Genomic DNA, 61,122 nt, shown 5'->3' with positions numbered 1-61,122 from the left:
ATTCCCATTTCTGGAGATTGCTACTATAAATAAGCTTGAATTCATGTAAAATATGTGTTTATTCATTGTATCTTCTATATTAGCAAAAGATGGAGACTAATTAAAGTATCCATAAATTGAAAGTGGCTAAATAACATTACAAGCACACAATAGAATATTATGTAAAAAAGTGAGGAAGCTCTCAGTGTATTCACATCAAAGCTCTACAATTACACGCTGTTAGTTTTTTTTTTTTTAGGTGAAAAAATTGTAGTATGCTATCTTCGGTGTTAAAAAAAGGTAATAACATATAAAAAAATATATACTTATAATTGCTCATATTTGCAAAATGAAACTCTGGAAGGACACAGAAGAAAAGTCAATCCCTTGCAAATTTCTTTAGCATCCTTGCTGCTTTCTCACTTCATCACTTGCTCAGGAAAACCCCAACTACGATTAAACCCAACTAACCTTACTATACTGGTGCAAATGATTAAGCACTTGTCTGCTAACCGAAAGGTTGGAGGTCCAAGTCCACCTAGAGGCACCTTAGAAGAAAGTCCTGACTATCTACTTCTGAAAGACTGGATTGCAACTTTTTTTTTTCCAACCTTACTCTAAAAAAAAATTTTTTTTTTTTTTACTCTATCCCCACAGTTGAACAGCTGCAGTAAAACTCACACCAATTTGACTGCTCTGTTTTTAAGTCCAAAATATCTAGATGGCATTTAACACTGCTCATTATTCCTAATATACTTCCCTAATGTCTTCCTTAAATTTTTGCCTCTATAAAATAACCATTTCCCATTTCTCCCTACTCTTCAAATCTCCTAAACTTCCTTTTCCCTCTACACTCGTCCCGTGCGGAGTGAGAAGCCGACCTAAACGACCTCTGATAAAGACTATGATCCATGTTAGAGTTGCTTAAAGCCCCTACTCAAGTCTCACCATCTCAAAGTTTTGTCTGACAATCACAGCCCACAGTGATTGTTCTCTTCTTGGAGCTCTTCCTCCCCTACTCTTCACTCTAGAATTGAACTTTGTATATGTATCTCTCTCTCCAAGACTTTTGAGGGTAAAGAACAGAGCTTTGCACGTGTCTTGTTATTAGGTGCCAACGAGTGGGTTCTGAGTGATAGTGACCCTATGTACAACAGAACAAAACACTGCCAGGTCCTGCGCCATCCTCACAATCATTGTTTTGCTTTAAGCCCATTGTTGTAGCCACTGTGTCAGTCCATCTTCTTGACGGTCTTCCTCTTTTTCACTGGTCCTCTACTTTCCAATCATGATGTCCTTCTCCAGGGAGTCAAGTCCTGACAACATGTCCAAAGGATGTGAGATGTAGTCTCACCATCCTTGCTATTAGGAGCATTCTGATTGTACTTCTTCCAAGACAGATCTGTTCGTTTCTTTTTTTTGGCAGTCCATGGTATATTCTTCTCCAACACCACAATTCAAAGGCGTCAATTGTTCTTTGATTTTCTTTATTCATTGTCCAGGCTTCCATATGCATAGGAGGCAAGTGAAAACACCATAGCTTGTGTCAGGCGCACCTTAGTCTTCAAGGTGACATCTTTGCTCTTCAACACTATAAGGAGGTCTTTTGCAGCAGATTTGCCCAATGCAATGCATCTTTTGATATCTTGACTGCTGCTTCCATGGCTGTTGATTGTGGATCCAAGTAAAATGAAATCTTTGACAACTTCAGTCTTTTTGCTGCTTGTCACGATGTTGCTCATTGGTCCAGTTGTGAAGATGTTTTTCTTTATGCTGAGGTGTAATCCGTACTGAGGGCTGTGGTCTTTGATCTTCATTAGTAAGTGTTTCAAGTCCTCTTCACCTTCAGCAAGCAAGGTTGTGTCATCTGCATAACGCAGGTTGTTAATGAGTATTCCTCCAATCCTGATGCTCTGTTCTTCTTCACATAGTCCAGCTTCTTGGATTATTTGCTCAGCAAACAGATTGAATAGGTATGGTGAAAGGATACAACCCTGATGCATACCTTTCCTGACTTTAAACCACGCAGTATCCCCTTGTTTTTTCCGAATATCTGCCTCTTGATCTATGTACAGGTTTCTCATGAGCACAATTATTCTTGAATTCCCATTCTTCCCAATGTTAACCATCATTTGTTATGATCCACATAGTCGAATGCCTTTGCATAGTCAATAAAACACAGGTAAACACCTTTCTGGTATTCTTTGCTTTCAGCCAGGACCCATCTGACATCAGCAATGATATCCCTGATTCCATGTCCTCTTGTGAATCTGGCTTGAATTTCTGGCATTCCCTTGTCGATATACTGCTGCAGCCACTTTTGAATGATCTTCAGGAAAATTTTACTTGCCTGTGATATTAATGATATTGTTCAATAATTTCTGCATTCGATGGGATCACCTTTCTTGGGAATAGACATCAATATAGAACTCTTCCAGTTGGTTGGCCAGGTAGCTGTCTTCCAAAATTCTTGGCATAGAGAGTGAGCACTTCCAGTGCTGCATCTGTTTGTTGAAACATCTGAATTGGTATTCCGTCAATTCCTGGAGCCTTGTTTTTTGCCAATGACTTCAGAGCAGCTTGGACTTCTTCTTTCAGTATCATTGGTTTCTGCACATATGGTACCTCCTGATATGGTTGAATGTCAACCAATTCTTTTTGGTATAGTGACTCTGTGTATACCTTCTACCTTCTTTTGATGCTTCCTGAGTCGTTTAATATTTTCCCCATGGAATCCTTCAATATTGCAACTTGAGGCTTGAATTTTTTCTTCAGATTCTTTTAGCTTGAGAAATGCAGAGCATACTCTTCCCTTTTCGTTTTCTATCTCCAGGTCTTTGCACGTGTCATTGTAATATTTTACTGTCTTCTCGAGCCGCTGTTTGAAATCTTGAGTTCAACTCTTTTACTTTATCGCTTCTTCCTTTTACTTTAGCTACTCGATGTTCAAGAGCAAGTTTCAGAGCCTCTTCTGACATCTATTTTTTCTGTCTTTTTAATGACCTCTTGCTTTCGTCGTGTATGATATCCTTGATGTCATTCCACAACTCATCTGGTCTTTGGTCATTACCGTTCAATGCATCAAATCTATTCTTGAGATGGTCTCTAAATTCAGGTGGTATATACTCAAGGTTGTACTTTGGCTCTCACTGGCTTGTTCTAATTTTTTCAGTTTCAACTTGAACTTGCATATGAGCAATTGATGGTCTATTCTGCAGTCAGCCCATGGCCTTGTTCTGATGATATTGAGCTTTTCCATCATCTCTTCCCACAGATGTAGTTGATTTGATTCCTATGTATCTGGTGAGGTCCATGTGTACAGTTGCCATTTATGTTGGTGAAAAAGGTATCTGCAAAGAAGAAGTTGTTGGTCTTGCAAAATTCTATCATGCGATCTCCTGCATCATTTCTATCACCAAGGCCATATTTTTCAACTACCGATCCTCTTTCTTTGTTTCCAACTTTCACATTCCAATCTCCAGTAATTATTAGTGTATCCTGATTGCATGTTCAATCAATTTCAGACTGCAGAAGTTGGTAAAAATCTTCAATTTCTTCATCTTTGGCCTTAGTGGTTGGTGTGTATATGAGAATAATAGTCATATTTACTGGTCGTCTTTGTAGGCATATGGATATTATCCTATCACTGACAGTGATGTACTTCAGGGTAGGTCTTGAAATGTTCTTTTTCACAATGAATGCAACACTATTCCTCTTCAAGTTGTCATTCCTGGCTTAAAGTAGACCATATGATTGTCTGATTCAAAATGGCCAATACCAGTCCATTTCAGCTCACTAAGGCCTAGGATATCAATGTTTATGTGTTCTATTTCATTTTTGATGACTTCCAATTTTCCTAGATTCATACTTTGTACATTCCAGGTTCTGATTATTAATACATGTTTGCAGCTGTTTCTTCTCATTTTGAGTCATGCCACATCAGCAAATGAAGGTCCCGAAAGCCTGACGCCATCCATGTCATTAAGATCAACTCTAAAGAGGTAGCTCTTCCTCAGTCGTCTTTCGAGTGCCTTCCAACCTGAGGGGTTCATCTTCTGGCACTATATCAAGCAATATTCCGCTGCTATTCGTTTTCACTGGCTAAATCTTTCCGAAGTAGACTGCCAAGTTCTTCTTCCTAGTCTGTCTTAGTCTGGAAGCTTAACTGAAACCTGTCTGCCATAGGTGACCCTGCTGGTATTTGGATACTGGTAGTATAGCTTCCAGAATCACAGCAACATGAATCCCCCACAGTATGACAAACTGATAGACATGTCAGTCTTGAGTGTACATGGTAGCATTCAAATATTTGTTTCAATTTAGTAATATGAAGTTTCTCTTTTGATTACATATTGTCTTGTTTCCTATATTAGTCTTGGAAGTAGATTTAGGGCAGGTATTGTGGTTTATATTTATTTGTATTCCCTGGAGCCCTGGTGGCATAGTGGTTAAGAGCTCAGCCACAAACCAAAAGGTCAGCAGTTCAAATCCACCAGCTGCTCCTTGAAACCCTATGGGGGCAGTTCCTACTCTGACCCTGTCCTATAGGGGTCTCTATTAGTCAGAACTTACTGGATGGCACCTAACAACAACATAGCACCTAGTAGGAGTCCCTGGGTGTTACAAGTGACTACTGTGCTCAGCTGCTAACTGAAATTTTAGAGGTTTGAGTTCTCTCAGAGGTACCTTGGAAGAAAGGCCTGGAGATCTGCCTCTGAAAGATCAATCACTGAAAAGCCTGTGGAGCCATGGAGGCTGGATGAAACCCCAGAATATTGCCCTAAGATAATTTTAAAATTTAAACCACACACACACAGAACAAACCTTGGAGCCTTCTTAAAATCAAACAACAATTTAGCTTAACTAGTAAAGAATGTCTGCCTTGAGAATAATGCTCTTTTAAGATCTATCTATATGGGATCAAACTGACAACAGCAACTCAAAAGATTAGATAGGAACCTTAAGGGGCAGAGAGTTTACCTTAATGGGAGAGGAACAACTCAGAAAAGGAGGGTGAGAACGGTTGCACAACTCAAAGAATGTATTCAAAGTCACTGAATTATTTATACATTAGAAACTTGAGTTGGTGTATGTATTTGCTGTGTATATCCTCAACAGCAAGAGCAAAAATAATTAAAAAAAAAAAAAAAGCTATGGGACAGTTCTACTCTGTAACACATGGGGTTGCCGTGAGTTGGGGGCCAACTCCATCACAGCTAACAACAACGACAACAATGGTCACAATTGTGCATGGGGAAAAAACTGGAAAAAGTACCAAATTACTAATATTTTAAATTTCCTTCATCTTGTTATATTAGTATTAAAAACAGTTCTACTCTGACACACATGGGGGTTGCCATGAGTTGGAACTGATTCGATGGCAGCTGGTAACGGTATTGGTAGAGCACCTAGTAGGTGCTTGATAGGAGCCCTGGTGGTACAATCGTTAAAGTGCTCAGCTGCTAACTGAAAAGTTGGCAGATGGAACCCACTAGCCACTCCTCAGGAGAAAGGACCCGGTGATCTGTTCCCATAGAGATTACAGCCTAGGAAACCCTATGGGGCAGTTCTACTCTGTCTTATAAGGTCCTATGAGTCGGAATCAACTTGATAGCACACAACAATAGGTGCTTGATAAACATTGCTTTGAATGGATCGAACCAGAAGTGGACATTTGGCCCAAGAGACACAGACAAAGGAATGAGAGCAAAGGTGAAAGAGGCAAAAGGTCAAAAAAAGCCTCTCTTTTGGGTAAGAATGTGGACACTCCACTTCCTCAGTGAAAAAATGTGTTCAGGAAATATTTCCATAGTCAACCTGGATATGCTTAATACAGCTAAAATTAAATCACTGCAAAATAGAAACTAGAAATAATAAAGGTTGAGTATGAGTTTCAATTAAAAATGATTTAACGATGTAAATATTAACAGAAGGCTTGTGTGTCAATGTTTGTTGTTGTTAGTGGCCATGGAGTCAGCTCCGACTCATGGCAGCCTTATATAACAACATCGTCTGGTCCCCTGCCATCTTCACGATCTTTGATATATCTGAGCCCACTGTTGTGGCTGTTGTGCCAATCCATCTCATGGAGGGCTTCCCTTGTTTTTGCTGACCCTCTACTAAACACGATGTCCTTTTCTAGCGATTGGCCTTTCCTGATGGCTTGTCCAAAGTCAGCAAGATGAAATTTCACCATCCTCCCTTCAAAGGAGCATTTCGGTTTTATTTCTTCTAAGTCCAGTTTGTTTGTTCTTCTGGCAGCCCTCGGTATATTCAGTATTCTTCGCCAACACCACAATTCGAATGCATCAGTTCTTCTGTTTTTTTTTTTTTTTATGATTCAGCATTCGCATACTAAGTGGTGATGGAAAACACCATGGCTTGGGTCAGGCACACTTTAGTCATCAAAGTGACATCTTTGCTTTTTAGAACTTTAAAAAGGTCTTTTGCAGCAGATTTGCCCAATGCAATACGATGTTTGATTTCTTGACTGCTGCTTCTGTGGGTGTTGACTGTTCGTCCAAGTAGAGTGAAACCCTTGGTAATAGCATAGTTTACAGAAAAAGGGGGTCGGAATCGATTCGACGGCAACGGGTTTAACCTCCAACTGTTAGTCACAGTGAGAAAACAAATACTGAAAAATAGAGCCCTGCTGATGCATCAAACATGTGTAACAGACATATGCAGTCGCCCACAGAGATGTTTACGGAGCATCCGTGGGTCAGTATATATTATCTGGGTGCGTTTTGTGTACACCTGTTTAACGTTCTTCTTGAGATAATGTAATTCTGCTTTTCCTACTTTTGAGTTGAGCGCCCCCTTCCGCTTTCTTTTCCCTTTCCTATTATTTTCCTAATTTCTTTGCAGGCCAACTCTCAAAGCCTGTGAATGCTGCGGGTGGGATCAACAGGGGAACGCGGTTTGGGGGTGGCGTTTCCTGGCCCCCTCCCTCCCCACATCAGTGTATTTTTCACTTGCCAAGGGACAGGCCCAAGGTTTCTACAGCATCTAGCAATTTACATTAAAACAAACAACAAAAAGCAAAATCCAGACCCTATCCCCCAACTCCCACAGTACGACTACCCTCCCTATTTCCTTTGAGATATTCAAGTCCTCTAGCTCCAACTCAGAATGCAGCCAGTCAGAAAGTCCCTATTTCAGGAACACCGCCCAATCAGAGTGCCCTTACCTGCCGAAAGTGTGGACTTCGTCTCCTTACGCCATAGTCTCTTGAGCCAATCAGAGGAGGCTACAGCTTGGACCGGCGCCAGTTCGGCCTTGGGCGCGTAGTGAGCGGAGTCGCACCTGGCTACGGTAAATCACTCAACGGAGCGGCAGCTCCCTGCACCAATCAGAATTGCAGGGGCGGGGCGCCGACCAATCGGGCGGGGAGGGGCGCGCCGGGAGGGGCTCAACCTGGCGGCTGGAGCGTAGTGCGGAGCTGCAGTTCGCGAAGCGTAGTCTCTCCCTAGGGCTCCCGCGGCGGCTAGCGTATCGGAATCCTGATCATGGAGGGGACAAAAGCGAGAGCCGAGAGGCAACAGTTACTTCTCTTCACGTTGGCGATCCTGTGTAAGTTCCCGGAGTTTCGGGAGGAATCGGTGGGTCGGGTCAGAAGTTGGTGGACGCGCTCCCCACGCCCCTTCCTCGAGGGAGGGGAGGAGTTCGGAAACCTTCCTGCCTCACTTTGCCGTCCTCCTCCACCCTGGGCCCGTCTCCCTCCTATCCCCTCCCCCGCACCCAGGGGAGTGGCTCCCCTCACCCACACCGCTGAGTTGGGACCCTTCCCCTTACATCCAGTGGGAGGGACGCTGCTCCTCCGCACGCAAACAAGCCAGCGGGGGCTTTCACCTTCCAACTCGTACGAACTTGTGAGAACCGGTGGGCGCGTGGGTCCCTCCCTTATATATCACCCTAAGCATCCCCCTCCACACGCTCCTGGGAAGGGCCTTCCTGTCCCTACAAAACGCACCCAACATCTACAAACGACTCAAGAGAAGCCATGAGCTTCTCCCCTCTGACTCCCTTGGCTCCTGGGCGCTCAGCTCCCTAAGGGCCCCCAGAGAAAATCTAATGGAGATGGAGTGGGATGGAAGTCTCTTTCTTTGGCTGTTCCTGAAGGGTTCTTTATCGTCCCTGGATAGGTTTATCAGAGGGTGAGGTAGCGCTGGTGGTTCTGGGAAGTGTCTGGGTGTAGAGCCTGAAAAGGAACTGACATTGAACCCGAAATTTCCCAGAGCACATCATTTACAGTTCCTTTCTAGAATAACTACGTCGGGAGCCCTTAATAAACGTTGTTGACTGAGTGACTACTCCTGGGGGGAGGAGGTGTCTGGTGGTTGGCTGGATTCTCCTCAGAGCCAGGACTCTGCCCTCCCCCGGCCGTGTACTAAGAGTTTTTGTTTCCTTTGTCAACTCCTTTTTTCTGGAACAATGTGAGACTCACTTGCTGGGGCATGTCTCTGTCTGTAGGTGTGTTTGTATGGCTGTGAGTGTGCAGTCAGCTGGGTTAGGCTTAGTCAACCTGTGTCAACACCTGTGTGTGTGTACGTCTGATTCTCGAGTGTTCGTGCATGTGCTTGTGTGGAGTTGTGTCAGTATGTGTTCCGTAAGAGTCTGTATTTTTTCCTCAAAGCCCATATTTTAGGAAGTGTAAAAGAAATGAACGATTACAGCTAGTATCAGTGGTTAAAAGCCAATTCATTGTGCCCAGTTTTTTGAAGGTGGAATAGATCCTCTGCCCTCAGAGAGATGATCTGACCACTCCTTTGTCCCTTACCCCCAGCTGCTCATTGGAAACCCTATGGGGGCAGTTCTACTCTGTCTCGTAGGGCCACTATGAGCCAGGATTGACTCAACGGCAATGGGTGTGGGTTTTTTTGGTTTGTGCCTCACCACAAAAACATAAACTCTTGGCGTGGACTGGACTGGACACAAGTTTAATCTTTCCCCTATTGTACAAATGAGGAAGGAAATAGGCCCAGAGAGAGAAAATGACTTTTCCAGGTTGACAAAGAGGGTCAGTGGTGGACCAGGAATCAAATCAAAGTGTCCTGACTTCTCCTTTTTCAACTCCTGGATTCAGCATCTCAGGCATCCTAAGGCTCGGCACAGGAGCCGTGATTTCAGAGTCAGTTTGGTGTGTCACTCCAGAATCCATTCTCTTCCTTACATTTTCAGTTTTTCTTTTTCGCTAGGTTCTTCCTTCTCTCACTTCTCCCTCTCGTTCTACTCTTCATTTTCTTTAATTTCTTGTCTCCTGTCCCCTACCTGTTTATATCTGCCTATATCTTAAAAGTTCCAGTTTCACCTGTGGTCAGTTTTTGGTTCTCTGTGTGGTACTCTAAAGACTGTCACTGCTTGTACCATACCAGTACTCCCCACTGCCCCAAATTGACAAGTCTTTTTTCTGAGTCAGTGACTCAATTCGTGACAGTGTTTGCCAGGCTTGTAAGCTTCTTAGAGCTGCTTCCCTCCCTCCCTTCTTCCTTTCTTCCCTTTGCCCCTGAATGTCTATACTATTTGTGATAAACCCAGGACAATCACTTACTGGCACTCAGAGCATTGTGATATCATCATTCTCAGCTTGGGGATGTCCTCTAGTCTATTCTGAGTCTGCTTGAGAGGATACAATAGCTTGGCGGGACAGTGGGTCCTAGGAAGTAACAACTTCAGGGAATGGAGGAACTGGCCTTATCACTGTTAAAGCTGGCTAGACCTGGGGGCGGGGCAGTGATTTGGTTAGTGCAAAAGAGCCTGCAAATGGGGCCAGCCCGTCCCACCTGGGTTCTAGCTTGGTTTTGCCTCTGCCTCTGCTTTGTGATCTTAGGCTAGTAGCTTAACTGTACGTCTTTGGCCTTAGTCTTTTCAAAACAAGAGTAATAATAGCTGTCCTACCCTTGTCATGAAGATCAACTGGGGTAATAGCTACATTACATACGCTGAAGGCATTATTGTTGGACGGCTCTCATCCCCGAATCTAGCCCTTTAGATTCTCTGAGGAAGAAAGAACGCTGTTCCAGTACAGTAGATGAAAGGAAGCAGGGAGAGGGCCTCCTAGATCCCAGAGGGCAAGAGCCAAAAAGTAGGGCCCTTTTTTGGGCCTCTGTCCCTGGGATATCTGAGCATGTGCTGTCCCCTGCTCCCTCCAGGCTGCTCCTCATTGTGGGCTCTGCCATTAGAAGAGAGGTCAGGATAGGATGGAACAGGCAGGCGCAGCCCCAGCCTGGGAACAGTGGAGAGGAAGGCCTGCTGGGGCAGAGATCTGGAAGCTAGACACAGGGCAAGTTAATCTGGTGACCCAGTGTGCCAGTCTCCCTTTCCCTAGAGAGTATGCACTTAGAAAAGGCTCCAGAGCTCTCCTAGGCAGAGGGAGGCTTTCCTGCCTAGCACAGAGCATGCACTTAGAAAAGGCTCCAGAGGTCTCCTAGGCAGAGAGAGGCTTTCCTGCCTAGCACACCGGTGTGTGGATAGAACAACTTTCGGTGTAACCACAGGGAGAAAGGGAAGCCTGAGTTAGAACCCTGACTTTTGTCCCCTGTTGTCGTTAACCCGCCCTCCCCCACCCTGTGCTGGGTCAGTCTGCGTCATGGAGCTTCCTAACGATGTTTCTGACTCGGTATAGCCAAGACCTTTTTAGCTTTTTTATACTGGGTCCTGTTTGCTCTTCTGGTGCAGATTTAGCCTCAAAACTGGAGGTTTTCATAGACCTACAGGTTAGGGCTGGCACACTTCCTGGCTAAACTCGAAGCGTGCTGAGGCACTCCTCCTTCCTCTTGCTCTACTCCCTGCTTACTCCCCGGAAGGAATTGTTCCCTCGAAACTAGAAACTAATGACAGGCAACCACTGGAACCAGGAAATGAGTGGTAGTGGAATTCCAGTACCTTGTTCTTTCCCTCTTGATTTCAGAACGCTTTCACTTTATGATCTTTTCAGTGTTTGTACTCAGGGCCTAGTCTGGGGTCTCCAGCACTCAGGGCCTGGTCTGGGGTCTCCAGCCTAGTTCTGGTTTGAGATAGAGCTGCTCTGATTTAAAAAAAAAATTTTTATTTAGAATATATTGATAGATTCATGTGGTTCAAAAATCAAAATGATATTAAAGGGCTGGGATATCTTATTTTCACTCATTCCCACCCTGTTCTTGTTCACCCTATGGCTCCCATAGTTTCCTACGTACAAGTGTATATAAATATTCTCTTTTTTCTCCTTTCTTACACAAAAAGGAGCCCTGATGGCATAGTGGTTAAAGCCTTCAGCTGCTAACCAAAGGTGGGCGGTTCAAACCCACCAGCTGCTTGGCGGTATAAAGATGTAGCAGTTTGCTTCTGTAGAGATTATGGCCTTGGAAACTGTATGGGGCAGTTCTACTCTGTCCTATAGGGTCACTACTTGATGACAGTGAGTTTGGTCTTACACAAAAAGAGGCATACTGTATACACCGTACAGACCCCTGGTGGTGCAGTGGTTAAGCGGTTGGTTGCAAAAGGAAAGATTGGTGGTTTGAACACACTAGCTACTCTGCAGGAGAAAGATGTGGCAGTCTGCTTCCTTAAAGATTAACCCTATGGAAACCTTGGAAACCCTATGGGGCAGTCCTACTCTGTCAGGTAGGGCTGCTGTGAATCAAAATTGTATGGCAACAGGCTTATATACACTGTACTGCATTTTGCTTATTTTGTGTAACAATGTATCTTGGAGATTATAGGTGTTGTGGCTCTGGCCATTAGAATCCCTCCCCCACCTCACCTCCCACGCACATGAGTGGAGTTCAGCAGGTACCTGCCCTTGTTCTTTGGACACAAAAGTGGCTGACACCCCCATCTTCCCAAAATAGATTTAAAAGCTACACACATTTTATGTGATAGATTAGGAAATGACAGGGCTTATTTTTCTCAGCTTTTAGCACTGAGGAGAGACCCTGGGGATCTCTAAACTGGAACCTGTTTCCTTTTCAGAGTTTCAGGAAAGGCCTGGATGACCGCTCGTCAAATGTATTGTGGAAGAGGCTTCAGTGTTGTGCGAGGGAGTTGTGGGAGGCAGAGTGAGTAGACATATATTGGGGTTTTCCAGGCATTGAAAACCCAGAGTTCATCTGCCTGGGACTGCCTGATAAGCAGGGTTTCTGTCTAAAGTCCGGCTTGTGTCGTTTGTTTCTCAGTGGGGGAGTGGGGCAGGAGGAAGTAGCTGGCTGGCGGGAAGTTTAACGCCAGGCCTCTGGAGTGAGCCCCAGGCAGTTCCCTGGCGCTAATGCTTGGACCAGCAGACCTACTTCCCTGGTAATGGCGGCCTTAGGGGAGATGGGTGGGGGAAGGGAGAAGGAGCCGAGCAGGTAGAACTGGAAATTCTGCCAAGAGAGGGCAAGAGGGAGCCTTGGAGTGAAAGCTCCCCTGTCTTGGCACTGCTGTTACCACTTTCTGCCTTCCTCAGAGGGCCTTGCCAGCTGATTGTCCTCACTGAAGGTGCAGTCAAGATTGGCTGTTTAGACTTAGCCCAGCCTGTTGTTGGGCTCTCCAAGCCTTCCTCTTGCCCACGCATTCCTTATCTGTCCCTCCCAGCTTCCAGAAAGGGCTTGCCAGTTTGTAGACTGTTCCTGGCCCAGTAGTGCCTCCTGATCATTACTGGGAAGGCCAGTCCTTATAGGAGTTAGTTCAGTCTGTACAGGGTGAGTGGTAGGGAGGAAAGGGCAAACTGGGGGTGGAAGCCCTTTAATTGGTCCAGGTTTTAATTGTAATGTCCAGTTCATTTGTTTATCAAACATGGGTGTTTACTATGGTCTGAGCAGTGCCCTGGAGCCCTGGTGGCGCAGTAGTTAAGAGCTTGAGTGCTAACTAAAAGGTCAGCAGTTCGAATCCACCAGCTGTTCCTTGGAAAGCCTATGGGGTAGTTCTGCTCTGTCCTATAGGGTTGCTATGAGTCGGAATTGATTTGACGCCAATGAATTTGGCAATGGGTATAGAGAATAGGAATCCTGGTGGCGGAGTGGTTAAGAGCTATGGCTACTAACCAAAAAGCCAGCAGTTCAAATCTGCCAGCTGCTCCTTGGAAACGGAGGTGGTTCTCTCCTGTATAGGGTCACTGAGTCAGAATCCACTTGATGGCAGTGTGTTTGGTTTTTTGGTTATAGAGAATACAAAGTGCTTATTAATTATTAATGTGGGTTTGACCTTTCATGTACACGGGTGGTTGTTGCTGGGTTCTGTTAAGTGTCTGGAGGCATTCACCCTTCTGTGACCACCTTCTCATCTCAGCATTGCTTCAGCGTGGTTTAAAAAAAAGAAAGCCTAGAGCACTTTCTTGAGTCCCTGGGTAGTGCAAATAGTTAACCCACTCAGCTTCTAACCGAAGGTTGGAGCTTTGAATCTACCCAGAGGCACCTTGGAAGAAAGGCCTGGCAATCTACTTCCAAAAAACCAGTCATCGAAAACCCTGTGGGCCACAGTTCTACCCTGACACGTGGGGTTGCCACGAGTTGCAGTCGGCTCCGCAGCAGCTGGTACTGGTAGGAGCTGGGTAGGACTACAGGGAACTTAGTTTCTTTGTGCCCAGGGAACTCACAGACTTGTACTGATTTAAGTAGAGTACAGAGTAGAGCGTGCCAGGCATTGTCATTAAGGTGCAAAATGTTTTGGAAGGTTAGAGAAGAAGAGATTCAAGTTTTTAAAAGATTTTTAATTAAAATAATGGCACATGCTCATTGCAAAAAAAAAAAAGGGAAAGTACAGAGGCATATAGAGATAATGAAGGAGCCCTGGCGGTACAATAGTTTAACGCTTGGCTCCTAACCTAAAGGTTGGCAGTTCGAACCCACTGGCGGCTCCTTGGTAGAAAAGACCTGTCGATCTGCTCCCTAGGAAACTCTGTGGGGCAGTAGTCCTCCTTCTTACTTAGACAGAACACCTATTACTGGTGTTTTCATTCTCGTCTTTCCTCTATAAATAAATGTGTAGTATGTATTGTGTATATGTATACATATATGGATATGTATGTGGTGTATATATGTATTTTATATACCATATTTTTATGCTAATGATGCATGCTTTCTGCGTTTTTTTGCCAACTTCTCCCACCCACCACCCCGGTACTTTCATAACCGTACTATCTTTTTTTTTTTTTTTTAACAGCAAATGTAAAAAAAATTGGCATACCAGTGCTTATGAAAATACCTCATCGGGGGAGGGAGCACTTGGCAAACAAATGTAGAAGGTGTGTATTAGTTGTATAAAATACGGTGTATGTGTGTGTAAATATATGTTACAAATATATATATATGTATATAAACATATATATATATATATAAAGGCTTGGTGGTACAGTGGTTAAGAGCTCAGCTGCTAACGAAAAGGCTGGCAATTCAAATCCACCAGGTGTTCCTTGGAAACACTATGGAGCAGTTTCATTCTGTCCTATAGGGCGCTATGCTGTCGACTCGATGGCAACAGGTTTTTGTTTTTTATGTATTTATATAGATAGATAAAAACAAAAACTAAAACCTGTTGCCATCGGGTCGATTCCAACTCACAGTGGCCCTATGGGACAGAGTAGAACTGCCCCATGGAGTTTTCAAAGAGTGCCTGGTAGATTCGAACTGCCGACCTCTTGGCACTTAGCCACTACACCACCAGGATTTATATATGTATGTATGTATACACACACATATGTATAAGCAAAATATGCTTTAAATAAGGTCCATACTATAGTATTCTTCTGTTTGTCTATACCATAGTTTATTTAACTGCTCAACTTTTTGTTGGGCATTTAGGTTTTATTTTTTCTTTCTTTTTTGTACTAAGTAACATTAAGTTACCTGTGTACATAATAAATTCTTAAGCTCACCTTCGATTATTAGGCTTTATTCCTAGAAGTTGGGGAGAGGTTAATTTCATCAGGGGAAAGGCATCAAGGGACATTTGACAGGACACTCTAAAGGATGGATGGATGGATGGGATCTCCTTGCTTGCCGAGTGGAGATGCAGTGTCACATAATAGTTGTGATGCTTTGGAGTTAGGTAGAGTTAGGTTAAGATTCCTACCTTGCTTTTTGTAGCTATAATTTGGGCACTGCTTTAAGCCTCAGTTTTCTCATCTTTCAAATGGTCTGATGGTGATGATGATAGTACTTGTCTCATAGGTCTTTGTGAGAATTCAATGAGAAAATGCATTATGCACTAATCTTAAAGTGAGGGCGCAGTATGTCACAATTTGTCACTTCTTCCATTACTCTGTTGGTCAGGGCAATCACAGGACACTGCTCAGATTTAAGAGGAGACTCCTAAACCCTGGCGGCATAGTGGTTGAGACTACAGCTGCTAACCAAAAGGTTGGCAGTTCGAATCCACCAGGCACCCCTTGGAAACCCCATGGGGCAGTTCTACTCTGTCTTTTAGGGTTGAGATGAGTCGGAATCAACTCGACGGCAGCGGGTTTGGTTTTTGGTTAACTTAGACTCCACTAAGGAAAGCATGTGGAATAAAGTAAATCTACTGTGGCCATTTTGGAAAATTCAGTTTGCTGTAGTTGTTTTATTATTATTCAGGTACATGGTGATTTCGAGGAATTATACCCTCAGTCTTATGGGTTTATACACCACCAACTCTCCCCTGAGGTGTATGAAAATGTGGGGACTGATTTAGGTACTAACGCCTTTGACCACCTCCCCTTCTCTTACCTGACCCACGTTCTCTTCCACTTGCCACCCCTTGTGCCATTCATTCCATCTGTGTACTTTCCACTTCTCAGCTACAGTGTCTCCAGGTTACCTGTACTCTCGTTTCTTCCTCCTCGGCATTTATCAGACTTGTATACGCTCTCCCACATTTGGATGGTCTGATCTCGTACTTCTTACTCATCTTTTACCTCATTTCACCTTTAAAATTTTATTTACACATCTGCTTTGTGTTCTGGAATACCACTATTTGGATATTTCCTGTTACTTTTTATCATCCTTCCTTTTTGTTTTTCCCTTTCCTTTCTGGGTTTGTTTTGTTTTTCTTTCCTTCTTGTGATCTGTTTTTCCTTTTTTTTTAATTCCCTTTCTTTCCAACTTCTCTTTTCACTAAATTACAACACTTAATATCTAATGCTTATTACAAAAATGTAGAACATAGGAAGGTAACGCCCCTGTGGTCCCATCTCTCAGATAATATGCAATGTCAAGTGTTTGGAGCCTATTCTTAGGAGTTCATTCCTTTTTATGCATATACTTAGATTGTTTTTGTATTATTTATAAACATAGGATCTCTTTTATGTATTGTTTTGATCTTTTGGACATATTTCTGTGCCAGAACAAATTGTTCTACCTTGTCCTTTGGGATGACACTATGTATTTTTTACATAGTTGTGGTGGTAGTTGATGCAGTACCATGTAATGGAATCAGATTGCCTGGGTTAGAATCTTAGTGCTGCCATCTACTAGCTCTGCGACCTTGTGTAACTTACTTAAATTTCTGTGCCCCAGTGAACTCATACGTAAGATGGGAACAATAATAGTACTGACCTCATAGAATTATTGCAAGAATTAAATGAGTTAAACTTGTAAAGGGTTTACAACAGTACCTGGCACCTAGTAAGCACTCAGTAAATGTTAGCTGCTGCTGTTATTTTATTCAGTAGTCTTCTTGGCAGCTACCAGTTATTGAGTGCCTTCAAGGCTAGAGGTTCACGGCTACCCAGAGCCGCCTCAGAAGAAAGGCCTGACGATCTACTTCCAAAAAAACAACCACAGAAAACCCTATGGAGCACAGTTCTACTCTGACACACATGGGGTTGCCATGAGTCAGAATCGACCCCGTGGCAACTGATGCCCCCCACCCTTGGTCATGTTCAGTAATACGTATTTAGAATTCAGTACAGTGAATTAAGAGTATAGGACAAACCTTGCAGAATGCCCACTGCTGATGCCCAGGTTAGAACACAACCATTTTGAAGATTCTATCTGCAAGAAGAACAATGCTCTGGCCAGGGCCCTCCTACTCAGCTAACTTGGGCCTCTTTGGAGTTTCTTGGTTGCTCTTATGATCATGAAGACAATGGGAGTGTTTTAAATGGGTTTACAGCCTTCCTCTACTTTCTCCTGCTGCTATTTTAGATGTTGCATTAGAGGACTTCCCAGCCTTTCCTGCACTTCTGGTTCTGCACACCTTCCCTGGATCCAGGAAACCAGGCTCCAGCATTGTTCACGTACATGCCCACAGATACGCTGCAGCGTGGCCTGGCTGCAGAAATCAATGCCTTTTGCAAAATGGCATGAGAATTGCCCATGTGCTTAGAACTTTGATGCTGTTTCAATGGGAATGAAGCAGATAAAAAAAAAAAAAAAAAGATTTTAAGTTATAACACTAAAGTTTAAAAAACAAAAAGATTAATAGACTCCTTAATTAGATTTTTAAGTTATAAAACTAAAGTTTAAAAAAAAAAAAGATTAATAGACCCCTCAATTTTCTTAGAACCAAACAGTGGGAAAAAAAAAAATCTTTGCTAGTGTTAGACTATAAAAAAGATTGGGCTTTGAATCAAGCTTGTTTTTTCTCCATTTGGATGTACTGCATCTGCCAGTATGAAAAACAGCCGTATCTTTTTAGACAGAAGGAGTAGATGTTATAACGAATGTTCTGCTGTGATCTAATATCTTAATGTTCTACGCTGTTCAGCAGACATTTATTGATTTTCAGCATAACACGTGGTCCCTGCTTCCTGGAAGGTTACTGGCAAGTTGGGGAGACAAACACATGCACAGATGATGTCACTGTAACAGGGGAAGTGCTTTGGCTGTTTTGCCTGGTGTCCCTTAGTGGTGGCCATATATCATTAAGTGCTGAACTACTAACCATAAAGTTCAGCAGTTCGAACTCAGTCCGCCCAGAGGTGCCTTGGAAGATAGGCCTGATGGTCTCTTCTGAAAGGTCACAGCCTTGAAAACCCTATGGACCAGTTCTACTCTGCACACATGGGGTCGCCATGAGTTGAAATCGACTTGATGGCAGCTAACAACAAACCAAAAACCCGTAGCTGTTGAGTTGAGTCCAACTCATAGTGACCCCATAGGACAAAGTAGAACTGTCCCATAGGGTTTCAGAGGCTATAATCTTTATGGGAGCAGACTGCCACATCTTTCACCCATGGAGTAGCTGGTGGCTTCTAACTGACGACCTTTTGGTTAGCCACCAACCACTTAACCACTGTACCACCTGCCCATCATGGGTGATCTTTTTGGTATTTGAAATACAGGCAGTCCCCAGGTTACAAACTTATGATTTATGTACAAAGTGTAGTTACCAACCAGCCCCTGTAAAGACCATCAGGAAAAAAACTGAGTTGGTGTTTAGGGCCCAGGCTCCCACGACGAGCTGCGCTTCTCCTCCGTGTGCAGGTGCTGCAGCCGGTCCTTGGGCTGCCGCTGGCAGTGGGCAGGGCCCTGCGACTTGGTGTGCCCAGCCACAGCCTGCAGCAGCGAGCAGAGGGCCCACATGCAGCCATCTCCCTTGGAGCTTGGAAAGGGCCAGCCCCAACGTCCGGATGTACCGAGCACTGCAGCTCTGCTCTACATGGAGGGCCTATAGATTAGATACCAGCTGTACATAACTGTTCCAATTTCTGTACAAATTCGACTTAAAGATAGATTTAAGAATGGAACTCATTCATAATCCGGGGACTACCTGTACTGTGGCATAGCTTCCAGCATCAGAACAACACATAAGCCATCCGAGTACAACAAATTGTCAGGTGGTGGTTTCCCAGCAAAGTCCTTGATGACATGGATTGACTCAATTGCTGCAACAAGGTACTCAAACATACCTGTGATCATGAAGGACCAGGCAGTGTCTCTTTCTGTCATAGTTAAGGTCTGGGGCAACTAATACCTTGATATTTTCAGTTGCCTCACATGCATGCAAAAGCTGAGCATTGAATAAAGAAGATCAAAGAAGAATTGACACATTTGAAGTATGGCGTTGGTGAAAGATAGTGAATATACTGTGGACTGCCAAAAGAACAAACGAATCTGTCTTGTAGGAAGTACAGCCAGAGTGCTCCTTAAAAGGGAGGATGGTGAAACTTCGTCTCACTCGCTTTGCACATGTTATCAGGAGGGACCAGTCCCTGGAGAAAGACATCATCATGCTTGTTAAAATAGAGGGTGAGTGAAACAAGATGAACTGACACAGTGGCGGCAAAAATGGGCTCAAACATACCTACTATTGTGGGGCTGGCGGGGCTGGCACCTAATAACAACAATAGAAGCCAGGAAAGAGGCCTTGACCTGGCTTTGGTGGGGGTTGGGAGTCGGGTAGGTCATTTCTCAGACAATAGTGTGGCTAATTAGCTGCTGGCCCCATGAGGAAAGAGGGAGAAGGGGTGTTCCACATAGCAGGAATAGCAGGAGCAAAGGCAGAGATCATGAGAACTCCTGGTGTTTGCTGGGAATTATAAACACTTATGTATTGCTAGAGGGTGAATTGAAAGAGGGTGATTAAGATGATGAAGATAAGTTTAGCAGGGGTAGGAGGAGGGGTCTGATAGTGCAGGAACTTTTTTTTTGCCCTGAAAGGTTGAAGCAGCTTTGAATGCTTGAAGTCAGATATGCATTTTTAGAAAATGCTGCATGGTACGTGAATCCCAGCACCACCACTCACTAACCGTGTGCCTTGGGCAGATTACATAACTGCTCTTTGCCTAGTTTTGCCAGGTAGAAATTGGAGACAATAACAGTATCACTCACCTCCTAAGGTTGTTGCAGGGATTAAATGTTGATACATGTAGCATGTTTCATCATCGTCTGACTCACAGCGACCCTATTGAACAGAGTAGGACTGCCCCGTAGAGTTTCCAAGGGGCGCCTGGTGGATTCGAACTGCCCACCTTTTGGTTAGCAGCTGTAGCACTTAATCGCTACGCCACACAGGGTCGCTATGAGTCAGAATCGACTGGATGACAGTGGTTTTTTTTTTTTTTTTTTTTTGGCTTGGTAGCATGCTTACAGCAGTGCCTGGCATATACTGTAAAACCTGCAAAAGCCCAAACCTGTGTAAGGCGGAAACCTGTCAAAGAAGGAAAACTCAAATATTTTCCACTAATACAGAGCGATAGAAAAGTGGTACCCTGTCAAGAGCGGAAAACTTGTGAACCTGGAAAAATAAGTCAGTCCCGTAGAGTCAATAAGTGTTAGTTCTCAATCTAGCAGTGGCCTGGAGGGTGGATTTGAGTGGGTCAAGATTTAAAAAAGGAATCCTGGTGGCACAATGATTAAAGTGCTCCGCTGCTAGCAGAAAAGGCGACGGTTTGAACCCATCAGCAGCTCCATGGGGAAAAGGACCTGGTGATCTGCTACGTGAAGATTACAGCCTAAGAAACCCTGTGGGCGGTTCTGCTGTGTTACATGGGGTTGCTGTGACTCAGAATCGACTCGCCAGCACACAACAACAACAACAACAAGATTAAAAAAAGGCAGAGAAGGCCCACTGGGAGGCCAGTTGCAATCCTTGAGAAAATGATGATGGTACTATTGCCGGGAACTCCGTATTCTGCTCAGCGTGACTCCATCAGGGCCAAAAAGACAGAGACCAAGTTGGGGAGAATGAAAGGCAACTTTATTGGTTGGCCAAGCAAGGAGACTCTAGGAGCTAAGTGACTTCAAAGACTGCCTTGAAGGCAACTTGTTGAGGCTGGTTTATATAGGCAGGATCAGTTTCAGAATACAAAATGGCTCGAGTGCTGGCATGGAGCGTTTTTGAATGAGTAAGCATTTTCTAAGGCCTCAGTTTGATTTCCCTGCACAGGAGGAAGTTAGCCATTTTTGATCATTAGCATATTCTCCACCCAGGGGCAGAGAATTTACATTCATGAGGCAGTTAAGGAGCTAAAGGTCATCTGGAGTGCCAAGATGGAGGGCAGGGTCTGTTTCAGCCATTTCCAGCTAGCTGTTTGTTTTCAAAGAAGTTCTGAGGAGAAAAACAACTTCAGGAAATGGGCTGGGGAAGGGGCTGTCCTGAGGAGACAAGGATTTTAAGAAAATAGCTCTAGCCCTGTCAGTACTAACAAGTGGCAGTGGGTAAGAGAAGATGGACTGAATTCGAGGGAGATTTGGGAGATGAAGTTGTAATACTTGGTGTTTGATTGAGGAGACCTGGTGGTACAGTGGTTAAGCTCTCAGCTTTTGACTGAGAGGTTGGTGATTCAAACCCACCAGCTGCTGTGTTGTTACCAGGTGAAATCCTAGGTTCTTGCTCATCATGACTCATGTTGGCTAATAAATGAGAGACCAAGGTCAGAGAACAAGAAAGGTACCTTTATTTCATTGTACAAGGAAAAGGAGTCAGCTGCTGCTACCAAGACTGCTCCCCAAGGGCAGGCAGCCAGGTTACTTTTAAGGGTTTACAAGTAGGGAGTACATATAAGTCAGCAACAGTCTTAATCATACTGTGCAGGTGTGCTGGGGTTTACACAAGCAAAAGCAGGATTCAAATGCAAAGCTGGGAGTAGGGGTGAACATGGTGGGGAGGGAGCCCAGAAAAGGAAACAGGATTTTTAATACAGCACCATAGGGGCTCTTTCTCACTCCTTCCATTTCTTTCTGGACATTGATCATTCAATACCAGTGTCCATTTTGAACTATAGTCAGGCTCTTGGAATTGTTTGGTATATTTTCGGGGAGGGGCAAATATTGGACCTAGGCCTTTCATTGTAGCTACTGACCTGTCATTGTTTTATAACTATTTACTAAATATTAAAAGAGTGGTTTTTTATGCCCTGTTTATGTGAATGTTTCCCTAAAAGGTTTTTTTTCCCCCCATTTGTCTTAGCTGTTGTCTTTACAGAAACCCTGGTGGAGTAGTGGTTAAGTGCTACAGCTGCTAACCAAAAGGCTGGCAGTTCAAATCCACCAAGTGCTCTTTGGAAACCCGACGGGACAGTTCTACTCTGTCTTACAGGGTCACTATGAGTCAGAATTGACTCAATGGCAATGGGTTTGGTTTTTCTGGCTCATTGTCTTTATACCTCAGGGCCCAGTTGATGTGAGACCAGCTCCAACTGGGTCAAATTCGTTATGCTCAAGGACAGGGAATAATGACTGTAATATTATCTCCTAAATCATTCTTTTCTTTTTATGGGAGATTGGAGATAACACATTGATGATTAATACCTGGACTTAGTTGAGCCCTTAGATGGCAGCCATGGCAGGCTCTTTAAACTCGCGGTGCTGGTTTTCCAGTGGATATTTATCTGGTTCTTCACTAGGATCTTAAGAGCACTGTTCCCATTAATCACATTGCCTAAGTGAGCAGACTCAATGTACACCAACATTTTAGCCTGAGATGTTTTCAAGTGTGTAAGACAATAGAAGATGAATTTTATTATGCCTTAATACTATCAGTATGCAGACTAAGAATATTACTATCCCTTGTAGTAATGATCTAGCCCATGTACTTACTCCTGATGGTAACCAACCAAATAAATCTGGTGTTTGTAGAGTGTTACAGTGTGTAACCAAGTAGCTTCCTGTCTGATTCTGTGTATATCCTGTTCTACTTCTCCTGTGTAATATCCAAATGCAACAAGAGGTATTTGCTACAGCTCCAACTACACCTCCTTAGGCTAAAAAAAAAAAAACTAAGGCTATCTTGTTATCTCATGTCACCTTGGCTAATAAGGTCAGAGATTACCATTGTGTTTTTTCTCATTAGCAGCTTCATCTGTTATTTGTCCATCCAAACCCACTGCCCTCAAGTCGATTCCGACTCATAACGACCCTATAGGACAGAGTAGAACTGTTGTCCCGTAACGATTGATAAATTTCTTAAAGTCATTTTTCCAATATAACTACACTATTTTTTTTTATAATAGGAATTAAAACTATCAACCCTACTGTGAGTATGTATTGGACCAATGGGTTTCTTTTTTTACTCTTGTTTTGTAACGTGTAACAATTTAACGTTACTTTTTCAGTCTATTTACTAGCATCATCATTTTAAGGTAGCCTTAAAATTCTGAAAGTATGTTGCCCTTGCATTCACCAGGAATCTAAACAAGAGATTGGTCACGTAAACTCACTGTCAGTTAGAAAGGGATCATTTAAACTAGTATAGTTGGATCCACCACACAAAAACATGTATTCATAAGGAGCACACACAGTTTGTCTAGAGGAAACAGAAGGTATAGAAAGATTCACATGCGACGTCTAGATTTTCATTAGAGAATACGTACTAGCAAGATAATACAGGATGGCCCTCTCCTTTTGGAGGTCTTCAGTTAATCTGTTTAAAACATACTAAGTGTTTTTCTCAGGGCAATCTGCCCCTCCTTGGTTTACCTATTAACAGTCAGGGGTCATTTTCTCAGAAGCAGAAGTGTCACAAAACTGTCTTGATGAGAGAACTTCTAGTTCAAGAGTTACAATATCTAAACCCATTCGTTAAGTAATTTAGGAGAAAGGAAAATGTTTTCTTATATCCAGAACATGGGACCTTAAAACATCAGCAGTATTCTCACATAAAACCCGTAGTATTTCTTCACTCAGTCTTGTGTAGTTAATTTCTGTTCCACAGGATTCCAGATCAGCTGCAGTCTGTGAACTCATTAGCCTCCTACATAAGAGTTTTTGGAAATCTTAATTCAGTCTAGTCACGGTTCTTTTCATAAGTCTAATGTAGTCCATCTTTTTGTTGAGATATTTTGGTCAAACATTTTCAGCAAATCAGCAAAATGAAAACTTATGTGCAGATGACAAATCTTAATATGACCATGATTAATTTATAAACGTAATACTCCTAATTATAAAAAATTCAGAACCAAATAAAGTTTAAAAAAACTTTAGACCAAAATATTTTTAAATATAATGATTAACCTTATTTTTAAAGATCTTCAGATATAATACACTATATAATAATTTCAAGACATAATACCATATAGTCAGGATATGCCAAGATTATCAAGTTTCTAAATACCTGAATAGTAATTAAAAAAACTTAATAGGTAAACAACGGGAATGTCCCAGTCAAACCATTTGCTTTGATAGTAGATTAAAAAAAAAGTTGTGGCCAAGTTAGAAATAACTAATAAAATTATGGCATAATATTATACATTACATGAGGACCTGCTAACATATAAATTTTGACCCAAAGAGAATCAGGCATTTCTCTTGATTTTGAGTACACATTACGTGTAATTTATAACGTATTAAATAAACCTTTCCTTTACATTAAATTTTTTTTTTTTTTCTCAAGCCATGCAGCTTGGTTTTGACACAGGAGTTATATTTTAATGAGAGGGTGAATCTTTGTCTTTGAGGCAGATTACACAAAGAATAAATAAACCCTTTAAATCAGAAATCAAAGAAGTTTGTAGTTATCTTAGCAGTGAGAAACCCAATTCTTTGTTTTATGTATTATTAACATTAAAGCTCCTAAAAATCTCATAAATTAAACCATTAAACTTTAGTCAGACAGATAAAACTTTTGATCATATTAAATAAATTTATTTTTAATAAGCTTCTTAAACGTCTTTATTCTGTATCTCTTATAGTACATCCTTTTAAAAAGGCAAAAATGAACACTCATTAGCAGACCCAAATATGTATGTATTGTGTGTGTATGTGTGTGCTATAAAAAGAAAAAGCATATAAATTTAAATTATGAATATCTGTTTACTCAATTTAATATCTGAAAGGTCTTGGAAATTATTTTAAGCTTGGATACCAGAAAACATAATTGTTGAAATGAAGTTCGTTCCAACGCTCCAAGTTTTTATTTAAATTTTACTATTTTTCTCAAACTAATTTTAGCCCTTAAAGATTTTATCAGGGAGCTTTGGAAATCACAAAGTTGCTGTTCAATGGACCAGTTCATTGGGATGGATATAACCTTATCTCTGGCTAGGGGTAGAAACATTTTTTTTAGGCCATTTTAGGCATGTCTCATTGTGATTTTTTTTTTTTTTTTTTTTGCTTTTTAGAGTTCTCTTATAGTTCATTTATGATAGAGATCTAATTTTTGGTAAGTTCTGGGTTATAGTAAAGCAGCAATTTTTTTCTTATTTTGTCTTAAGAAAAATCTCCACTCAGTTGGAAGGCATCTTTCAAAAGTTTCTTTTGAGCTCTGACTTCAGAGGCTGGGGTCTCAGGAGGCTAGATTCTGTCCTGCCCTTACTCTTGTGACTCAGGGAAGACAAGATTGGGTCTTACCAGTTCATTTACATATGTTTAAGTTGGCCTAGGCAGTTTGAAAGGCTGTCTGTCTACCCAGTAAATACCAAAGCTCTTTAGCAATTTTGTAAATGAATCCATCAATTCTTGCCTGGGGGGTGGGGTCTGATCTTGCCACGCCCTCACTCTCTTGAGTCTGTTCACAGAAAAAAAAAAAAAATAGGTTTTAAATAAAACTTACTAACTTGCCAAAGCCTCATATTAGACCTTTTGATGGAAACTAAGCATTAAGTAAAAGTTCTCCCAAAAGGAAAAGATAACACGAATGAAAGCTCATTTTCCCAAAGTAGTCACTGAAATTCCAAATTACTTCTAGTATATTCAGTTAATAGCATTTTTAAATATGAACCCCAAACCAGTGTCTCGGTAGCAGGGGGGAATATCCAGGCTTGTTTATCAGAGATGTTCAGCTCTAAGGTTCAAGCTTTTAGTTTCCTTCTTTTTGAACCTCATTCATTCTGCTAGCTAAAAAAAAAAAAAACCCATTGCCGTGGAGTCGATTCTGATTCATAGCAACCCTATAGGACTGAGAATTGCCCCACAGAGTTTCCAGGGAGTGCCTGGGTTTCCTTCCGCTAGCTAGAAACCTTAAATATACTAGTTCCTCCAATTTGGAAGGTAAAGTAGCTACTGACGATTTTAACATTGTGATTCCTTATCAAGAAACTTATAAAAAAGGGTAAGGAGCTACTGTCTCTCCCTTCAAATTTCATAACACAGGTCAGGAGCTACCACTTCTCCCTGTAAATTTGGCAAAACAGGGCACTATTTTCCAGATTTTCTGAGTCACAAAAAGAACAAGGAACACCACAGGACCACCTTATCCTGTCGTGAGGGTCTTTAACACTTGTGATGAGCGCTGGGTGACTGTCCTAATGGCTTTTACTGCCGATCCATGCCTAAATTTTGGCAGCTTATCTTGGCTGAGAACTCTGAAAATAGAATTACCTCTTTAATGTTTCAAATGCCTGAGTCTGGACCTAAACTGCAGTTCACCGAAAGAGTTATGAAATACCACTCTTAATCAAAGGATCAAGCAAAAAAATCTAAGAAAGATTCTCCTTAATCAAACAACTGTTTTTTCAAACAAATATGCTGAACAAAATTTAAGAAAACATGAGAAAGAGAACAGAAGGAATAAGCAAAGGCTCATTTTCCCAGGGCACTCACCTTGTTGGTGTCGAAGGGACATGGAGTATGAGTGCTGTGTGGGTCCAGGAGAGAAAGGCCTCTTTTTTTTTGCCAGCTTCTGCTCCACAATCCAGGTCTCCTCGAGGTCGACTGGATTCATGGTTTTAGAATCCCTGCAACAACTACACCATTAACTCTTACAGGGTGAAAACACCACAAAGTTTAGTAAAGCAAAAAAAAAAAAGGTTTTATTCAGCATATCGTTAAAGAGAAAAAAGTAGGAAAGGGACAAGCATGCTGCCAGAGCCACGTCTGTTCACAGCTCTTCAGGATGCACGTCAGTGGGCTGCATTCTGGGATCCCTTGAACATTCCCCATTCTCTGGATACACACACTTAATACACTCGTACAGCCTAACCCGGTGGTACCTGAGCCTTTTATGCCCTCTGCTGTCAATTTCTCCCACTTCTTGGGACTCTTCTAAGGCCTTACCAAACAGCTCAGGTGTGTTTCATGTCTCCCACAGCGCCAGTGCTTGGGTCGCGGGGGATCGGCTTTCAGAGCTGCTCCAGGGTCTCCCGGAGAAATCTGGTGGTGCCAGATATCGGGCCGGTCCGTTTTCTGATCCACCTCAGGATCTGAGCTCTTTGCTGACTCTCCAGAACTGTGGGAGAAAGATGTGGCAATCTCCATCCATAAAGATTACAACCTTGGAAGCCTTATAGGACAGCTCTACTCTGTCCTAGAGGGTCTCTATGAGTTGGAATTGACTCGATGGCATTGGGTTAGGTGATCGATTGACTAGAGGGAAGGAAGGAGGTAATGACTCTCAGGCTTCTGGTTTGAGTGACCAAGTAAATGGCAGACCACCAGTCTAGAGAGAGGTGAAGGAAGAGAGGTTGCAGGAGTGTGAGATGGCAGCAGGGGTTGTGCGAAGTCCAAGTGGAGGTGTCAGGAGATATAGTGATAGGGAGTCTGCAGCTCGGGTGAGAAGTCAGGCTGGAACTCGTGGACACATGGGTGCAAATAAATTTTGGTCTTACGTTTGAGATTTCCTAGAGAGAATATGGAGAGGAGAAAATGTCCAGGATGAAATGCTGGGGATCATTCATATTAACAGATAGAAGAAGCGAAGTTCAAGGAGGAGAAGACCAAACTGAGGTAGGGGGTGGACCAGAAGGCTGTATACAGAAACCAGGGAGGCCACAGGGTGAGTTCTGAGGAAGGGAGTGGTCAGCAGTGTTATGGCTTACAATGGCCACATAAACCAACTAAAGAAGCAAATACTGGATTTCCTTAATTCTAAATTCACTTTAATGTTTTGTAAATTAGGATTAGTTTAAAATGTATGTATACATTTAATAGAATTTTCCCCAAGAAGCTTTGATTGATTGACATTATACAGTATGTTATAATGAGAGTGTCTTAGAATTGAGGAATATGATGGTGGGTGACCTAGGTTAAAGCAATTTTAATTGCAAAGTGAGAGGTTGAGGGGTGAATAGGTGTGTTAGCCGGGAAACAGTGTGTGTGTAGACTACTTTTTCAAGAAGTTTGGAAAGGAAGGAAGAGGATTCCAGCTAGAGAGGTGTGCAGGATCAGTGGGTGATTATCTGTACACAAAAGGACCAAACACCTTTGAGCAGGCCGGAAGTCTGTCAGCGACTGATTTTGTGACTTCTCTTGTGGTGGTAGAACCATGTGCCTGGGAGTGGGACATTTGTATGTGTGAGTACACTATGCCAAGTATAGGTCCAAGGTTAAGTGCAAAAGGGAGTTAGTGATGAGTAAGGGAAAATATGAAATATACCAGGACAATGGCAGGGAAACTATGAGTGTCTGTAGATGGTATGTGGTGAGGGAAAGCCCTCAGCTTTGCTTGTCCTTCCGTCAAGGTTTTTGGGAGGAGTCAGGCTTTCCAGGGCAGCTAAAAGAGGAGAGAGGGATTGATCAACTGAAGGATAAGCACTTTTCAGGCAGTATTTATATGTTTTGTTAAAGAAATTTTTTAAATCCAAAAGAGAAATCTGTACAGAGGGGCCTCTGGACAAAAGATGTACATTATTTGGTGTGTCTTGTTGGTCAGATAGTGCTCTAAACACTTGGCTTGTGTTTACTTGTTTAACCCTCACAACAACCCTTTGCTAACTGCTGTTATCCCCATTTTACAGATGGGTAAATTGAGGTTCAACGGGGGTTAAGTGGCTTGCCTGGGTCACACAACCTATGTATAAAATAACAGAGCTGAGATTTGAACTCAAGTAGCCTGGTTCCAGGGGCATGTTCAGGGATGAGAAAGGGAATGTGGACTAGGATGTGTATGGTTCCTTGTGGTGAATAGGAATAGCTGAATTTGACCCATGGTGTGATGTGCAGCCACAAGTAGGGTTTTGAGGATAGGTACAGTCAGGTCACAGGCAGAAATAGGCAATCCTGCATCAGAGGGAGGTGGGAAGATACTGAGGTGAAGGTCCCCGTATCTTAGACAGAAGATGAGTAGCCTGGACTAGGTAACATCTGTCAGGATTAACGAGAAGGGGAGTAGGCTTGTAGCCCAACGTGTATGTGTGTATACATGGTGCAGTTCTTGACTGTGTTTAGATTTGATCTGATCGAACTCAAAAGTTCAGCTAAGTCAGAAGTGAGAGAGAAATCATGATCAAATTTATATGCTATGATTTTTTTTTTCCAGTGGCTCATTCTTTCAAGGCTTAATTTTTAGTTTAATTAAAACTTGCTCTTTTTTTTGGGTGGTGTCATAGGTTGGGTTCTTGGAAAGCTGACTCTGAGACATAAATTATCCTGCACGACATTTATTAGGGAGTAATTTTGGCATCAACACCTGTGGAAAGGAGGGGCAGGAAACAGGTTTGGGCAGAGGGAGAAACTGAGTTACATTGTAGCCCCAACAAGGCTTCCGCCTACCCCATGTGGAGCTGTAGGGTAGGAATGGCCCTTCAGAGTTGTCCAGAGTTGGGGAGAGCTTGGTATTGATCAGGAATTGGACGCTGGTTGCCCCTGGCATGGCTGTTTTTCTGGCTGTCGTTTGAGAGGGCTGGTGGCTGAGGGCTGCCTCTGGTAGCACTCTCAGGAGCTGGGAGAATAAGTCCTTTCTTCGTGAAGAGAGTTCTGGCTCAGGCATCACAGTATGTATCACAGGTGGCAAATAAAACTTTAAGAATCTTAAAAAAAAAAAACCAGGTTGCCATTATCAAAGCAGAGAAGGCTGAGCTGAGCAACAATCAAGGCATTTTATTAGCAGAATTCTTCCCCCCACCCCCGCCAATAGCTTTTTTGAATGCAATTCACATATCAAACAGTTCATTCATTTGAAATGGACAGTTCATTGGTTTTTAGTATATTCACAAATTTGTGGAACCATCACCACAATCAGTTTTAGAGTATGTCCTCACCCTGAAACCCAGCCTCGGCACCGCTCTGTCATTAAGCCCCATCCTTCCCTACAACTCCCAGCAACCACTGATCTACTTTCTGTTTCAATGGATTTGTCTGCCCTCAACATTTCATTTATATGGGATCATACAATATACGTGTCTTTTGTGTCTGGCTTCTTTCACTTGGTGTAATGTTTTCAGGTTTCACGTAGCATATAGCAACACTTCATTCCTTTTTATGGCCAAATAATTTTCCATTATATGGGTGTCGTTGTTAGTTGCCCTGGAGTCAGTTTTTGACTCATGGAGACCCCATGTACAAGAATGAAATGTTGCCTGGTCTTGTGCCATCTTCATGATCGTTGGTATGTCGAGTCAGTTGTTGGGGCCCCTGTGTATTTTAAGTGCCCCTAAGAGAAAGGAAGAGAAATGTCTACACAAAAACTTGTATGTGAATGTTCATAGCAGCATTATAATAGCCAAAAAATGAAACAGCCCAAATGTCCATCACCTGACAAATGGATAAATAAAATTTGTTTGTTTCCTTTCTCTTGGATGTATACCTAGGAGTGGAATTGCTAGGTCATATGGTAACTGGTTGCACAATGGTTAAGAGCTCGGTTGCTAACCAAAAGGTCTGTAGTTCGAATCTACCAGCTGCCCGTTGGAAACCCTATGGAGCAGTTCTACTCTGTCCTATAGGGTCGCTATGAGTTGGAATCGACTCAATGGCAAGGTTTTGGTTTTTTTTTTAATGGTAACTGTTTGAGAAACTCCCCAACTGTATTTCTACACAGCTGTACCATTTTACGTCCTCACTAGCAACGTTTGAGGGTTCTAATTTCTCCGTGTCCTTGTCATCACTTGTTGTTTTCCATATTTTTTATTATAGCCATCCTGGTGGGTGTGAAATGGTATCTCACTGCCGTTTTAATTTGCATTGCACTGAAGGCTAATGATGATGGGTAGCTTTTCATGTGTTTATTGACCATTTGTGTATCTTCTTTGGAGAAATGTCTTTTTGTTATCGCATTGTAACAGTTGTTTATTAGATACAAGTCTCTTATATATGATTTGCATAAACTTTATCCCATTTTCTGGATTGTCTTTACCTTTTTCGTGGTGTCCTTTGAATCACAAACGTTTTTAATTTCGATGATGTCTGATTTATGTGTAATGGAGTCTTACTAGTTATAAATTATTTAGAACTTAAGTCACATCCTCATCGATACTTTGGTTATGTGCACTCAAGGCAAATGCTGACATTGCCAGCGTTCTTGATGAGAGCTGAGTAAAAGACTTGCGTATCCTTATAGAGTTATCAATTTAGTAAAGGCCAGTTGGTTTAATTTCTGTGTCTATTGTTATATTTGCATATAGACTGGAGGTTAAAAATATAATGCCAAATACCCAGATACGAAGTAATATTATTAGAAATAATTTCTGGATAAAAGAGACCTGACTTAAACAAGAATGAAATTTTATTGCATAGTTTGCCTCCAATGGCTTTTTTGAGAAGCGGCATGGCTAACGAAAAGGAGTGTGGTGTAATGGGTATAGGCATTAAGAAACCTGTACATGAATCTTCGCTCTGCCATTAGCTTTGAAGCTTTGGGTCTTAACCTTTTGGACACTTAATTTTCTCACCTGTAATATGAAGGGATGATGCTGTGTCAAAATGAAATAAATGTATTCTAAACATTAGCAGCAAAAGAAAGAAAAGGACTTGAAAGACTTCAGAGAACATTTAGTGTAAACCCCTCATGTTTCCGATGAGGAAGGGGAGACTCCGAGGTCAAGAGACCGTATTTAGAGTTACCCGAGTAATTAAAAAGAGGAAAGATGCATCTTACAGATGCGCCTGCATTCCACAAATCTTTTTGCATTTATCTAAGGAAGACAGGGCTCTGACTTAAAAGCTAAATAAAAGCATACTTCATGAATTCAATCTTTGAGAACATGACAGAGTAACACGCGAGTGCAGTTTTAGAACACAGCAGTTGTCGCACTATCTCAGAATTCTGCCCCTGGTTCTTAATTTGGAATGTGCGGACCCCTTCTTTGACCCCCGCTGTGCCCCGCTTCATGTTATTAGCCTTTTCTGTCTTCACCCGCCACCTTTTCTTTCCCTCTTTCCATTGGGTAGTTGGAGAGTAGTGAGATGAGCTGAGCCCAGTGACAGTCCTAACTCCATCTCAGAACCAGCTATGTGATTTTAGGCACGTTCTTAACTTCTTGTAGTCTCAGTTCCTTGTGTAAAATTGGGATAATAACACTTGTCTTTATGATCTGTCATGCTTGTTTCGGGATCAAAAGGTATGATATATGTGAAAACACTTTAAAAAGCACAGATGTTATGCACATGTTGAGTAGTAGTATTTCATTACTACTCCTCCCCTTCCTTCCCTCCTTTGCCTCCAGCTTCTCTGGCTTCCCTCCAGGATTGTCTGACAAGTGGCTGTAATTTATTTGTTGAGAAGTTTTCTCTTAACCCTGAAAGGTAGTTTTGAAAGCTGCCTCTGGGTGAGCAGGAATCTCATTAGATTACTGGGAGTCACAGAGGGAAAAATTAGAAATGAAAGAAATTACAGAGAGTCCCTGATTGTGTGGGAGAAAAGTATGGAGCAGGACTCAAATTCACGTAAAAAGACCAAACTTGCTGGTCTGACTGAGACTGGGGGAACCCCCAAAGTCATGCACCCTGGACACTTAACCCAGAACTACAACCGTTCTTGAAGCCCACTCTTCAAAGATTGGACTCGACTATAAAACATAAAATAATACTTGTAAAGATTGTGCTGCTTAGTTCAAGCAGATACACGAGACCAAATGGGCAGCTCCTGTCCGGAGGTAGGATGAGAAGGCAGGAAGGGACAGAAGCTGGTTGAATGGACACAAGAAACCCGGGATGGAAAGGGGGAGTGTGCTGCCACACTATGGGGATTGCAACTAATGTCACATAACAATATGTGTATAAATTTTTGTATGAGAAATTAACTTGAGTTGTAAACTTTCACCTGAAGCACAATTAAAAAAAATTGTGTTTGTGAAAGAAATATTTTATTTCCATTGATAAAAGAAGTATTGGCCTGCCATTGTAGCAGAAAACATTTAAAGAAGATATTTAGGATAATGGTGAGTGGGTATCTTGGATCCCTTGAGTCCCTGCCCCTTGGGATCTCAGCCTGGAGAAGCCGGCTGAGACTCTGGGCCTCAGATCCACCATCAGATGGGTCTGCTTTTCCCTCTCCATGTGGCTCTGTCCACTCCTGATGGGCCCACCTCTCTCATTCTCCACAGGCCCCCTGGCGTTGAGCAAGGGTTCAGTGTATACTTCAGAATCTGAAGTCAGAATTGCTGAGAATAAACGTGAGTTGGGAGGGGCTGTGGAAGTGGGTGATGGGCATGAGGGTGGACAGGTGGCAGCAACCTTGAGGCCTGGAGAATATCTAGCCAACCTGTGGCTTTGGGCCACCCACCATCTTTTCCATTTGCTGCTGTGCCTCTCTCTTGCTCATTTGGATCCCGTCTACAGCCGCCACGTTGTCTTGCTCCTACTCGGGCTTCTCCTCTCCCCGTGTGGAGTGGAAGTTTGTCCAAGGCGACACTACCAGCTTCGTTTGCTATAACAGCAAAATCATAGGTGAGTTGCTCCATCCCCTTCCTGACTGTCTAGGTTGTGGAGGGATCAATTGGGGGGATCGGGATTCCAGAGGAGGGGCACACCCTGGGTTTTAAGTCCCCATGTCCTTTTCGTTGATTTCCTTGGGGAAAAAGAGGGCTCCTGTGTGCCTTGAGTGCCACCTTCTCCGTCACCTTTTGTTAGCTTTCTAGCTTACTCTGTCTCTGCCCTGCTTCCTCTCTCCTGGTAGCTTCCTATGAGGACCGAGTTACCTTCTCACAGAATGGCATCACCTTCCGTTCTGTGACCCGGAAAGACACTGGGATGTATACTTGTATGGTCTCTGAGGAAGGTGGCAACGACTACGGGGAGGTCAACATCCAGCTCATTGTGCTTGGTATGTGCCTTGTGTTTTCTGTGTGGGCCTGGAACTAGTTGCTTCCTTAAGCCCTTAGCAGACTCTCCTGGGCCTAGGAGCTCATTAATGGTAAGGATGTCACGGGTGGTGTGTTCAGCATCATAGTGCTGCTAGGGAGAGGGGATGAGCCCCTGGTTAGGTGGAAACTTAGGGCAGGGTCAGGAGGGAGGTTAGTGGTGAGGATGGGGTATCATCTTAGTTGGTTGCTTAGACTCCAGACAGCCCTCTCTACCCTTGTGTTCAGCACCTTCTCTCCCTCCCCAGTGCCTCCATCCAAGCCTACAGTCAACATCCCCTCGTCTGCCACCATCGGGAACCGGGTGGTGCTGACCTGCTCAGAGAAAGATGGCTCCCCACCCTCTGAATACTACTGGTTCAAGGATGGGACACTGATGCCTACAGAGCCCAAGAGCAGTCGTGCCTTCAGCAACTCTTCCTATACCCTGGATCAAAAGACAGGGGAGCTGGTATAGATGGGGTGGGGGTGAAAGGTGGTGGTGGGGAACACAGTTATAGAACTCCTGAGAGTCGGGAGGAGGAACAAGCAACAAGATGAACTTGGAGTTGGGGTCAGAAGGCATAAAAGATAGGCACTTGGCTTCTTTAAGCAGGAAGCCTATTTGTTTTCTTCCCTCCAGATCTTTGATCCCTTGTCAGCCTTTGATACCGGAGCTTACTCTTGTCAGGCACAGAATGGGTTTGGGTCACCGGCGATGTCTGATGCTGTGCGCATGGAAGCTGGTATGTGAGGGTGTGGCAGGGCCTTGGGCTCAGACCTGGGGTAGGGTGAGCATGGGGGCTGGGGTCTGCTTTTCATTCTGGTGTTGGTGGTAGTGTCAGTACCATGACTGAGCACCCAGATGCCTGGCCTCTTGTTTGTGTCTCATAGTGGAGCTGAATGTGGGTGGCATTGTAGCAGCTGTCCTTGTAACACTGATCCTCCTTGGGGTCCTGATTTTTGGCATCTGGTTTGCCTATAGCCGAGGCTACTTTGAGAGTAAGTATTTGCCCCTAAAGGCTCTCCTTTGTATCGTTCCATTCCAGGGTATGGTTTATGGTCCTCATTTGAGTTCTGGCCCAGATACTATGCCCAGGTGTTCTGGGGTTTTCTCCAGGAGTACCACTTGCCCCTCTAACATATATCAACTGCTACATACTAGCTCCCCCATCTTCCTGTACCATGCTGTCTTCTGTCCTGCTGACACTCACCATCCCATCTCTTCTCTTTCAGGAACAAAGAAAGGGTGAGTGAGGTGCTCCCCTGGGGCTCTCTGAGGTTGACAGCCTGGATGCATGTGGTTTGAAGCTGAAATGGGCTCAGGGGAAGGGGTTGGTGGTGGAGGTCACTAGCCAGGTTTTCCCCTGCTCTCTGTGGCCCTCGGCTTGTCGTGTTTCCTTCTGCCCACGCTTCTCTACTGACCACTCCATGCTTCCCAGAAAGCTCTCAGTTCTGGCATCTAAATTTGGCAAATAGAGGTTAACAGAAGGGCTTGGGGACTGAGCGTCTATGTCATCTGGCTTGTCTACAGGACTTCGGGTAAGAAGGTGATTTACAGCCAGCCCACTGCTCGAAATGAAGTGAGTATGCCTGCCTGGGAGAGGGAGGGCTTTCTAGCTGGACTGAGGGGTTCTAGCCTGTATTTATGTTGGGGGTGGCCAGCTAAAAAAAGCCTACAGAAAGTGACCAGAAGTTTTATCTTCTCCACAGGGGGAATTCAGACAGACCTCATCATTCCTGGTGTGATCCTGGTCCAGCTCACCTCTTGTCCTCTGTGCTTGTCTCACTCAGGTGCTACTAGGCCCTGGCCCCTGGTGTGTATGGTTTCACAGGATGCCTTATTTGCCTTCTAGTCCCATCAGGGACCCCACTTCTGTCTTAGTTAGGATGTGTTTTTTTTTTTTTTTTTTTCAATAATGTCAGTTATGTGCCTCTTCTTCCTTCATGCCTCCCTTCCTTTCCTGCCCCTGCTGAGTGTCAAGCTTTCAGTCCCCAACCCCATGTGGAGTCAGGCCAGAGTCATGAGTGATGCTTGGCGACTTCTCTTCTAAGTAGATAGCAAGAGTGGCCAGGATCCCAGGAATATGCTGCGATCACTGTCCACTTAGTGTGTCATGGACTTTGAATAGGGATCTTGAGCCTAGTTTCTGAGCTCTTTTCTCCAGTACTGAGCTGTTCTAGAATGGAGACTGAAGACTGGAGCTGCTGAAGTGGTTGTTTGGTGATGACGGCATCAAGTCTCTCTGCATCCAGAGCCCACACTCTCTTCTGTCTTCCCATGGGAGTGCCACTGGAATCCTCCTGCACCATCCTCCTCCTGAACACAGACAGACTGACAGGCCATGGCTGTAGGGGAAACTGGAGCTTTTATTGGCGAGCACAGTCAGCTTCCAGGGAACATGAAGTGAAAAAGTTTTAAAACCACTGTTCTAAAGAGAACAAAGCTGGAGCTGGTGGCTCAAACCAATGCCCTCCCTTCCACTGGAACAGTTGGGCAGACCCATGGAAGACATGTCCGTAGGGCTCTGGGGATGAGTGTGAGATTGTGTGTGTGTGTGTGTGTGTGTGTGTGTGTGTGTGTGTGTGTGTGTGTGTGTGTGTGTGTGTGTGTGTGTGGTCTTAGCTCTGTGCTGAGATCGTGTGTGTGTTGGAGGGCTTCTTCGCTCTTTGATGAGATTGTGTGTGTCTGTATGTACCTGGATGTTCCTGGAAATAAAAACTTGGTTTGTCCAAGATTTTTGTTGTGGGGAGCAGGGAAAACGAGGTTTTTGAGGGTTCCTGGGCTCTTCCTTTGTACAAGCAGTAAAATGCCTCAAAGCTGTACTTCCTAGCAGCCTGGGGCTGTCCTGCCTCCCGTGCCACCACTTCCTGGATCCTAGTTTAGGGCAGAGCTTCAGAACTCCCTTGTGGCCTCTGTGGCCAGGCCTTCCTTTGCTGGAGGTGGGCACCAGGGTGAAGCTGATGGTTTGGGGGTTCTACGTGGCCTGTTCCACTGAAAAAGAGGATGAAGTGAAGTACCCACCCACCCTCCTGCCCAACCAGGCGCCTTAATGGATTTCTCTAAGGCCGCACTAAGAAGTGCTCCAGAGCCTGAGGCAGGGGGATTGCTCAGGTCATGTGGAGAAGTAGACTTCTTTAGGGGAGTGGGAGTCTGAGGTGGGTGGACAGTGTGCGAGAGCGGAAATAAGCAGGAAAATGACTGTCATTGCATTTTCCCTTAACCTTCTGTTTACTTGTCCACTACAATCTCTGAACACATTTCCAAATCTATTTATTAACTAGCAAGAGGGAAAATAAGGGATCCTGTTGGGTTGATTTTGCTTATTTCTTTCTGTGGAGGATACTCAACGTGCCACATTGCCATAATCCGTTCCCCTACCTGGAAATCCCTAACTGATTGAGGTTGCATTTTCTATCAAGGATCCAAAAGGAAAAACAAATCAAACCATCGGTAAGGGTCACACACCAATAAAAAATGAAATTTCCAGAGAAATAAAATCCAATTAAACAACAAAAGTAGAGATTATGGAATGGTTCAGTAAGAAGGAGATTTTTAAAGTATGTTTCAGTTGTGCATCATGGTTGGAGGACGGGGTGGGAGGGATGTGGAGAAAGTCCACAGGGAAGCAGACGTGACTCATTGCCTCTTAAGTCTGAGGTGAATGGTTCCTCAGTGTAGGTCACTTGGGATGAGTATGAGTCGGTTATTACCTTGGAATTGCCTCCAGCTTACAACAGCCCTTTTGAGTTGGAAAACACCTTGTCTGCTTTCATTTTAGAATGTTATAACTAATTTTTGTAATAAACGTTTATTTTTCACATTGAGTTTGTTTAAATTCTGAAGTTATGCATTAAAAGGAAAATCAATTGGGACTCAAAGTGACTTAGACATTCAAAAACTGCCTGATAGTCTTATGAATTAAGAGATTAAGGGTGTGCTTCCATAAAGCTCGATAGGTGCATTTTAATTCAATGTGTCATTGGGTTGTGCTTGAATGGGAATGACCCAAGTGGACATTTCTGGTGTAAAAGGGAGATAAGGGGGGAGGGGGACAGTTACATGGAGATTGGTGTTCTCCACGAGACATGAACCCTCTGCAACCTGGGATAAAATGATTAAGATGTGTTTGTTCCTGTCTTAACAGGACCTACAGAGCAAGGCCGAGGGAGGGCAAAGTGGAAGAGTGGAGTTGGGTTCATTTCTCAATGAGGGGACAGTACATTCCATGGGACAGCTTAAAAGTGGACAAATGAAGAAAAAGTAGAACTTACCATTTGAAAAGATATCTTTAATTCTGTAGCTTCTCTATTTTTTGATTTCTTTCTGGACTAGCTGTGAAACTCAATATGAAATGAAACTCCCTGCCACCCCTTTTTTTGTAACTTGTTGAATGATTACTATTATCCATTGACTTATTTCCTAGGTACTATTGTTTTATTGTTTTCCCTGGAGTCCTGGTGATGCAGTGGTTAAGAGCTTGGCTGCTAACCAGAAAAGATCGGCAGTTCAAACCCACCTTGGAAACCGTATGGGGCAGTTCTCCTTTGTCCTATAGAGAGGGTCACTGTGAATCGGAATCGACTTGACAGCAATGGGTTTTGGTTTTGGTATTACTACCGCTTTTTCACAGATGGGGAAATGAGGCACAAAAATGCTAAGGAACTTACCGAAGTTCACAGAACCAGTGCTAGGCAAGGTAGATCTGGTACTCAAGACAGCTGGGGAGGGGAGGACTGGGTAGCCTATGTCCTGCTCACAGTGATCTGGAGTGGGAAAGAATGCAGGAGGAGTAGCTGGAGATGTTAACTTTCTCTGTAGGGGTGGGTATGTGTCTGTTAGAATCTTGAACGTAAGGATGTCAACATGGGGCTTTCTCTGAAATGTGACTAAATCTCACTTGAGTCTCCCTCCAAACAAGAGCTACAGGACAGAATGAGATTGAATGAAGTGTGAGGCTCTTGATAAAATGAGTGCCACCCTCTGGAATGAAGGATGAGCGTTGATGCGTTTTTGTCAGTGACAAATGAAAACCAGAACACATGGACTGTCGTTTGTGGACGGCGAGGAGTTAGAAGGAACAGTAACTTCAGCTTGCAACGTAAGGATTCAAAAAGACCTTAATAGCAGGAATGACAAGCTCACCCATCTTAGAAAGTGAAATTCACTAGTAATAAGAGTAAGATTCTGCCTTTGGATCGGAAAAATCAACTCCTCATGTGTAAAGTAGGAAAGATCTAGAATATACAGAACTAGGTTGATGATGGTTCCAGTCTGCTCTTTGCTAATGGCACCATACCCCTGTATCAACTTCCGTCTTAGGCACCATTTTTTTTTCTTTAAACATTTTGTTGTGCTTTAGGTGAAACTTTACAGAGCAAATTAGTTTCCCAATCAGTAGTTTATATACAAATTGTTTTGTAGCATTGGTTGCAACCCCCACAGTGTGTCAGTATTCTTCCCTGTTACCACCCTGAATTCTTTGTTTCCATTTGTCGGTTTTTTTTGCCCCTTCCTGCCTTCCCATCTTTGCTTTTGGGTAGGCACCATTCTTTAAGATTATAGACAAACTGGAGTATGTTCAGAGAAAGTGACCTGATGGTGAAGGGACTTAAAAGCATACCATGTAGAAACTTGTAAAACGATGTTAAACCCGGGGAATAGATGACTCAGGCAAGGCAAAAATTAGTCTTTAGATATTTGAAAGGTTCTTAGCCTCAAGGGAGAAGTCAGGACCAGTGATGGATGCCCAGAGGAGACTGGTTCAGAATGTGGTTTCCTTCAGAGTTTTAAGGAGGGAATGTTATGCAGTGGAAGGTCCCCAGGTGGTGCAAATGTTTTGCGTTCAACTACTAAAGATTGGCAGTTTGAACTCGGCCAGCAGTGCCACAGAACAAAGGCCTGCAATCTGTTTCTGTAAAGATTATAGTCAAGACAATCCTGTGGAGCAGTTCTTAGTTCTCTGTAACACACGGGGTTGCCATGAGTCGCAGTTGACTAGATGGCAGTGGGTTTGTGGTGGTTTTTGGTTGTGCACTGGGAAGGAGCCCTGGTGGTACAGTAGTTAAGAGGTTGGCAGTTGGAATCCATCAGTGGCTCCTTGGAAACTTTGTGAGGCAGTTCTGGTCTGTCCTATAGGTTTGCTATGAGTGGGAATCAATGGCAACGGGTTTCTTGGTTAGTGGGAAGAATTTCAGTTCTGGAGTCAGTCTTCTCTCTTCCGTTTCCATGACCTTAGGCAAGTTTTCTCTGTCTCAGTTTTTCATCTAAAAAGTGGTAATAATACCTACCCTATGAGATTCTGAGGAGTAGATGAGGCACAATCCTTGCAGTGGCTCACATAAGAGCTGCCCATGGTAATTTTCAACCTGGATATTCTAGGCTAGGGGTCAGCAAACTTGTGAAACTTGTGAAAGGCCACAAAATAAATATTTTAGGCTTTGGGGCTATGTGGCCTTTTGCAACTGTTCAACTCTGATGAGAAGTTATAAACAACAAACAAAAAATGAGCTTGGCTGTCTGTGTTCCAATTAAACTATGGACACTGAAATTTGAATTTCATATAATTTTCACGTCATGAAATATTTTAAATTTTTTATTCACTAGTTAAAAAATGTAAAAACCATTCTTAGATTCCAGGCTGTACATGGGCCATAGTTGAAGGGACGTTACAGCAGAATTTACTTTTGAGCGCAGAATTTGATTCCTTTGGTCCTGGTTTGCAGCATCCGTGGGGAGAAGGGAACTCAGAAGAGTGGGTGATAGCAGGTGGAGAAGATATAAGGACTAAATAATTGCAGGAGAGAAAGGAATGAATTGGAATCCTGTGTGTCTCTGAGAAGCGATGGGGAGGGGAGTGTAACTGGTGGGGAGGCCCAGACCCACAGAGACATTTTTGAACAACATTTACATCCAATTTCTGTTTCTAGCTGGTTCTTAGAGGAAACAATGTAGTGGAAATAACGATACAACAGGTTTTAGTAACCTATTATTATTTATAGCCCCTTAACTGCAGTCACCAGCTTCCTTGAGGCTGGGGAGCTTGTGTTCAGTGTACATTCCTGTGCCAATCAATAAACGGTGAATGAGTATCAGGTCCCAAACTCTGAATGAGATAGTGGAGATAACAGAGGAGCTGCTATGTTGGTTGTCACCGCCATTATTCTTATTATTTGTTGCAAGCCAAATGAATATAAGCAGCAGGGAGACTGGGGGACAGAGGATACCAGGCCCTGAATTTTTAAGGTGGTGACCCAGACATGTTGTTCTTGGTGTGTCGGCAGTGGGCGTCAGCAGGCTGCAGGGACAAGATGAGAATGAAGTAGCTTCACTTGTCCCTGGTTTGCAGAGCGATTCCTGGGGGGCTGGGCTCCTGGGTTCAGTGCTGTTCCTACCTCTGACCCCAGCTCCGGGTTAAAGTTATTCAGGTAGTCAATAAGGGCCAGACTGAAACTTTCACCAGAGACAGCAGCCTATTAAAAAAAGGCTGACTGCAGAGGAAGAGGTCTCCCTGGTCCCCGGGGAAGGCAGTCTGGCAATCGCAGTGTGGACAGAGGGGTAAACGGGGAGCAAGGGAAACTTCTGGGGCCACGGCCTTTCTCGCTCAGCCTTCCCACCAATATTTTGACAACATCTCCTAACTCTGTGACCTCAAATTGTGATGGCACACAGAACAGCTGAAGCCAATGTCCATATCCACACGGAAGATAGGTTGAAATCCCTCAAGATGCTCATTAATGCTGGGTAAAGCCATCAGATAATGAAGGTGTGAGAAAGATGGACCTCCCTTAGAGCTTGAGATAAACAGGTGAAAAACAGTGTTTCATACTCCCCTCCCTCCCGCTAGCTACAAACCTATGAAATGCAGAATAGCTGATAGAGCTGGAGGCACTTCTAGAAGGGTGCAGCTATCTGTTTAGAGGGCAGGCCCTTGAAGCTGTGTTTGCATAGTGCTTTACATAATGGTGTTAGTAGACGATGAGTTGATTCCAGCTCAAGGCGATCCTGTGTGTGGTGAGTAGAACTGAGCCCTAGGCTCATCAAGGCTGTGACCTGTCAGAAGCAGACTGCCAGGCCTGTCTTCTGAGGTGCCTTTGGGTGCGTTTGAACCAGGGCTTTGAACTGGTTCGTTCTGGTTCAAACCCCTGCTGAGAATTTGTATTTCTAACAAGTTCCCAGGCAATGCTAATGCTGCTGGTTAGGGATGAATTCTGAGAACCACTGGTAAGCAGTGGTTCCCAAAATTTATTATACATAAGAATCATCTGGGGATCTTGTTAAATTGTAGATTCTGATTCAGTATATCTGGGGTGGAAATGCAAATTCTCAGCAGTGGTTCCACACAGAACAAGGTTAGAAGACCTGGTTTGAACCACCAACCTTTTAGCTAGTAGAGCTCTTAACTGTTTGCCCCATCCAGAGACTCCTACATAATGACACCAAAACCAAACCTGTTACCATCATGTCAATTCCGAATCATAGCAACCCTATAGGACAGAGCAGAACTGCCTGATGGGGTTTCCAAAGAGCAGCTGGTGGATCTGAACTACTGACTTTTTGGTTAACAGCCAAGCTCTTAACCACTGTTCCACCAAGGCTCCTGACCTCTGAAGTAGACATTATTATCCCCATTCTCAGAGGAACTGAGGCATGGAAAGGTTAAGTACCTTGTCCAAGGGCATATAGCTGTAAGGGTCAGAGCCAGAATGCCAGTCCAGACAGGCTCCAGAGCCTTACGACCACTTATAATAGGGCCTCTAATAAAGTTACAGAGACATAATTGTCAATATCAAAAAGAACTATTGGAAAGCTTCCCTAAGCCACCTTCTAGCACCATCACTATACGAAAGCTCCAGAAAGCTTTTTGGTAAATTTATGGATGGAAGACCCCATGTATGGGAGAAATGCCAGGTGAGTGCATAAAGTCACCTGAGGTCTGAGATGTCATTCTCATGGAATTCCATGTAAATGGGGCCAGGAGCTGTGTGACAAGGGGCTCCTGCCTGTGGCTCCCTGTGGTGTCTTTAGAATCCGGGGCTGGATCTGCGGTCTGTTTCAACAAGAAAGCCTTTCTCATGGATGCAGGGGAAATTGTCCTACTCACTGAAAGCCTTCTTGATCCTGAGATATATCGCCCTCAGGCTTTAGGCTTGTGGTAGAGAGAAGGAAACAGGGGAACAAAGAATAGGATGAGGGGAAAAAACCCGGCTTTTTTAGTGGTGGAAGCAGTTGCTGGAAACTTAGAATCTAAATGAGCTCCTGGAGGTCTGCAGTTTCCCTTGAGAGTTTTAAAGGGTCTTGTCATGAATTATGTCCCCCCAAAACGTGTGTATCAACTTGGTTTGGCCATGATCCCAGTATTCTGTGGTTGTCCTCCATTTTATGATTGTAATTTTATGTTAAAGAGGATTAGGGTGGGATTGTAACACCCTTACCTGGTCACATCCTCCACCCACCGTAAAAGGAGTTTCCCTGGGGTGTGGCCTGCACCACCTTTTCTCTCTCAAGAGGGAAGCAAGCAGAGAGTTGGGGACCTTATACCGCCAAGAAAGCAGCGTAGGGAGCAGAGCTCATCCTTTGGACCTGAGGTTCCTGTGCTGAAATGTCCCCAGACCAACAGAAGACTGATGACAAGGACTTCCTTCCAGCGCCCACAGAGAGAGAAAGCCTTCTTCTTGAGCTGGCGCCCTGAATTCGGACTTGTAGTCTGCTGGACTGTTAGAGAATAAACTCTTTGTTAAAGCCATCCACTTGCGGTATTTCTGTTAGAGCAGTACTAGATGACTAAGACAGGTCTCAATGAATAAAATACCAAACTGCAGGTGAAATGGAAACACAGTTGATAACAGGGGGAAACCCAATGCCTAGCATGACAAAAGCCAACTCCTTTACCTTCCCCATTCTCTATGCCCTATGTTGAATGCTGGCTCACCAAAATAACCTATTAATAAGGCAAAATGAAATTTGTTGCTCACTGTAGTCAGGGAGAGTAGTACCTCGATGAAGTCTTTGCAGTGTCTCAGAGTCAGAGAGAGGAAAGGCAGAAGGTTTGAGTTTTCTGGAGTCTCTTTTAAGGTAGGTATTTCACTGGGGGGACTGAGGGTGCTGATTGTGATGGGGTATAATAGTTCAGGATTGTAAACCGTGAGGGGAGGTTTCTAAGCTAGTTTTGCTTAGTGAGCTATTTCACTCTAATGATGGTTAGTTGAGATGTCTAGTTATTTGCAACTTTATCTCCTTGGTTAAGAGTTTTCTGTAATAGTAAAATCATGTTAATTCAGACCTTCAAATAGTAAAAAAAAAAGGCATGCTAAAATACACTATAAACTATGTGAGTGTCGATTATTTTAGTACTCACCTAACATGGAAAGTTTGGAGTGTGGCAAATGATTCAGAACAAATAAAAGAGGGTAAGAATGCAGTTTTTTTTTTTTCTCATTAGGGGAAGAAGGGGCAGAAAACTTAGTAGGTAAGGAAAAGTAAGTGCAAAGACACAAACAGCTGTGAAGAAAGGTACTTTTCCTGCAACCAGATAGATAGGCTACCACCAGGAGGAGCTAGACACCTTTGGCATGGCCAGCAAAACAGAACCCATTGCCATCAAGTTAATTCTGACCATTAGCGACCCTAGAGGGCAGAGTAGAACTGCCCCACTGGGTTAGGGAAGCGGACCGCCACATCTTTGTCCCACGGATCGGCTGCTTGGTTCCAACAGCCGACCTTCTGGTTAGCGGCCTAGGGTTTAACTACCAGAAGGTCGCCACATCTTTGTCCCACGGATCGGCTGCTTGGTTCCAACAGCCGACCTTCTGGTTAGCGGCCTAGGGTTTAACTACCTAGGCCGCTACGGCCTAGGGTTTAACTACCAGAAGGTCGCCACATCTTTGTCCCACGGATCGGCTGCTTGGTTCCAACAGCCGACCTTCTGGTTAGCGGCCTAGGGTTTAACTACCTAGGCCGCTACGGCCTAGGGTTTAACTACCAGAAGGTCGCCACATCTTTGTCCCACGGATCGGCTGCTTGGTTCCAACAGCCGACCTTCTGGTTAGCGGCCTAGGGTTTAACTACCTAGGCCGCTACGGCCTAGGGTTTAACTACCAGAAGGTCGCCACATCTTTGTCCCACGGATCGGCTGCTTGGTTCCAACAGCCGACCTTCTGGTAGTTAAACCCTAGGCCGTAGCGGCCTAGGTAGTTAAACACTAGGCCGCTAACCAGAAGGTCGGCTGTTGGAACCAAGCAGCCGATCCGTGGGACAAAAATGTGGCGACCTTCTGGTAGTTAAACCTTAGGCCGCTAACCAGAAGGTCGGCTGTTGGAACCAAGCAGCCGATCCGTGGGACAAAGATGTGGCGGTCCGCTTCCCTAACCCAGTGGGGCAGTTCTACTCTGCCCTCTAGGGTCGCTAATGGTCAGAATTAACTTGATGGCAATGGGTTCTGTTTTGCTGGCCATGCCAAAGGTGTCTAGCTCCTCCTGGTGGTAGCCTATCTATCTGGTTGCAGGAAAAGTACCTTTCTTCACAGCTGTTTGTGTCTTTGCACTTACTTTTCCTTACAGTGCTGGTATGTTACAGGCATGATTTGCTGGAGATAGAGTTAAGTATGTTGTATTGGTTGCTGTTGAGTCGATTCCGACTCATTGCACCCCGATGTGTGCAGAGTAGAAGTGCTCCATAGAGTTTTCAAAGCTTCGACCTTCCAGAAGCAGATCGTCAGGCCTCACTTCTGTGGTGCCTCGGGGTGGGTTTGAATTGTCAGCTTTGCCATTAGAGGTTAAGCGCTTAACTACTTGCACCGCGCAGGGATAGAGTTAAGTAGAGTTAAAAATAGTTAATCTCACCTATCAAATTGGGAAAAAAATTAAAAAGCTTGTCAATACACTCTGCTGGCATGGCTGTGAAGGGGAAACAAGAACTATCATATATTGTTAGTAAGAATGCAAAATAATATAACTCTCATGGAGGGCAATTTAGCAATATCTAACAAAACTACACATGTATTTAACGTTTGACCTGGCAACCCCAGGTCTAGGAAATTACCCTGAAGTATGTACCTCTAACAATATGAAAATACATATGCACAAGTTAATTTGATTGCAACATTATTTGTAATTGCAACATATTACAGAAAATGCCCAAACCTAGGTAATTGGTTCAATAAACTATGGTTCATTTACACGATGAAATATTATGCTACTGTAAAAGGCAATGAGGAAGATCTCTATAAATGAATTTGACGTGTTTTCCAGGTTATCTTGTTAAATGAAAAAAAAGTAAGGCTACTTTTTGGTGAGAAAGAAGGGGGAATAAGAAAGCATACTCTATCTACTTATTTTTGCAGAAATAAACACGGGAAAGATAGATAAAAAATGAATGAAATTGGTTACCCACAAGAGGCAGGTAAGATCCAGGTAGAAGAAATAGATGATGAAGTGTCACGTCTCTGGGTTGACAAAATCATTTTGATTCTCCTGGAATCCAGATTTCGGGGTTCATGGAATTGGGGTGATCCACCCAGGCCATCTGCCCTTAGGTGTCCTTTGGAACCTTGAAGGAACTGGTCCCCTGGAGTCACCTTCAGATCAAACAATAGTTTAGGAAGCAGCTTAGTGGAAACTGTTTGGCCTTAGGCATTGGGTGCTTTTGGAAAATGTATGTGCAGCCAGCTTCAAGAAGTTGTGTTTTAGGATGTATGGTGTGTCCTTGGTGATTCTGTTTCAGTAACTTATGGACCCTGAAACCCTGCTAGTGCTTTAATGTTACCTTCGGAGAAATTAACGTAGCAATGACATATATAACCCACTTTCAGCGTCCCCTCTTTGGAGCACATTCCCAACATGTTCTTGTGAGCCTGGCCAATTTGAATCATATCTCCTCACAATAAATATTCCTTTTTTAAAGTTTTTCTTGTGCTTTAAGTGAAAGTTTACAAGTCAAGTCAGTCTCTCATGCAAAAATTTGTATACACCTTGCTACGTACTCCTAGTTGCTCTTCCCCTAATGAGACAGCACACTCCTTCTCTCTACACTCTATTTCCGAGTCCATTCAGTCAGCTTCTGTCCCCCTGTGCCTTCTTATCTCCCCTCCAGACAGTTGCTGCCCACGTAGTCCCATATGTCTACTTGATCCAAGAAGATCACTCCTCACCAGTATCATTTTCTATCCCATAGTCCAGTCCAATCCCTGTCTGAAGAGTTGGCTTTGGGAATAGTTCCTGTCTTCGGCTAACAGAAAGTCTGGGGACCATGACCTCTGGGGTCTTTTTCGTCTTAGTCAGACCATTGGTCTTTTTACGAGAATTTGAAGTCTGCATCCCACTGCTCTCCTGCTCCCTCAGGGGTTCTCTGCTGTGTTCCCTGTCAGGGCAGTCATCAGTGGTAGCTGGGCACCATCTAGTTCTTCTGGTCTCAGGCTGTTGTGGTCTCTGGTTTATGTGGCCCTTTCTGTCTCTTGTGCTCATAATTACCTTGTGCCTTTGGTGTTCTTTATTCTCCTTTGCTCCAGGTGGGTTGAGACCAATTAATGTATCTTAGATGGCCACTTGCTAGACTTTAAGACCCCAGACGCCGCTCTCCAAAGTGGGATGCAGAATGTTTCCTTAATAGATTTTATTATGCCAATTGACCTAGATGTCCTCTGAAACCGTGGTCCCATAACCACAACCCCTGCTACACTGGCCTTCGAAGTGTTCAGTTTATTCAGGAAACTTCTTTGCTTGGTTTAGTCCAATTCTGCTGACCTCTCCTGTATTGCGTGTTGTCTTTCCCTTCACCTAAAATAGTTCTTGTCTACTACCTAGTTAGTTAGTACCCCTCTCCCTCCCTCCTTCTCCACTCTCGTAACCATCAAAAAATATTTTCTTCTCTGTTTAAACTACTTCTTGTGTTCTTATAATAACGGTCTCATACAATATTTGTCCTTTTGCAACTAATTTCACTCAGCATAATGCCTTCCAGATTCCTCCATGTTGTGAGATGTTTCACGGATTCATCACTGTTCTTTATCGATGCATAGCATTCCATTGTGTGAATAGACCATAATTTACTTATCCATTCATCTGATGATGGGCACCTTGGTTGCATCTTTTTGCTATTGTAAACAGTGCTGCAATGAACATGGGTGTGCATATATCCATTTGTGTAAAAGCTCTTATTTCTCTAGGATATATTCCAAGGAATGGGATTGCTGGATCATATGGTAGTTCTATTTCTAGCTTTTTAAGGAAGCACCAAATCGGTTTCCAAAGTGGTTGTACCATTTTACATTCGCACCAGCAGTGTATAAGTGTTTTAGTCTCTCCATAACCTCTCCAGCATTTATTATTTTGTGTTTTTTTGGATTAATACCAGCCTTTTTGGAGTGAGATGGAATCTCATTGTAGTTTTGATTTGCATTTCTGTAATGGCTAATGATCGTGAGCATTTCCTCATGTATCTGTTAGCTGTCTGACTTCTTTAGTGAAGTGCCTGTTCATATCCTTTGCCCATTTTTTAATCGGGGTATTTGTCTTTTTGTTGCTGAATTTTTGCAGTATCATGTAGATTTTAGAGATCAGACACTGACTGGAAATATCATAGCTAAAAACTTTTTCCCAGTCTGTGGATAATCTTTTTACTCTTTTGGTGAAGTCTTTGGATGAGCGTAGGTGTTTGATTTTTAGGAGCTCCCAGTTATCTAGTTTCCCTTCTGCAGTGTTAGTCATGATTTGTATACTGTTCATGCTATGTATTAGGGCTCCTAGTGTTGTCCCTATTTTTTTATCCCATGATCTTTATCGTTTTAGATTTTATATTTAGGTCTTTGACCCATTTTGAGTTGGTTTTTGTGCATGGCGTGAGGTATGGGTCTTGTTTCATTTTTTTGTAGATGAATATCCAGTTATGCCAGCACCATTTGTTAAACAGACTATCTTTTCCCCATTTAACATAATTTGGGCCTTTGTCAAATATCAGCTGCTCATATGTGGATGGATTTATGTCTGGATTCTCAGCTCTGTTCCATTCATCTATGTATCTGTTGTTGTACCAGTACCAGGCTGCTTTCACTACTGTAGAGGTATAATAGGTTCTAAAATCAGGTAGAGTGAGTCCTCCCACTTTGTTCTTCTTTTTCAGTAATGCGTTACTTATCCAGGGCCTCTTTCCCTTCCATATGAAGTTGGTGACTTGTTTCTCCATCTCATTAAAAAATGTCATTGGAATTTGGATTAGAATTGCATAGTATCTATAGATCGCTTTTGGTGGAATAGACATTTTTACAATGTTAAGCCTTTCTGTCCATGAGCAAGGTATGTTTTTCCACTTATGTAGGTCTCTTTTGGTTTCTTGCAGTAGTGTCTTGTAGTTTTCTTTGTATACATCTTTTATGTCTCTGGTAAGATTTATTCCTAAGTATTTTATCTTCTTGGAGGCTACTATAAATGTTGTTGATTTCCTCTTTGATGTTCTTTTTTGTTGGTGTAGAGGAATCCAACTCGTTTTAGTATGTTTACTTTATATCCTGATATTCTGCTGAACTCTTCTATTAGTTTCAGTAGTTTTCTTGAGGGTTCCTTAGCTTTTTCTGGGTATAAGATCGTGTCATGTGCAAATTGAGATATTTTTACTTTTTCCTTACCAATCTGGTTGCCCTTTATTTCTTCACCTAGCCTCACTGCTCTGGCTAGGACCTCCAGCACAATGTTGAATAAGGTGGTGTTAAAGGGCATTCTTGTCTGGTTCCTGTTCTCAAGGGGAATGCTTTCAGTCTCTCTCCATTTAGGATGATGTTGGCTGTTGCCTTTGTATAAATGCCCTTTATTATGTTGAGGAATTTTCCTTCTATTCCTGTATTGCTGGGAGTTTTTGTCATGAATTGGTGTTGAACTTTGTCAAATGCCTTTTCTGCATCAATTGATAAGATCATGTGGTTCTTGTGTTTTTATTACATTCATTGTTTTTCTTGATGTTGAACTATCCCTGTACAGCTGGTGTGAGTCCCACTTGGTCACGGTGAATTATTTTTTTGATATGTTGTTGAATTCTATTGGCTTGAATTTTGTTGAGGATTTTTGTATCTAAGTTCATGAGGGAACTGTAATTTTCCTTTTTTGTGGTGTCCTAACCTGGCGTCAGAAACCCTGGTGGTGAAGTGGTTAAGTGCTACAGCTGCTAACCAAAGGGGCGGCAGTTCGAATCCGCCAGGCGGTCCTTGGAAACTCTATGGGGCAGTTCTACTCTGTCTTATAGGGCTACTATGAGTCGGAATCGACTCAATGGCACGGCGTTTGGTTTGGTTTTTTGGAACCTGCTATCGGGATATCCTGGCTTCATAGAATGAGTTTGGGTGTATCCCATCCTTTTCTATGCTCTGAAATACCTTTAGTAGTACTGATGTTAACTCTTCTCTGAAAGTTTGGTAGAACTCTCCAGTGAAAACGTCCAGGCCAGGGTTTTTTTTTTTTTTTATTTGGGAGTTTTTAAATTACCTTTTCAATCTCTTCTTTTGTTATGGATTTATTTAGTTGTTCTACCTGTGTTTTAGTTTAGGTAGGTAGTGTGTTTGTACAAATTCATCCATTTCTTCTAGGTTTTCAAATTTTTTAGAGTACAATTTTCCTAATAGTCTGATATGATTCTTTTAATTTCAGTTGGGCCTGTTGTAATTTCGCCCATCTCATTTCTTATTCAGGTTATTTGCTTTCTCTCCTGTTTTTCTTTTGTCAGTTTGGCCAATGGTTTATCACTTTTGTTAATTTTTTCAAAGAACCAGCTTTTGGTTTTGTCGACTCTTTCAATTGTTTTTCTGTTCTGTATTTCATTTAATTCTGCTCTCATTTTTATTATTTGCTTTCTTCTGGTGCCTGAGGGTTTCTTTTTTTGCTCTCTTTCTATTTGTTCAAGTTGTAGGGATAATTCTTTGATTTTGGCCCTTTCTTCTTTTCGTATGTATGCATTTATTGATGTAAACTGACCTCTGAACACTGCTTTAGCTGTATCCCAAAGGCTCTGGTAGGAAGTGTTTTCATTCTCATTGAATTCTATGAATTTCTTTATTCCACCCTTAATTTCTTCTATAGCCTAATCGTTTTTGATCAGGGCATTGTTCAGTTTCCAAGTGTTTGATTTCTTTTCTCTGCTTTTTCTGTTATTGATTTCTACTTTTATGGCCTTATGGTCAGAGAAGATGCTTCATAATATTTCAATGTTTTGGGTTCTGCTAAGGCTTGCTTTATGACCTAATATGTGGTCTATTCTAGAGAATGTTCCATGTGCACTAGAAAAGAAAGTATACTTGGCTACTGTTGGGTGGAGTGTTCTGTATATGTCTATGAGGTCAGGTTGGTTGATTGTGGCATTTAGACCTTCCATGTCTTTATTGAGCTTCTTTCTAGATAGCCTGTCCTTCACCGAAAGTGGTGTGTTGAAGTCTCCTACTATAATTGTGGAGATGTCTATCTCACTTTTCAACTCTGTTAAAGTTTGTTTTATGTATCTTGCAGCCCTGTCATTGGGTGCATAAATATTTAATATGGCTATATCCTTCTGGTATATTGTCTGTTAATCATTATATAGTGTCCTTCTTTATCCTTTGTGGTAGATTTAACTTTAAAGTCTATTTTGACAGAAATTAGTATTGTCACTCCTGCTCTTTTCTGATTGTTGTTTGCTTGATATATATTTTTCCATCCTTTGAGTTTTAGTTTATTTGTGTCTCTAAGTCTAAGGTGTGTCTCTTGTAGGCAGCATATAGATGGATTGTGGTTTTTTTTTATTCATTCTGCTACTCTCTGTCTCTTTATTGGTGCATTTAGTCCATTTATATTCAGCATACTTATGAATAGGTATGAGTTTAATGCTGTCATTTTGATGTCTTTTGTGTGTACTGTGACAGTTTCTTTTTCCCACTTAATTTTTTGTGCTGAGTAGTTTTTCTTTATGTATTGTCTTTTCCTCTTATTCATTGTTTTTGATTTTGTTTCTGCTGAGTCTTTATTTTTTTCTTGTATTTTATTTTGATGAGTAGGATTGTTAGTGTCCTTTGTGGTTACCTTAATATTTATCCCTATTTTTCTAAGTTTAAACAAACATTTATTTCTTTATATCACCTTGACTTACTCTCCACATGAAATATCTATGACTACACTTCTGAGTCTCTATTATTTTTAATGTTGTCTTCTTTTACATAATGACATCGCTGTTTCCCTGTTTTGAGAGCTTTTTTTAATCTTGATTTATTTTTGTGATTTCCCCATCTGGGTTGGCATCTGGTTGCTCTGTTCTGTGTACTAGTCTCAGGTCGATATCTGATATTATTGATTTTCTAACCAGAGAACTCCCGTTTGTATTTCTTGTAGTTTTGGTTTGGTTTTACGAATTGCCTAAATTTCTGTTTATCTGGAAATGTTCTAATTTTGCTTTCATATTTGAGAAAGAGTTCTGCTGGATATATGATTCTTGGCTGGCAATTTTTTTCCTTCAATGCTTTATATAAGTCATCCCATTGCCTTCTTGCCTGCATGGTTTCTGCCGGGTAGTCCAAGCTTATTCTTATCGGCTCTCCTTTGTAGGTGACTTTTCATTTATCCCTAGCCACTCTTAAAATTCTGTCTTTATCTTTAGTTTTGGCAAGTTTGATTATAATATGTCTTGGTGACTTTTTTTTTTGGATCTACCCTGTATAGATTTCAATGAGCATCTTGGGTAGATATCTTCTCATCTTTTGCAATATCAGGGAAGTTTTCTGCCACCAAATTTTCAACAATTCTCTCAGTATTTTCTGTTATCCCTCCCTGTTCTGGTACTCTAATCGCTTGTAGGTTATTCCTTTGGGTTTCTTAATTTTTTTAAAAATTATTTTACCTGATTTTTCTTTGTATATATTGGTGCCAGGTGTTTTGTCTTCAATCTCACTAATTCTGACTTCCACTTTCTCAATTCTACTCCTCTCACTTTCTCTTAAATTGTCTAATTCTGTAATTTTATTGTTAATCTTCTGAATTTCTGATTGCTGTCTTTCTATGGATTCTTGCAGCTTATTAAATTTTTCATTATGTTCTTGAATAACCTTTTCAATTTCTTCAACTGCTTTTTCTTTGTGTCCCTTCGCTTGTTCTATGTTTTGCCTGATCTCCTTCCTGATCTCGTTCCTGATGTCTTGAAGAGTTCTGTATATTAATCTTTTGTATTCTGCACCTGGTAATTCCAGGATGGCACCTTCATCAAGAAAATTTCTTGATTCTTTGTTTTCAGAGCTTGTTGAAGTAATTATGATCTGCTTCTTTATGGGATTTGATATTGACTGTTGTCTCCTAGCTATAAGTTATTGTATTAGTTTATGTTTGCTTACTGTATCCTGCCTTCTTGCTTTGTTTTGTTTTAATATGCCCAAATAGGCTGCTTCAGTGAGCTAACTTCATTATTTTTGCCTTTGAAGCCCTAACGTCCTGTCACCAGATAGCTAGAGCTGTTACCAGGAATATGAGCCTAGGAGCCCATTCACTTTTACTGTATGGATTCAGCTCAGGTATCCAGGTAGTTGGTCATCAAGTGTGTGGTACAGGCTCTGTCCTACAGTCTTAGAGGGGCAGGAGTGATTGGTGTAGGTACAGGTATCTGGCTGCAGCAGGGGGTCACACTCTGAACAAGGCAGAGGGCTGACAACCATCCTCCAAGTGTCTGTGAGGAAAGTATGTCCCTGTTCCCTACAGTGCACAGGTGGGTGGGTTCTACTGATGGACCATGGTGACCCAATGCTTTTGCTTATAAGGACTGGGAGGCACCACTTATCCTTGGACCCCTGTTACGAGTGGCTAGGTGATGTGGGTGGAGCCACCAGTCCTCAGGCTCTTGATGTGGGAAGGTGAGGACCCTGTTTAATAGGCACAGCTGTGTCAAACATCAAACACCCACCTCTCCACCGCACAGCTGAAACAGTTGCAGTCTGCCAACAAGGGCCTCCTCTCCTGAAAAGGGCCCACACAGGTCCATGCAGGGGTGAAAGGTATTCAAAGCCGTCGGACTGTTTATGTCCGGACAGGAGCTGCTTCTGTCCTGAGATCCCCACTTAGTGGAGCTGGTGGATTATCTTTTCCCCCAATTGTGAATTTCTTCCTTCTCCAAGGCCGGGAGAATGTCTCAGAGTGCACAGCAGGGCCTATCTCAGGCCCAGGGAAATTGACAGCCACTGAAGCTGGCTCGGGGGCTGGGGTTGTGCTAAAGTAAATAAAAATACTTAGATTTTGCTGAGAGCGCCATTCTTCTCTGGTTCCGGAGGTGTGAGCAGGCTGTGTGGCTCACTGTCTCTCCCTGAGGAAACCACCTCTGGAACGTTACTGCCAGCCCCACAGTAGTTGCTCCAGGGAATGGTGCCTGAGGGTTCTAAGGGAATGGTGCCTGAGGGTTCCTGGTGATTCAGTTCTGGCAACTCCTTTCCACTTCTGAACCATCTATCCCTCCCCTGCTGCTCAGTCCATTTTCTAACTTTGCCTTTGATGTTCAGGGCTCCTAGCTTGTTGTAAATATAATTGTTTCACTTTTTTTTTTTCAGGTCTTTGTTGGAAGAGGGATCACCAGCAGTGCCTGACTACTCCGCCATCTTGGCCCTGCCTCCTATCGATCCAATAAATATATTCTGTTACAATAGTTTTTGGTGTTTCTCTAAGCATTCGTTTTTGGCATTTTGTCTAGCTTAAACTTTTGCTGGTTTGCACATTAAAAAAATAATATATCAATAAGGAAAAATATGAATAACATGAGAATGTTTACCAAAAAGTCCCATAAAATTATGAAAGAGTTGGGGTTGATCATGTCTGAGCTATGATAGTTATTACAGAGTACTGAAAAGACAAATAGAACACAGACAGCATGGCAAAGGCTCTCAAGACTTTGTTGCACGTTTTGGGAGAAGATACTTTCCTAGGCTAAAATCACAACAAAGTTACAGTAAAGCAAAAAGAAAGATCTTATTCAGCATATGTTCCAAGATGCAAAAGTGGGAAACGGGCAAGTGTGGTGCCAAAGCCATGTCTGCCTGAGTCTGAGGAACATTACAGAATCATCAGTATGTATTAGCATTGTTGTTGTTGTTGTTAGATGCCGTAGAGTCAGTTCCGACTCATAGCGACCCCATGCACAATAGAACAAAACACTGCCTGGTCCTGAGCCATCCTTACAATTGTTGTTATGCTTGAGCTCATTGTTGCAGCCACTGTGTCAATCCACCTCACTGAGGGTCTTCCTCTTTTCCGCTGACCCTGTACTCTGCCAAGCGTGGTGTCCTTCTCCAGGGACTGATCCCTCCTGAGAACATGTCCAAAGTATGTACAATGCAGTCTCGCCATCCTTGCTTCTAAAGAGCATTCTGGTTGTACTTCTTCCAAGACAGATTTGTTCATTCTTTTGGCAGTCCGTGGTATATTCAATATTCTTCGCCAACACCACAATTCAAAGGTGGCAGTTCTTCTTTGGTCTTCCTTATTCATTGTCCAGCATTCACACACATATGATGCGATTGAAAATACCATGGCTTGGGTCAGGCACACATTAGTCTTCAAGGTGACATCTTTGCTCTTCAACACTTTAAAGAGGTCCTTTGCAGCAGATTTGCCCAATGCAATGCGTCTTTTGATTTCTTGATTGCTGCTTCCATGGCTGTTGATTGTGGATCTAAGTAAAATGAAATCCTTGACAACTCAATCTTTTCTCCATTTATCATGATGTTGCTCACTGGTCTAGATGTGAGGATTTTTGTTTTCTTTATGTTGAGGTGTAATCCATACTGAAGGGTGTAGTCTTTGATCTTCATTAGTAAGTGCCTCAAGTCGTTTTGACTTTCAGCAAGCAAGGTTGTGTCATCTGCATAACGCAGGTTGTCAATGAGTCTTCCTCCAATCCTGATGCCCTGTTCTTCATATAGTCGAGTTTCTCGAATTATTTGGTCAGCATACAGATTGAATAGGTATGGCAAAAGGATACAACCCTGACACACACCTTTCCTGACTTTAAACCAATCAGTATCCCCTTGTTCTGTCCGAACAACTGCCTCTTGATCTATGTAAAGGTTCCTCATGAGCACAATTAAGTGTTCTGGAATTCCCATTCTTCCCAATGTTATCCATAATTTGTTATGATCCACACAGTCAAATGCCTTTGCATAGTTAATAAAACACAGGTAAACATCCTTCTGGTATTCTCTGCTTTCAGCCAGCATCCATCTGACATCAGCAATGATATTCCTGGTTCCACGTCCTCTCCTGAAACGGGCCTGAATTTCTGGCAGTTCCCTGTCGATATACTGCTACAGGCGCTTTTGAATGATTTTCAGCAAAATTTTGCTTGCACGTGATATTAATGATATTGTTCTATAATTTCCACATTTGTTTGGATCACCTTTCTTGGGACTAGGCATAAATGTGGATCTCTTTCAGTCAATTGGCCAGGAAGCTGTCTTCCATATTTCTTGGCATAGATGAATGAGCACCTCCAGCGCAGCATCTGTTTGTTGAAACATTAACTTTACAAAATATTAACATTACAAATGGGTAAAATCCTTGAAAGCTTCACTTTTTCATAGATTTGTTAAAAACTGCTAAATCACCATGATTCTACGTTTTGAATTGTTTTTCTTAATAATCATTGGTACTGGTTTCAGTAATGACAGTCAGAAGGATCCTCATTGGTCCAACAAATCTTGGCGTACTGGTTAAGAACTATAGCTGTTAATCAAAATGTCAGCAGTTCCAATGCACCAGCCACTCCTTGGAAACCCCATGGGACAGTTCTACTTTATCCTGTAGGGTCACTATGAGTCGGAATCAACTGGATGGCAATGGGTTTGGTTTTTTAGCTTAATAGAAAAAGATAAGAGTGGAAAGCATGTGCGTCTTTTGTTCCCTGTTTGATTAATTTACGTGAAAGATTCCCTAAAAGATGTTTTCCAAGATTGTCCTAGCTATTGTCTTTAGGGCCCAGTTGATGTGTCCTTGTGAGTCCAGCTTCAGTTGGGTTACATTCTTCATACTCAAGGACAGGGAATAATGGCTCCAATTTTACCTTCTAAATCAATACTTACAGGGACTGTTGGATGTGCCAGCTAGAGAATCAAATCTAAATCCACTAGGTGATTGACTGAACCACAGAGTCTCTGCAAGCAGGGGATTAGAAAGTAAGTAAGTTGGAAGCCTGAGAGATCCATGGGAAATAATGAGATGGGGCTAAATTGTCACTGAAGTGAGCTTAAAACATGTCCCAGAAATGTTGGTGGTCAGCAAGACACTGCCTTAGATGAATTTATAACGCCCTGCTCTAAGCTATTCATAAGGTTTTCACTGGCTAATTTTTTCAGAAGTAGACCTGCAGGTCCTTCTTCCTAGTCTGTCTTAGTCTGGAAACTCAGCTGAAACCTGTCCACTATGGGTGACACTGCTGGAATTTGAATACAAGTGGCATAGCTTCCAGCATCACAGCAACATGTAAGGCACCACAGTATGACAAACTGACAGACACATGGGGTAGGAGGAAGAAGTCCAAGCTGCACTGAAGACATTGGGAAAAACAAGCCTCCAGGAATTGATGGAACACCAATTGAGATGTTTCAACAAATGGATGCAGTGCTCAATGTGCTCACTCGTGCACGCCAAGAAATTTAGAGGACAGCTACCTGGCCAACTGATTGGAAGAGGTCCATATTTATGCCTATTCCAAAGAAAAGTGATCCAACAGACTGCAGAAATTATCAAACAATATCATTAGGTTCACACACAAGTAAAATTTTGCTGAAGATGATTGAAAAGCAGGTGCAGAGGTACATCGACACAGGACTGCCAGAAATTCAAGCTGGATTCAGAAGAAGATGTGGAATGAGGGATATCATTGCTGATGTTAGGGGGATCCTGGCGGAAAGCAGAAAATACCAGGAAGATGTTTACCTATGTGAAAAAATTAAGGTCGTGTGTCAGTTTGGCTGGGCCATGATTTTCAGTGGTTTGGCAGTTATGATGTAGTTTGGAAGTCATATAATGATGTTATCACTTCCATGATGAGATTTGATATAGCGTGATCACCTCCATGATGGGATCTGCTGTGAGTAGCCAATCAGTTGCAATGAGTTCCCTTTAGGGGGAGTGGGTGTGGGCTTTCTGGCAAGGCTCATAGGCTTTTGCTTGCTCTGGATCCTGCAACTGGCAGCTGTTCATCTGACCTCTGGTTCTTGGGACTTGAGCTAGCAACTTACCTGCCATGTTGCCTGCCCATCTTGGGATTTGTTGGTCTTTGCAGCCTGTGAGCAAGACCCCTGCTGTCTGACCTGCCAATACTGAGTTCACAGGTCCCTTTAGCTACGTGAATTAGGGGATGCCTCCAGCCTTCCAGCCTGACCACTGGACTTGGGATGTTCCAACCTCTATAACAGTGTGAGTAATTTCCTTGATATAAATCCTTGTCTACATGTTTATATGCTTTGCTGGTTTTGTTTCTCTAGAGAACCCAGCGTAAGACGCTGTATTATTGACTATGTGAAGGCATTTGACTGTGTGGATCATAACAAATTGTGGATAACATTGTGGAGAATGGAAATTCCAGCACACTAATGTATGCTGAAGAGGAACTCGTATGTAGATGAAGAGGCAGTCATTTGAACAGAACAACGGGATACTGCGTGGTTTAAAGTCAGGAAAGGTATGTATCAGGGTTGTATCCTTTCACCATACATATTCAATCTGTATGCTGAGCAAATAATCAGAGAAGCTGGACTATATGAAGAAGAACCTGGCATCAGGATGGGAGGAAGACTCATTAACAACCTGCGTTATGTAGATGACACAGCCTCGTTCGCTGAAAGTGAAGAGGACTTGAAGGACTTACTGATGAAGACCAAAGACCACAGCTTTCGGTATGGATTGCACCTCAACATAAAGAAAACAAAAATCCTCACAACTGGACCAATAAGCAACATTATGGTAAATGGAAAAAAGATTGATGTTGTCAAGGATTTCATTTTACTTGGATCCACAATCAATGCCCATGGAAGCAGCAGTCAAGAAATCAAAAGACGCATTGCTTCGGGCAAAGTTGCTCCCAAAGACCTCTTAAAAAAAGCGTTGCTTGAAATACTGGTGGCATAGCTTCCAGCATCACAGCGACACACAAGCCACTGCAGTATAACAAACTGACAGACACGTGGGGGTATCCTTAGTAATATGTATTATATATCCCCGACTTAGACTGTTTTTTAATCGTTAGAAGTATCTACTACATACAGTGTTGCAGTAATTTGCTGATGTTATAATTCTTAGCTGTTCACTCGAAGGTGTTTATATGTATTATTTTCAACCCCCGAAGACAAATATCAGGTTTATAAAGATAAAAGGCAATAATAATGAAAACTGAAAAAAAAAAAAAGGTATTCGATTCTGTCAGAACCCATTTACAAAGGAGTTGGAGTCGTCAAAACGGAATCCTGTTGTAAGTTGGGGACTACTACAAAATTAGGTACAGGGCCTCTTCAAAGGTCCCGGAGCTTAAGCTTCTTTAGCGTTAAAGTTAATCAGCCTCTGGCCAGTGTTAGAAGACAATTTTCACAATAAGGTAAAATCGTGACTCTCACACCGATATAAAAATGAACACACTATAAAATTTATTTTAGTCATATGAAAAAACTGAGCAGGTGTTATAACCGGTTCATAAAGAGAACGACTTTTCCATGGAGGAGAGGTGCCGGAGTCAAATCTCTACCAGACAGGACAGAACTAACGTGTGTTAACTACAATTTAAAATATCTCAAAGACAATGAAAGGCAAGAATCTGATAACCTGGAAGGATGTGTTGTATGTAGACAATGCATTAAAGTACAAATTCTTTTCTACACCAACTTGAGACCACTCCTGCTCCCAGGTTCCCCGCCTCCTCGCCCTGGGGTGCGTGTGCCTTGGGGACTCGGGAGAGACGCAGCCCTGACTCAGCCCCCGGAGATGAAGCATCTACGCGTGGAGGCCCTGCGGGCAGGTTCAAGCGTTCGCCAGGTCCCACTGCGGACGCCCTCACGCAACCAGCGGAGGGCTCGGGCTAGAGACTAGGCCCTAAGCTTGTTTTCACTGGGGCCGAGTGGGCCACTAGGGGAGCCGCTGTGGCCACGAAGCTTGTCGCCTCTGGAATGAACACTGAAACTCTGGTAGCCAAACACTGCCATTTCTTTGGGTACGGCAAAGGGGGACACCTAGTGGCTGCTTGTGTTCTCTTGCTCTCTTTTCCTAGCCGTGCGGAGGGCATCGGTCTTGGAGATTAATTCGCAGGCCTGGTTGGTTCTAAGAAGTCGCAGGGTCTCCAATTTTGGGCGAAGGGAGACTCTGCCCCGCGGCGCCTCCAAGTCAGCGGGGAGGAATAGTAGAAAGAGCGTGGGGGAGTCCGTGCTGCACCCAGAAAGGGGGCGAGTGCACTGGGCTACTGAGCTTCTCTTAGTAGGGCCCAGAAAGATCAAGAAGGTGGGGTAACAATTACTCACTGCTCCAGTCACCTAGCAGGTGGCCAGCCGGATTTCCTCCTGGTTTCTGACACTTTACCCCGCCCCCAATCCCACCTGCCGTCTGGGGAGAACTGATCCCACCAGGCAGGCTCTTACCTTTTGCAGAAGTATAGAAAGGGTTGAGCAGGAAATGCGGCGGCAAGCCAGGGCAAGGCACTTAAGAGGAAGTTTACTGAATCTACATTACAAAGAGCGGGGGCTGAGGCAGGCTGCCCTAGGGCCTGGGGTGCGAGGGTAGTTTCCCTGAGTTAGGAGTGCGGGATCGGAGAAAGCAAGGGAGAAGAGAAAGGCGATGTGAAAGTGTTAGGGAGATTAGGGAGCCCCCCCGCCCCCGCCTTGAGATCCTTTGGGAGGCAGTGTAAAGAGGGAATTTTTTTTCCCTAATTATTTTGTGCCTATATGCTTTGCGATTTTCTAAATACCATCCCTCCAGGGGCCTTAACATCACGGACAATTGGGCATTTATGTCTACACAATTGTAACAATGTTATTGCCGATACTGTACTTAAGAATGATGCATATTGAGTACGCTTTTAAGTTCTACGGGAAAAATAATCTAAGGCGGTACTCCATGTTTCCACTCATCCTTGAGAGTTTTATTCATAATTCAATCTGATGTTACCCATAGAGTCTTTCACCCCCTTTTTTTCTTGCTCTGAACCCTGTTTTGGAGTAGATCCTGCTGTGAGGCTCATACATATCTTGGAAACTAAGGCTTTCTTGCCTGTCAAAATCTCCTGCTGGGTGTATTTCCACCGGACTGGTCTCCCACAAAGGTCCCTGGGTAGTACAAGAGTTTTGCTGGCGTAGTGGTTAAGTGCTACGGCTGCTAACCAAAAGGTCGGCAGTTCGAATCCGCCAGGCGCTCCTTGGAAACTATGGTGCGGTTCTACT

At 43.0% G+C, this 61,122-nt stretch overlaps 1 protein-coding gene across 2 annotated transcripts; it reads left to right on the top strand.

The window, feature by feature from the left end:
* Positions 1–7,373: 7,373 nt before the first annotated feature.
* Positions 7,374–35,644, top strand: F11R (F11 receptor). 2 transcript variants are annotated; one of them, XR_007516863.1, is made up of 9 exons: positions 7,374–7,551; positions 32,996–33,064; positions 33,231–33,338; positions 33,568–33,714; positions 34,000–34,202; positions 34,374–34,476; positions 34,625–34,732; positions 34,967–35,313; positions 35,444–35,644. XR_007516863.1 is itself a non-coding variant. In XM_049881024.1 (9 exons), the coding sequence occupies exons 1-9, from the start codon at positions 7,488–7,490 to the stop codon at positions 35,477–35,479; spliced, it is 1,134 nt and encodes a 377-aa protein (XP_049736981.1). In that variant the 5' UTR covers positions 7,374–7,487; the 3' UTR covers positions 35,480–35,644. The 2 variants fall into 2 exon arrangements, 1 of the variants encoding a protein (XP_049736981.1); XM_049881024.1 differs by having other exon boundaries at positions 34,625–34,979; positions 35,265–35,313.
* The last annotated feature ends 25,478 nt before the right edge of the window (positions 35,645–61,122 follow it).

This window comes from Elephas maximus, chromosome 3 (genome assembly GCF_024166365.1).
Source record: "Elephas maximus indicus isolate mEleMax1 chromosome 3, mEleMax1 primary haplotype, whole genome shotgun sequence".
In the NCBI taxonomy this organism is placed as follows: Eukaryota; Metazoa; Chordata; class Mammalia; order Proboscidea; family Elephantidae; genus Elephas; species Elephas maximus.
The sequence above is the reverse complement of the archived record's forward strand: the minus strand, read 5'-3'. Positions and strand labels throughout refer to the sequence as shown.

Bases quoted from the DNA above. Each gene is read 5' to 3' on its own strand.
- F11R (XM_049881024.1), top strand. From the start codon at position 7,488: ATGGAGGGGACAAAAGCGAGAGCCGAGAGGCAACAGTTACTTCTCTTC. The intron at 34,203-34,373 runs GTATAGATGGGG...TCTTCCCTCCAG, and splicing joins ATCAAAAGACAGGGGAGCTG to ATCTTTGATCCCTTGTCAGC. The intron at 34,477-34,624 runs GTATGTGAGGGT...TGTGTCTCATAG, and splicing joins TGCTGTGCGCATGGAAGCTG to TGGAGCTGAATGTGGGTGGC.